This window comes from Puntigrus tetrazona, chromosome 20 (genome assembly GCF_018831695.1).
Source record: "Puntigrus tetrazona isolate hp1 chromosome 20, ASM1883169v1, whole genome shotgun sequence".
Classification (NCBI taxonomy): domain Eukaryota; kingdom Metazoa; phylum Chordata; class Actinopteri; order Cypriniformes; family Cyprinidae; genus Puntigrus; species Puntigrus tetrazona.
The window spans coordinates 1,567,980-1,622,124 of NC_056718.1; the positions used below are offsets into that span (position 1 = coordinate 1,567,980).

Below are 54,145 nucleotides of genomic sequence, written 5' to 3' on the forward strand. Positions count from 1 at the left end.
CTTTTCCTAATCAAACACACCTGAATCAACTCATCAGCTCACTAGACCAGAAATATATAAAAGAGACATCCAAAATGTACTGTTGGTGTGCTTCCAGGAACAGTGTAGGGGGAAAAACTGCTGTATGTTAACTATGGTTTCACTAATAATAAACATGTATTGCATAAAGCATCCGTGTTTGTCCATGGCCGAGTCAATTAGAGCATTAAAAACCTAAAAAAAATGTAATTTAAGGTACATTTAGAACAGATAAAAATGTGTGACTAAATTAGCTAACTCATGAAACATTTTAATCGGTTGACAGTCCTAATACAAATATAAATAAATGCATTTAGAGGACAGTTGCAAAAACACAGCAGCCAAGTTAAGACCTTAGGAGCTAGTTTGAACTATCAGTTAAACAAATGTCTATCAGCCTGACTTTTGGATTCAAATGAGAAAAATCTAGCTTATCGTGTTAGCCGGTCTGGATGAAGAAAAAAAATACAGATGACTAACTTTTAGGTCTTAGCAGTTTATGCAACCTGCCACAGAGCTACATTCTGTAAATATTCAAATCTGCCTATATGTTCATTAATATTAGCTCCTCTATATTAGACACGCTCTTCTAATGTATTTTTTTTTAATCATTATATAGCTCTACATTTAATTTGACAGAACTGTGAAAATCCTAAGCAACCCCATGTTTGCGACCAGCAGTGAAGAGACTCACCATTCTGGCAAAGCAGACGGACAGGATCCCGGAGCCGGACCCCACATCCAGAGCCTTGGCTCCTTCGTACAGGTGATCATGGAGGAGCTCTAGGGCGTACGCGTGCTACAGCACACAGACGAGCTTTCATCAGCGCCTACCTCTAACAGGCCAGTGGCTGCCATCTCAAATGCTACTAAAGCAGTTTTAACTTACCATATGTGGTGCACTGATTGTTGCTTGGTAACCTGCGCAAAAATGGCAAAAAAAATACTTTCATTGTGTCTACACTGGAACCAGAAGTCATCGCTGCTTCGCAATCAGCTTAAAGAAGTCTACTCCGAATCGAGGAGGACAAATTTAACCAGAAATTGGTGACATTAGACACTCGCATTATTCCAGCAATCTAAGTTTGTAACCTGTTTTGGTCACCATTAACTTCCATAGGAAGAATAAAAAAATACTATGGAAGTCAACAGTGACCCAAAACAACCTGGTTACAAACGTTCTTCAAAATATCTTCGGCAAAACAAAGAAATTCATGCAGGTTTGGAACTACTTGATTTAGATTTTCGGGTGAACCGTTCCTTTAATAACTCTGGACCGGATCTTACCTATAGATTGTGGCGAGTCCATGTACGGGTTACATCTGGAAAAGTGGGCACGGTCTGTGGCCAACATAACTTCATACACGCGGTCTGATTTAATGATCCCATTTTCTGGACAAAAAACACAAACGTATTTACATTTAATAACATAATAATATATATATATATATATATATATATATATATATATATATATATATATATATATATATATAGTACAAACTTATTTCATCTCAGTTCTGATTTCTAAAGGACGGTCCGCCGCGTACAACAGCGTACGTGAGGGGAATGTTCAGACAGACCAAGTCAAGTAGGTGGTACTTCGCATCGTTCTCCTGAACTCATCCGCGGTTCGGTATACTTTAAAAGCGTCGAGGACTTTCCGTGAAGTATACCCCGGGCCTTAAGTTCCTATCTGCAACTTCACAACCCTTGTTAACTGCATGAAAAAGATCAGCGCAAATATTCTTCAAAATATCTCCCTTTGTGCTCTAAAGAAGGTCGTTAACCTGTTTCTGTTTTGTCAGGCAATCATTCAATTACATTTATGCATCTGGCAATGGTCGGCCGCTCAATCACAACTGCTGCTTCCGTCCCAGAGAACGTCTTAATGACCGCAACAAATAGGAGACTTTTCAGACTTGTGCTCGCCTCAGCACCAGGCAAACGACGGCAGAAACGGTTCAGGCGACGAGGAGCATCGGCAGAGCAACAGTGAACTGTGGTCAGTTTGAGATGTTGTCAGGCCATGTCAGTAAAAACACCCTTATACTGTACTTGTATTTGTCAATTAAGTCATGAAGTCCCCAAAAAGGTGATTTAAGTTGCATTAAAACTGTGCATGCAAGGATTTGTTATATATATATATACAAGTCACTTTTAAGAATGCGTCAGATACGCAATGCGTCTTGCTCAGCTGCAGCAGTAATGAAGTTGTTTTTTTTATTGATTGACAGCGCTAATTTATGGATCCATGTCTAGCCAATTCCAGCTTTGCGCTTATAGTACCTGAAAACGGTACAACCAAGAGCCGAATATGTTCCAACACACAACGGCGAGAGAAACGATTGACTTCTATTGGTAGGACAGGTCGCAAGTTTAAGTTAGCAGTTTGTTCAAAACACTAATCCTAAGTAGCAGGAAGAGTAACAGTGATACTCGTCTTAGCAAGCGCCACTAATTATAGCACACTGACCACTTGACCTCAGAATAAAGCCAGAAGTTTAGGAGGATGGGTTACATGCCAGAAGAGTATTATTAGTCTCTCTGGCCAATGGTCAACTGTTAAATAAAAAGTTTTAAACGGCTTATTTTATGAATAGATTAGATACATTCTCCAGGTAAGCAAATTTGTAAGGTCAAGTAAAATGCACGATGTTAAGGGGAAATCAATATTAGATAGACATCTCATTGTATGGTTAATATACGTAGCATTAATAATAAACAAGGCTCAAAATACTAAACTGCAGATGCGTGAAGTGCAGGGTGACGTCATCACACAATGACATTAGCGGCATGTGGTGTGCCACGCCCACCGAGCAACTCCAAATAAACCATCAAACAACTCCACGACTTAACCCATAAAACAATCTGCCGCTTGGGAAAGATTTACCCAATTCTTTCTTTTTTCTGTACGCACATACATACCTGCAGGAACGACTTGATTCGGTGCGTAAATGCTAGCACAGGTGCTGCTGTGTCATGGACCGAACAAACGTGGCTTCGTTCACGTCACAACACACAAAATATGAACTGAAATGAGACTTACTATATCGTGAATGCGTATACATTTAGCGATCGTTTCAACAGAGCAGATCGTTGGCAGGTGCTTTTGAGACTATCGCGTATCAGACTGCTAGCAGCTAGCTAACAGATACAAAGATAGCACTTAAAGTACAGCGCACTGCGAGTTTTCAACAGCAGCCACCATGTGCGCGTCCGAAACAAAAACAGACGCGAAACAACGCCGAAATGGAGTCATGTCATCCTAACGCGCAGCAGCGCACTTTCTCTTCGCCTGTAACGCGATGCTAGTTCACAGACGCGCACTTTCCTTCACTACAATGACGTAAACAAGCCCCCCGTTACTAAGCACCGCTACGAGCACGGCTGGCTTTGCTCTGTGAGGAACACAAAACGCACTAAACTCACTGCGGAGGTTGTTGACGAGCTCCGCATGGCTCGCTCCTCCGGATTTCCAGGCCATTATTAAACACACTCTGCGGATCAGGTAGAGTGCGGCTGTCAGCGCCGCGCCTGCGCACACCGCCCTTCCGACGACCGTCACCACTTCCAGCACGGATACGTCACCAGACATGTCCCGCAACGCGGTTATCGGTTCACCGCTGCGCCGAGCATCCCGTGCGGGCTTCTCTCACAGGAGAGCGTTTGTGCACATTTTCGGGTTTGGGATTTCTGGGCGTAGAGTCGCTGTTCTGTGCGCCGCCAACAGGAAGAAAACGTGAGCGCGTTATCGCGTGACGTATTAAGGGTGTTAGATTTGGCACGTTTTCTAAATGTAAGCAACATGCAGTGGAAATAAACGAGCGGGGCTGTTAATATATATATAATCTAATATTACAATATCAATATATATAAATATATATATATATATATATATATATATATATATATATATATATATATATATATATATATATATATATATATATATATTTATTTTTTTTTTTTTTTTTTATTTTTTTTTTTTTTTTTAAACACTTAAGATGTTTAATTAGAATAGGGAGTGCAAGAGTTACAGGGTCAAATAAAGATATATAAGTTTTTAGCTGATTCCTCAAGATGGCTAGTGTAAGTTGGGCAGCTCATTTCACCGGGAGGGAACATTTAATGTGAAAGTCTTTTGAAAGCGTTTTTGCTGCTCTTTGGGATGGCACAAACATGTGCTGTTCACTAGCAGAATGTAAGTTTCTAGAAGGCACACAAGACTGAAATAATGCATTTACTGCAGAGCCAGAGGTGGTTTTGTAGGCAACCATTGATGCCTTTGGCAGGCAGTGTAAATTATGTTTAATCATTTAGCAGACTCTTTTATCAAAGCTACTAACAAATGAGGAAAACAGCCAGTGAAGGAATGTTATGAAAGTATCAGTTAGTCTAGCACAGTAGACGTAACTACGTTTTGTTTTGGTTTTTTTATGAATAAAATTTAATAGTATAGGTGAGCGCAAGTATTAGTTGGTCAGGTGCTGATGAAAAACATGTGTCTTTAGATATTTTTTAAATGTTTAAAGACTTAGCTGTTCGATATGTATCTTGCTGCCACGTTCTATATTTTTGTAAAGGTTTGATAGAACTGGCTGGAAGCATGTTCTGAAAGATGTTCTTGATGTTGAATAAAACAAATCTGCAGGACTGGGCAGATTTAGAAACGTGGTCTGAGAAGGTCAGCTGATCATCAATCATGACTCCAAAGTTTCTAGTTGTGGAGTTATGTTGTAGTGCCTAACTGGATGGTAAAATTGTGATGAAGTGATGAGTTTGGTGTCGTCAGATCATCAAGAGGGAATGAGAGCTAAAAAAAACTGAAGGCATGTAGACAGAAGAGAAGTGGTCCAATAACCGAGCCCTGAGGCACCCCAGTGGTTAGATGTTGTGACTTGGGCACCTCACTTCTCCAAGATGCCTTGAAAGACCTATCTGAAAGGAAAGACTGGATCACTGGAGTGCAGTTCCTGAGATGACCTTTGCCAATAGGTTTGACAGGAGGCTCTGCTGGCTAGCAGCTGACAGATCCAGCAAGATAAATATTGAAGATTTGGAATCTGCTCTTGCTAGTCTAAGGGCTTCAACAACCGAGAGCAAGGCAGTCTCAGACCACATCTGAAACCAGACTGTTCTGTTGTCGATCAGGTTGTTTTGTGTAAGGAAGGCAGAGACTCATTCAAGTGTTTTGAAGAAAAAGGGAAAGCAGTCAGTAGATCACTAAAAGAAATGGGTTAAGGGTGGTTTTCCTAAGTAGTGGTTTATATGAGCCTGTCTAAATGCTGAGGATAGATAGATTAGAATAGGATCAAGCGGACACGTAGCAGGATCATTAGAAAGGATGAGTTTGGAGACTTCTGGAAGAGAAGGATGTGACTGAATGTATGTTTGCTGGTAAAATGTATTAAATATATGCGTGCATGTGTGTGTAGCCATATACATAATAAAAATACACAGTACACACACGTCAAAAAAAGAAAACTTATTTCAGATGTGATTAATTGTGTGATTATGACAGCACTAGAAATAAGAGTTTTAACCTCTTTAGACCTGATTTTTTTATCCACCTGATATTTGGTCTTATCCAATACAGAAATAAGTCAAACGATTGTGCATTTTAAAAAACGTATTTGATGCTTTTTGCTATGTATTCACTGATCTCACATCCACTATGTCTCTTTCTTACTAAGAGCAATGAAAAGTTGATTGATAGGCTATGGCCACTTTGATGACATCAGATCTGTTATACAGCTAGTTTGATATCGTATCATTGATATCTTTCAATGTCCTGTTGTACATTGCGATGGACATTATGTTATACAGCTAGTATATATATATATATATATATATCAATATATATATATATATATATATATATATATATATATATATATATATATTTTAAATCCTGTGCTCTGCAACTTCTGAAAATAATCTTCAATATAACTGAATGTTATCATTTGATAGTCTTAATTTTATGATAGGTGCAAGTTGATGAGGCTACAATAATCATAAATGTTCATTTAAGAAGTAAAATGTGGACTTCCTCCCCTATTTGTCAAGTTGGTTAGTCATGTCTCTCTGTTGTCATGCCTGTAACTCAATGAGATTAAGTAAAGACTCATATCTCCATTGTGATTGGTTGATCAGGGACCAATCAATGAACAGGCATTGCTCATATTATGAAAAACTTAAAATATTATTGGTTTAAACTAAAAAATCATGTGATGTCCATTTCATTGGACACAGGGTCTGAAGGTTAAGTTAAGAGCTATTCATAGAAGGAAAAAAAATAGCAGAGTAGAAGCAGATGTATTTCGTTTTTGATTCTGTATCACAAAACACAAAGCAGACGTGTGGTGTATTTCCATGAATTAACCTTACTACTAGAGGTAAACCAATGATATATAAATATTTATAAATATGGTAATGAAAATGGGCACTGCGCAAATCTGAGGAAATCTATTCTCTAATTTTAAACACTAATTTCAGTCATCGTTTTGTGACGCTGCTTTACAACGATACGGGACGGATTTTTCAAACAGAATCGCGTTTGGTCCTTTGAGGCCGCCGTAGGGAGCGGATACGACGGTCGAAGCTGGCGGGACGCAGCGCCGCGCGTGAAGCTCGAGATACCGAACAGCAGCACGTCACGACAACAGGGAGACCCGATGGACCCGATAGCCAAATACATCTCGCAGAAAATCAGCAAGACGCGATGGCGCCCGATTTCCCCGGCTTTATTACAGCAGCCTGAAGTGTTCGCCGCGGGATCCTGGGACAACGAGGCAGGGGACGACTTACCGCACAACAGCACATTTCACCTCCACGCTCCGTCGTTAATCATTCGTTGTGCGTTTGCAGAGTAACAGAGTGTCGGTCTGGTCGGTGGGAGACCACGGAGTCTCTAGCATTGACGGAGAGTTTGAAGAAGAGCCGCAGCTGCTGTGTGACTGTCAGCATGGCGGGGATGTGATGGACCTGCAGGTGAGGGTCAACAAAAACACGCTGAAACCTCGTCTTTAACCTCAGAATGATCGTACAGTGAAGTCTGATTTTGTGGTGGCTGTGCTTTAACGTCTAATTATTATACTCTTAATTCAAGTGAGGAAGGATTTTGAAAGTCACATTATCGGCGTTGAATACTGGTGTAACGATTAATAGTTGAAAATTGGAGAGATTACCTCTTAAGCAATTGCCTATATTAATAAAGTAACTGAATTCAATTCATTTTCTCTGCTATGATGTATTTAAACAGCAACAATGTTAATATTCCCTATCCTCCGTCTCTGACATAGCTTGTTTTTGTCAATAAAGGAATTTTCAAACTTTATAAATGGCTATGTGGACATCCCCAGCATTAATAATCCTTAATTGAGATTTAAAGTTATGGAGCAGCAGGATTAAAGTTAATCTGTCTTGAATGTAAAATAAATCCAGGATCAAAAACCTTCTTCTTTTTAAACGGGCTTTGTCAGAGTCACAGAAGAGATGAGGTCTTTTAACTGGTTTTAACTGTCCTTTGCGTGACCTGTGTAGTTTCTGGATCAAGACCGGCTTGTTTCTGCATCTTCAAGCGGGGCTGTGACTATTTTTAAGCTTCGGTCTGACTGTCAGGTATGCGCTTTGTTTCCAGCGGTCTGATAAAAGTCATTGTGCACAGCAGGCCTGACCGTTGTGATTGACGTTTAGACGCTGTCCGTGGCTCACGTGTGGGAGAGGGCTCATCGATATCCCTGCGATGACGCACCCTGCACTGCAGTCGTGTGCCGAAGCCCTGAACTCGTGTCAGTGGGTGAAGACGGCAGAGTCGTTCTCTACAAGGCAGATCAGGCGGAAGTCGTCCGTGTCATTGGTAAGTGTATTCGTTTATTTCGTAAACAGAACGGCTTCGTTGTCCTGTTATAATTTGCCCTCCTGTCGTCACAATGATTTTTATCCATGCGACACAAAAGATGACGCTTTCCATAGTTCCAGAGAAGTACCACGTGACTTCCGGGTCTGAGGAATATCATTGGTTTGCATGTGGAAGCCATCAAGGTTATTTGCTCCTGTAGTCTAGATTGAGAAGATCTCGACTAATAGAGCAGGACTCATGTACTTGTGTTACGGTGCTTTGCTAATCATTCCTTCTCTCTATGGAGGAACGTTTTGAGATTCTGCCAAATGTTTGCGAGAGAGCTTTGTTTTTGGCATTAAACCGTTTCTTGATTGCTTTTGACCTGCAGTGCGTGTTAATAAATCTGTGGCGCTGCCTTTTAACAGAAAACGCAGACAGCAGTACGATTCACGCGGTGACGTTTCTGAGGACGACCGAGGTGCTCACCGTGAACTCCATCGGTCAGCTGAAGATGTGGGACTTCAGGCAGCAGAGAGACAGTCCTGCACAGATCCTCTCGCTGTAGGATCACCTTATTAGCTTAGAAGAAACCTTATTGGCGTAATTCTTTACAGAAAAACTGATCATTCGGATCCCCAGAAAGCAACTGCTTTAACAAATCCCTGCTGAATGTTTTAACATCTTAAGATGAGAAATGACATTATTTGCTAGCATTTTGAGTCCTTTTGACATTTCAGTATAAAAAAAAAATATCTATTTTGACCAATGTTACATTTTCATGCAGAACTGGGGACAGAGTGCCTTTGCACTGTGTGGATAAACACCCGAACCAGCAGCACATAGTGGCCACCGGAGGACAGGACGGGATGCTGTGTATCTGGGACGTGAGACAGGGCAATACACCCTTCTCTCTCATAGAGGCCCATTCAGGGGAAAGTCAGTACCTTTGAATTCAGTAGATATATATATATATGCATGTATATGTATGCTTCCTTGACTTTTTGTGTGCACTTGTAATAGACATCAAGAACTCCAGAACTTCCACACCTCCATAATATTATCTTCTCACACTCTGCATAGTAGCAGGAAAGTTTACAGGTGTTCCCTTTTTTAATCCGCAGGAAGCATATATCATAAGGACAAAAGAGAATCAATCCTGTGCACGTGAAATGTCAAACCTCGTGACTCATTTGACACGCGTCTTGTTTTCTCCACAGTGTGGGAAGTACATTTTCATCCGTCAAATCCCAATCACTTATTTACATGCTCGGAGGACGGATCTCTGCTCCACTGGGAGACCACTTCAGCGTCAGACATGAGCACGCTCCTGAAGAGTAAGCAGAGGCTCCTTCACAACTCTGATAATACTAGATGTATACGAGGTGTTTTTATCGTTCAGATTCAGTATGTTAGCACTAGAGACTTGGGACGTTTTTAAAGGAGCCGTTTTAGTGGAGAGTGGTCGAGTCTTAACCTTTAGAAAGAACATCTCTTTGAGATTGACACTTATAAGAGCGTAGATGGAGTTGCGAAGACTAACAGCTTGTAACGCTCCAAAGAGAAGGGAAAACCTTTAGGAATAGCAGTCCTGAAGTTGGACATCTAAACGGCTTGCTCAGTAGCTACTAAAGCTACTGTGACTATGAAGGTTTTCTCGTGAATTTCTGAGGATCTCTTCTGATGTTCTGCCTCCCGGTTCGTTTCAGGGGGCTGGAACAGCAGGGTCGTCTCTCACAGTGGCGCACCGCTGGCAGGGGAGAATGATTCTGCGGTCAGCGCCTGGCTTGCTGGGGACTCCAGCAAAAATAGACTGGAGGCGACTCATATGCTACCGAGCCAGACGCTGTCTGTGAACAGCCTCGACGTGCTCGAGCAGTGTTTAGTGTGCGGGACCGATGGAGAGGCCGTGTACGTCCACAGACAAGTTCCTGTTTGATTGCTGACCCAAAATATGTATGAGATTGCTTGCTTATTTTTTTTTTATATGCTTAAGCTCTGTTCAGTTGGTAGAAACTGCACAAGGTTCATTAAAAGTCAATATTTACAGCCTTTCTGTTTCATTGAAGTTCTGTCAAAGAGTTTTTCGATGCAATGATGGGCGACTAATAAAAGTTCACGCTCTTTCGGAATTAATTGACATGCAAGTTGTGTTTTGTAAAGATATTAATAATTGGTTGTTAAACCTGTTGCACGGGCTTCACGTAGCTACGGTGCTTGAAATGAATCAGGTCAATCAGTCAATAATTCAGAGACCCATTCATTCAATCACGGTGTTTTTCTCAAGCGGACTTGCAGATCTCAATTAAAACCAAGAGACAAACAGCAAATAACACTGATTGGATTCCTTCATCCCGATCATATCAAACGTAGTGAAAAATGTACAGTGCCTAGACGCACCAGAATTTGTTGCATAGGTGACATATTTTGCAAACTTAATAGTTTCTGAACTGGCTCGACAAATGAGACGGATGTCTTCTATGAAGCTGAACTTAACTTGTATCATAACTGATGGAACAATGTTAAATTGAGTTGATAATTTAATCAATTGTGCATCACATATAATAAAAATAGTACTAGTTTACAACATAGGACAGTTTTGGGAGCTTATTGTTATGTATCTGCTTTATAAGTCTTTAGGTCTGAATCTAAGAGAAGCATTCATTTCTTAACCTTTTCAGAAAACACACACTTGTTGGGTCTCCATGTTCCATTGGGTTAATGATTTTTTTATATTGTGCAGTGTAGTGCACTTTCAATTCCCTTACGCTAACTCTGCGTCTCACACAAAATATAGAATTTCTGAAAACAAATAAATTCTGTATGATTTATAAGCTTCCTCATGAGGGGCAAAAACTGACAATGAACGTAGATGAGGGGTTCATAGCAGGGTTCACAGTCATATAGCGTACGTTCAGTGCCACCTGTTGCAAAAAAAAAGGGTTGTTTATGATTTAAAATACCTATTTTCGTAATAAACTCGAATATAGCCTACTCTAAAATGAATGTATTATGCGAGCCTCACTTGAACAGTGGTTAAGAGGTTAATTTATTATGTATCCACACACGACGCGTCTCTTCCACTGACCTGCACTGACCCAGAAGGGCCTCTCGTCACGAGACGGGGTTCCTCTGGGGGAGGGACTTTTACAACATCCGGGCTTTTGTGACGCGCACGACAGCCGACAGTAAATCCCAAATAAATACCAGAAAATACCAAAGAGAAAAACATTACTAATGGGTACCAGAGGGAGAGAAAGATGCAGATAACCCGAGGAGGTAGGGATGAAGGAACTCATCTTAAATACAATCCTAGGTTTAAATGACAGAGCACGGATGACAGGATTAATAGTCTTTTCTAAGGGAAACTATAAGAGAACATGGTGGGGATGAAGGAAGGGTAATTTGTAATAAATAAGAATAGTTCAAATGGAAATAGGTGTTTTTCCCCCTTTCCCATTCCCCCTCTATCCCTAAATATAGTCGTAGATCGTGAACTTACTGGTCTACACTCCGGAACAGAAGGGGGCGGTAAGGCACCATTAAGATGGATGCCCACCGCCGTTAAAGAAGAAGAAGAAGCAGACGAAGAATACCAAAGAGAAGCAGACGGTCCGTCAACAAATACATGTATCTGTCAGACACAGCAGAGGAGGTTTTCGCCATTTAAAAGCTCACAGGGTCTATACACGTACAAACACGATGTCTGACCATCATTAAACGGTAAGAGAATGTAATTCGTTTTTTAACGGTGTACGATAGCACTATGCTATCGCCACAACTTTAGGCCTCGGTCACCTGTTGTACCGATTCATAAATGATTTATCCGCTTTAAAATGTTTATTATGCATTAGGAATAATGTGTGAAGTTTTTAGCGGCTTTTATGTGGAAATACTTCCGCGCATTTCGGCACTTTCAGGTCTAAATGAGTTAGCGGTGCGTGAATCAATTGGACAAATACGACTGTGTTTCAAAACCTATAGAGATGCCTACCTAGACAGCACTTCTGGTCACCGTAGACACAAGCGGCGTTTCTGGCTTTGCTTTGCTGTCTACCCAGGCAGATAATATTAATATTTATTTATTATATATATATATATATATATGTATGTGTGTGTGTGTGTGTGTGTATATATATATATATATATGTGTGTGTGTGTGTGTGTGTGTGTATATATGTATATATTTTTATATATAATGTATGTGTCACTGCAGTAGCTTATTATGAATCTCATCTTTGTTTATGGGCTTTTTTGAGTCTTAATGGTGTAAGCAGGTTTATTACATGACAACAAATCAAAACCCACCACAAAAGTAAATGTTTTATGATTTAAAATGACTTTATTGTTTTTTAAAAAAAACTGCATTATTTAATTAAAAATTTTTTTGAGCTGTTGAAGTTGCATTGCTGTTTAACACTGACACAGTGCATCTCTTTAGTGTGCAGGTAAAACACTGAAATCCAGACAGTTTCACTGATCCACCCAGAAGTCTCTTCATCACCACCTTGGCACTTAACATATGTTTTTACATGAAGAGGGGCGAGAAACCCGAGGGATACAGACAAATGCGACCCAAGACATTCCCTGCGAGCAACTACAGTGGCAATAGTCAACAAATGCTGCAGGAGATCCGAGAGAGCTTGCGGAACCTCTCCCGGCCGCCGGATGCTCCCAAAACCGATGCGAGCATCGGGAAGGGACCGCCGGACGATCCCAGACAACAAGGGCGCAGCAACAACCCCAGGAACCCCCACCATCACAGAGCACTGCAGGAGATCCGCAGGTCACTCATGCCGTTTGCCAATGAAACTACCTCCAGCGGACACGCTGCAGATATCAACCGACACATGCTGCAACAGCTGCAGGACGCCGGCTTTGATGAGGTAATGGACCTTGCGGAGTTCGGTAGGAAGAGACCGTTTGTGTACTCTCCCACTAAAATGCGTCTCGTCAATTACCTGTGCCAGGAATGTTCTCTACTGTCACTTTATATTTTCGCTTATTTGAGGAATGACAGAAATGGTATGTTGCCAGACCGGCTCTGGTCGAAGAATCGAACTCGGCGTGTCGTACTCAAATGCTCACTGGGTGTGATGTGCATATTTGAATTGTTTTTTCATGTGGTAGATGTGCGTAAAGGTTGTCAAAGCAGATCTTGGTCACTTGCTGTGGTTGTACGGGCATACAAACAGGCAATTCATCATTGTGACCTTACAGGCTCATTTCATTTGATGACTAAAAGTGGAAGGGCATACAATATTGACCTTGCAGATTATGTGCCTTTTGACACGCATTCTGTATGCTGTAGGGAATCATTTCCCTGGGACAGCTGTCAGTTATACTTTATGGACAATGCACAAATTGACCAATCACTGGCAAGTTTTCCATAGAGCTGCGAAATAGTAAAATAGTATCGCACAAATGCACACGAAACTTTCCGGAGCTTATAATTGTGCGAGTTTTAAAATATTTTGCCAGTTAATGAGTGCCAACATATTCTACTGATTCTCAGAAGCAGTAAATGAATGTGTGTGTGTGTGTGCGCGCGTTTTGAACAGGAGATGGTGGTTCGTGCTCTGAAGCAGACCAACAGTCATAGTGTGGAGGCAGCCATAGAATACATCAGTAGGATGAACTTCCAGGAGCCTGCGAGGGAGCAGATAACAGCACGGCCTGTCAACACGGTCATTAAACAAGCAGGTAGGTACACTACAAGACCCACTTTCATAATTTGATATATTCATTACTTTTGATAGCAACATAACATGTAGATATTAATTGCTGGAATTGTTTGGGGGTTGCCGTAAGATATTATGGGGTCAGGCTGTAATATAGTTCTTTAACAGTTGCTGTCTGGCACACTTGGTCTTAAACCAGCCTAATTAAACAGAGGCATCTTTAACACTGGCAATATTTAAAACGAACTGTCTGATCAATAATGTGTCACCGCACTGGTAATGCGTTGCATTGTCGAATAAAGTAGGTATTCCAGGTATGCAAAAACCTGCATAATATTCATGGCTGTTGATTAGGTAGACTTTCAGGAGGGGGACTGAGCTCCTCTGAAGTAGAGAATACCTTGTTATCTTAAACTCAGAACAAACAGCATTAACATAAGCAGATATTTTATGAAAGGAACAGTATGATGCATAGTGACAAAGAAATATGCTTGAACATGAAAGAGAATCTTTTCGTCTTTACTGCTAGTTAAAGCCCAGAATATACATGACTGAAGAAGGAAAATATAATACAACTTACTAAAATCTTGTAATAACCTTTGGGAATGTCAGTAAAACAAATGTCACATACTGTATTTACCTCAAAAAAGCCCTTTAGTGTTATTAGCTTGTAGGGGAAAAAAACATTTGGCTAAATATGATCCCTGTATTACATAGTCATTATATTTTTGCTTAATCTGTTTCTGCTGTCTTATTTAAAGTAAGTTTAAATAAATGTCATAAGTTTCTGATAGCTGCCTTTTAAATAAAACATGTCATTAAACATAAATGCTGCCTACTGGAATTTCAATATCTGTATATAGCTCAGTTGCCTATGTTTTATCTAAAAGAAATAACAATCAAATTGAATAGTTCAGACTTCTTGATTAAACTTTAATATTATAATAATAATAATAATAATGTACCATCTGGCAGGGTTCCCTGTAAAGCAGGGGTCACCAAGTTTGGTCCCGGAGGGCCAGTGTCCAACTCCAACCCCAATAAAACACACCTAAAGCATCTAATCAAGTTCACTTTAAATCTGAATAAACGGGATAATGAGGAGGACTTTCTCCTTTTCCTGTTGCTGATGTATGGATTTTTCCTTTGTAGGTCCATCCCAAATTCCACCGACAGTTTTGCGGCGCCAAAGCTGGAAGGGTTCAAAGGAGTCTTTGGCCCCACAGCGGCACAGTGCTCTAATGACAGACGGCATGATTTACCGTCCCAATAGCCCTGGACCTCAAAGTGACCTCTCACGGCCTGCTACCTTTCCTCAAAATCTTGCCGCTGCAGCCAGCGGTCAACGAGTAAATCCTCCCCTCCCACGGCAGGTGCGTAGCATCACTCCTCCTCCCTCTTCATGGGACTCCAATCCCTCAACCAAGCGGTATTCTGCGAACTTGGATTACCTGGTGCCTCGACTCTCTCCTGTCCCTCAGGGTCCTCGACCCGACGGCTATATAAACCCTCCGTCCCAGGCGCAGCGAGGGATCAGTCCCGTGCCTGTGGGTCGGCAACCCATCATCATGCAAAACTCCGGGGCAACAAGTTCACCTTCCCTCCATCCTGGCCCCAGAATGGCGGCAGCATACAAAGCGAGTACGTGGGCATTAATAGCAGTGGCCGCCAACCACCACCACCTCCGTATCCCATGCACCAGACCAACAGACAGAGTCCCACAGCCCAGCAGATGCAATCCAGCGCTCTTGCTTCGCCCTCAAACGGAGCCAACCTTCCCCCAAGCATGCTGGTGCCCAACCGCAATAGCCACAACCTTGATATGTACAACCTTGGGGTACTACCCCAGGTCAGACCTCCTGTGCAGCAGCCTCAGACTTCCCCCGGTCACAGCGCCAATCAGGACGTTCCTTCGACATGGCCCCACAGCGTTCCAGGGCGATCCAACTCCTTCACCAATGCCCAGCCCAGTGGACGTCAGTGCCCGCCTGTGCCCAGCTCTCAACCCTCCGGCACGACCGTCACCACCATTACACAGGCCCCCATTTTGCAGCCAGTAAAGAGTATGCGAGTGCAGAAACCAGAGCTGCACACGGCCGTGGCCCCCACACACCCTCCATGGATGCAGCAGCCTCCGCCCTCTGCTTATCAAGATCCGTCTGCTTCCACAGCTGCCCCCGAAGTCCCGAGCTACCAAGGCCCACCTCCTCCTTACCCTAAGCACCTGCTTCAGCAGCAGCCTCCACCGGGCTACGACCCCAACCCCGGCCCCAAACCCAGCAACAGAGAGGAGGACGTGGTGGACAACGACAATGACACTGACAGCACCTGCTCCAGCGAGCGCGCTGAGGGCCCCGAGGAGCGCGAGAAGAAACAGATCACCACATCTCCTGTGCCGGTGCGGCGTTACAAGCGCGACGAGGAACGCAAGGGGGAAAGCAGAGTTCCCATGTACTCCCCGCAGGCTTTCAAGTTCTTCATGGAGCAGCACGTGGAGAACATCCTAAAGAACCATCAGCAGAGGATCCGAAGGAAGAAGCAGTTGGAGAGTGAGATGCAGCGGGTTAGCATGCGTTTCCTTACTGACACATCCTCTCACAATGTTCTTTGCTTCTCTGCTCTGCTCTAAAAGGGTTAGTTCACCCAAAAATGAAATTCTCTCATTGGTTACTTGGCCTCATGTGGTTTCAACCCTGCAAGTCCTTCGTTCATCTTTGGAAATGCGCATTAAGATATTTTTGATGGAATCTGAGGTCTGTCTGATCCTGCATAGATAGCAACACAACTGAAATGTTTCCAGGCCCAGGAACATAGTAAGGACATTGATAAAACAGTTTATGTGAAATCAGTGTCTCAACTTTTAATTTTGCAAATCTGCAAGAATATTTTTTTGTGCACAAAGAAGAGAAGAGTTCTTCTCTGCTAGGAACATTTTAGTTGTGCTGGTGTTTATGCAGGATCACAAAGCTCTCAGGTTTCATCAGAAATATCTTCAGGTGTGTTCTAAAGATGAACAAAGGGCTCACGTGTTTGGAACGACATAAAGGTGAGTAAATAATGACACAATTTTGGGGTGAACTAACCCTTCAATTTCCTATTGACGTTAACTTTTCCCATCTTTCTTCCATTATTCTTTTCTGCCCTTTTATGTTCCCTTTCTCTTGTCTGTCTGTCTTCTCTATCTTTCAGTCTGTGGAACTCCTCCGTAAGCCTACTTTTTTTTCTATGTGTGATCAACTGGCTTTCATAGTTTAAAGGTTTCTTCTGGAGTAATCTTCACTCAAGTGTGGTAACGTAAGACCCTGTCAGTTGGACAGCATGTGTATGTTCCTCAAATATGTTTATGAACTCCGTTCTAAAGCCTAGTGAGCAGCCTACCAAGACAGCATTTCAAGGTGTCATATGTACATTGCATTATGAAAATCAGGCAGCGTAATACCTCTTTTTGGCTAAAGAGTACAGAAGAAATTTTAGGTTGCAGAGAGAAGTTCTAAGATGTAAAACGTTCTGTGATGATAAGGGATGTTATCTGTTTAGCCTAAAGACTGCGAGGCAGCTCACTGGGTTTTAGGACGAAGCTAAGATCTTAAGGGTTTCCTGCAGCTCTGTAAGTTCATATCCATGTGAAGTTTGTCATGTCTTTTCACATTTCCTGTGCTGTCTGTTGGATATCCATGTGTATAAATGGAGCAGATTTACTACACTTTTACTGGTACATAAAGTAATATTAGTTTGGACAAAATGTTTAAAACCGAAACGTACAGTAGGTTAGTGATTGAACAGAATTGATGGCATCCCCTAAATCTGCAGTGTTTCTGTGGGAGTATGTTTCTTGAAAAAGCCCCTTCAGCTCAAACCTTGCATTTCATTGTTGCATCTATGTTTAGGGTCTGTTGCTGTCTGGCTACTGGCTTTGTTTTGATCTGTAATTTTAGTGTTACGATCATAACAAGAATATAAAATAAAACCCAATTTTAGCAAACATTTCAGATTATGGTTCTGCCAAGAAGTGAACTCACTTAAATTTAGTATTTAGTATAACATCATACAAATTCTAAAAACGTAATGTAATCATTTTTGTGTAATATAATTAGTTTGCTGATTTTTATTGTATTTGTTATACTTTTAAAATAGCCTTAGACATGGCATTAAATTAATATATACTACTACTGCTAGAGGAGAGGTGATAAGAGCATATGAGATATATACTTATGTAATAAAATGCAGAAATTCAGACAGCCAGTAAGTGACACTGCATATCAGCTGAAGCATGAGGGAATTACAGCTACATTGCAAGTTGTATTAGACAATTCAGGTACATTTGCATTTCATATTTGTGCAGTTTGTGAAGTATTACAATATAGATGTAGTTTTGATCACTGTAGGAAACCCTGTGCATTGCATGCGTTGCTGTTTTTCAGTGCTGGATGCAGTTGCCTGCCAAAATCAAATGATTGAACGGCTTGAATGCTCAAATAATTTCAGAAGTTTATTTAATCTGTGTCTTCGCTGTGTTGGCGAGTTTGTATTTAGTGTGAGTATCTGTTCTGTGAGGGCTGGTATCTCAACAGTGTTTCGTGTGTTCAGGTGGGACTTTCAAATGACGCTCAGGAGCAGATGCGCATGATGCTGTGCCAGAAAGAATCCAACTACATCCGTCTCAAGCGCGCCAAAATGGACAAATGCATGTTCGAGAAGATCAAGACTTTGGGAATCGGGGCGTTTGGAGAAGTGTGCTTGGCTCGGAAAGTGGACACGGGAGCGCTGTATGCCATGAAGACCCTCCGTAAAAAAGACGTCCTGCTGCGGAACCAGGTGGCCCACGTGAAAGCTGAGCGGGATATTCTCGCTGAAGCCGACAACGAGTGGGTCGTCCGCTTGTACTACTCGTTTCAGGATAAAGACAGCTTGTATTTTGTGATGGACTACATCCCTGGCGGGGACATGATGAGTCTTTTGATCAGAATGGGCATTTTCCAAGAGGACTTGGCTCAGTTTTACATCGCGGAGCTCACCTGTGCTGTGGAAAGCGTCCACAAAATGGGTTTCATCCATCGAGACATCAAACCTGACAACATCCTGATCGATCGTGATGGACACATTAAACTGACAGACTTTGGCCTGTGCACTGGCTTCCGATGGACTCACGACTCCAAATACTACCAAAGCGGTGAGCCTAACAAGCAACTCCACAAAGACCGAAATATCTTCGTGCAAGATTTTATAAAGCAGCTATATTTTAATGCAGAGAGCTTATCATTTATTAGTAACACTTTAGTCCACTTTAAACATTCTACTAACAGCCTTAGTAGTCTATGAAGAGATCTATGAAGGGTCCACAACCGGAGCTAGGGAAGTTACTTCCAAATTGTAATACATTTTATATATTACTAGTTACTGTCTATTTAAAGTTATTAGTTATATTACAGTTCAGAAACGGTAATATTTTAATGCCTCCCACTACTTTTTCATTAAAATTATTACAGATGTATAACAAGCCAAACTAAATGGCTAAAATTTTTATTGCAGCTTATTGTAAAGCTTTTTATTATTGTTTTTTTTTAAATCGCATAATTTGGCGGGCAATTACTAAAATGAATCTAAAAATAACAAGATTAATTACCATACACATCAACGTTATTATTAAAGATACGTTTTTATTGTGTGAATTAAGAAAAAGCACTGAATCGACATTACAAAAAAAGTAGCTTTAGAACGACGTATTTTAATTTAATGTACAAAAATGCAAATATATTGTGAAATATCAGAAAAAAAACAATAGTGCAAATGATAAACTAACAGCACCAGTAGGTGGTGGCAAATCCGTGTCTTAATAAGGGAGTTATTCAGTCATTCATCGAGTCTTTCAGACTGATTCGATTGATTCCTTCAGAAACAAAGCAGAATGGCTTACTGATTCATCGATTCTCTGTTCGTTTAAAAAACATGAATTCATAATGATCTGAGACGCACAACAGTTCTACTAGGGATTTATTTTTGCTGGCTACTGACAATGTGTCTAAAATGTAAGTATTCACGACTATATATGAATTTTTAGGTAAAATCTTCTATGCAACCCATTTATGTCTTTCTACCAGCCAGTGATAATTCTGAAATAAAACATGCACTTGGACTGAATCTAGACATGCGTTTTAAGTGTTCGTGCTCCGTCCACGTCTTTGAATGAGCTCTGTAGTGTATTCTTCAACCGTTCAGGGACGGCTAAATTTCCATTTTAAAACCAGTGTTAAAACTAGAAATGCGTTACTCCCAACAACATACTGACTATCAGAAACATTACAAGTATGCCAACTTTATTCTACCAACCCTAAACCTAACCTTAACAGTCTACTCTGAGAATTAGTAAAAATGTCATTACAAAGTTACTTAAAATTAGTCTAAGGTAGACTATTAAAATAAAGTGTGACCAATTGATTACATTAGCCGTAATGTTTACAAATGTGTGTGTACGTATGCGCATGTGAAGATGCTCCAACTTCCAAGTCTGTCAAAAAGTGAGTTTTCACTTTCACCGTCACACCAATGTAACTTTTTAAAAATCAATGGATCCTGAATGTACCTTTTGAATGACAATTATTAGTGAATTGATAAAGGACTTTGGTTCCACTGGGTTAGTGTGAGGTGTTTAACTTTTTCTGTCTTGTCAGGGGATCATGTGCGTCAGGACAGTATGGACTTCAGTAAGGAGTGGGAAGACAGTGCTAACTGTCGCTGTGGAGACCGATTGAAACCACTGGAGCGCAGAGCCGCTAGACAACATCAGCGCTGCTTGGCGCACTCATTGGTGGGGACTCCCAATTACATCGCTCCGGAGGTCCTGCTGCGCACAGGTGTGTGTGTGTGTGTGTGTGTCATCTAGTACAGTAACAAACTTCATTTATCAAGCACTCTTCATACACTTACAAAGAATGCCTGATATAGAAATACCTCATTAAAAACCTGCATGACTTTCAGTCTTCATTTTCAGGATTCATTACAGATTCATCTTAATCTATATTAACGCTTTTATTTGTGTGATGGTATGCGTGTACCTAAATACGTGTGCCGGTTTATTTGCGTGTATATATTTAAAACTGGAATTATGTCCGTTGCAAGGTTTTCAGAAAGAAAAAATGCCCAATTGCCACACAAAACTGTCCAAATCATGCTTTAAGGCGGTGTCCTCCGGGAAAAAACACATGACTTCGCAACGCTGGGCTTGTGGTACAATTGGTTTTGTTGATTTATAACGGTGGTTATCGAGTGATCGAGTTTTAAACTAGTTTCTGTGTCAGTATTGTAAGACGCAACAGAACTTTCCACTGCTGTAATAATTTGATAACCCTGTAAATTCATAAAAAAAATTGGTGTGATTGTTGTTCAGTTTATTTACTTGTTTTCTTAATCCCAGGTTACACCCAGCTCTGTGATTGGTGGAGTGTGGGTGTTATCCTCTATGAGATGGTAGTCGGGCAGCCTCCTTTTCTGGCAACAACCCCTCTTGAGACTCAGATGAAGGTGAGAATATAGACGGAGATGTTTGGTCTCATGTTGTAACGCATACAGTGGTGGCCGAAACCACCCAACAGATCCCAAAATGAAACGTGCAGACGGTTGTTCTGAGCACAACAAATATCATACTTTATCCACTTTTAACTTCTATTTTAAGCATAGCGTCAGTTTATTTCCTTCAACACTATTGTTATCCCATGCCTTCTGAAACGTCTTCAGATCTGCTCAGTCCATCATTTTCAATGTACCAGCAGATGCCTTCTGTCGCAGGTAGTTTGTGTTATGGGGAATATAATGGGCAGTTGAGCAAAAACAACTGAAACCTCTTAAATACGCCAAGCTGGGACACTGGGCAGAAGTAGATCCACAGATGCTGTGCCGTTATCGGCTATCAACAAAGGTTTAATTCTCCTTCTCTGCGTCTCAGGTGATAAACTGGCAGACGGCTCTACACATCCCCCTGCAGGCCAAGCTGAGTCCGGAGGCCACCGACCTGATCCTGAAGCTCTGCCGCGGCCCGGAAGACCGGCTTGGGAAAAACGGAGCCGACGAGATTAAAGCCCATCCCTTCTTCAAAAGCATCGACTTCTCCACAGACCTGCGGCAGCAACACCATGCGCCCTACATCCCCAAAATCACACACTGCACGGACACCTCCAACTTCGACCCCGTCGACCCCGACAAACTGTGGAGCGACGACGCCGACGGCAACCACAACGACACGCTCAACCGCTGGTTCAAGAACGGCAAGCACCCGGAGCACGCCTTCTACGAGTTCACCTTCCGGCGCTTCTTCGACGATAACGGACACCCGTACAGCTGCCCCAAACCCATCGAGTGCGAGGATTACGACGGCGAGGACGACGAGCCGCTCAACCCGTCCAAGGGCTTGGGGCCAGAACAGGGGCGGGATTTGGTCTACGTTTAGTGCGGAGGAAATCGAAAGAAACCAACCAGAAATTGTGTTTTGCACGAGAGCGTTTAAAATTAATTATTCATATCAGCATGTCATGACAAGTTCATTTCCAGCCTTTCTTTCTCATTAATGTAATGCAAACAAATATATTTAAAAATAATAATTGACCGTTAAAAAAAAAAAAAAAAAAAAAAAAGCGAAAAAATAATACATGACTTTGCATTGTAGTCATTTTTAATGTAACTAAAATAATTGCATCAAAGCAAATTAAAAAAAAATTAATGACAGTAAAAAATGTAGAAGTAAAACATTTGAACGTAACGGGAAAATAGTTCTTGGGAGCAATTTTAAATGCTTTTTATTGTGCAAAATATCATTTTTGCTTTGATTTGATTTTCCCGAGACGCGAGCGTGTTTTTTATGTGTCTGTTTGTGTGTGTTTTCTCTCGAGTCTTTGGTGGAGTCTGCCTTGACACTTTGTGCTGTATTTATTATTTTTCGTTCAGGATGCACTTCTCCGGTGCCTTTTTAAACGACGAGAACCTAATGATGCAGTGGAGCTCTGTATTTTTACTCCTCTTTAATTTATTTAAAGACTTCTTTTTTTTAATGGTAGCTGAAACGAGTTGAGCATTTTCTTCCTGAAATGATGTCTTTATTTATGATCGTGTGGATTTGTTTCTCGTTCTGAGCGGCACAGGGACTTTACGCCTGCTTTCACCAAAACTATGAGGGAGATCGTTGTGAACGCTGGTAAATTTAGCCAACCATTCATTCATTATACAAGTTCCCAAGAAAAACAAAAAAAAGCGTTGTAAATTGTTGCTGTGTATTTTTTTTATTTATACACACAGAAATTGTATATATAAGTTATGCAGTGTAAATTAGCATAGTGCTTTTTTTTCCCCCTTTTCTTAGGTTTAGGAAAGGGCTACATCCTGTTCTGTTCCACAGGATATGATGTCAGAACACTACAATACATAACACTATATAGATCCTGAGCAAAACACTTTCTCTCCTTGTTACGAAGAGATTTTGCTGTCACTACCAAAGCCTTCCATTTTTCTGCAAGAACGGTGTCCTGGCATCGTTTTTTTTTTTAGTATTTTGTTTTTCTGAAAGCTCTGTAATATCCTGCGCGTCTCATAATGTAATAAGGAAATCCTTTTCTTGATTAAGCTGGTGGTCTTATTCCCAGGAAAAGCATCTGTAGCTACTTTGAGTGTAAATTTGCCTTGAATGGGAGAAAGGATGGGGTGGTAATAAATAAAAGGTCTTAAGCACAAACCACATACTTAAGCGTCTGGTGTTTCTGTGTAAATGTGTTCATATTCAAAAAAAAAAAAAAAGCAGGACACGTACATTTAAAGGCACTATGAGATTAAACTTGACATTTTAATAGAATGTTAAATGCGCTTATAATCGCTTAATCAGTGCACAGCATTACTATTTTTAGTATATAAAAATTTGTTTTATATATATATATATATATATATATATATATATAGATACATCGAGTAGGTGGCGATATGCAGCAAAGGTCCCACAAAACATCAAAGAAGAACATGGCGACGTCACTGCTTCTGACCAATAAAAATTAAACAGCTCTGGGGAGCTCCGCCCCTTTGTTCTTCAACATGGCGGTGTCCCGGTTACCAACAGCAGCTCTGAGCCTCAAACAGGTGAAACGCTTACCACGGCGCCCTTGAATCTCAACGACTCTAGACTAGATAAAAGTCAGCGACGCTGTCAGGGCGCGTTCTTGTCGTAAAACGACTATTTGCGCAAAGAGAGGGGTTTTAAAGCGTACGCGGCAGATACAGACGTTTATTTGTAGCGTTGATTAATGAACTATTGAGAACGAGGCACGTGTGAACGGACGCTCGAGCGTGTTTTCATGTGGTGTTGTGGTCAGTTTTTGCAGAGGCAGAAGGTTCTGGGGCTTTACAGAGATCTGTTCCGAACCATCCGCAAAATACCGGTCGAGTCTGATCGCAGATATTTAAGAGATTGGGCCAGAGAAGAGTTCAAGAGGAACAAGAGTGAAACGGACCAGGTGGGCTCTTCATGTTCAGTTTAGCAACTTAGAAACGTTGCAGTGAATGGGTGCCGTCAGAATGAGAGTCCGAGCAAAAACATCATACATTGTGCACTTAATAAGCAGTGGTTTAAGGTTAAAAAACTCCTTAATTTTGGATTCATTTCTGACAAACACAGTTTTTGTCTTTTCAAGAAATTGAATCGATGGATCGGAGTGGTTTGGTTTACTTCTGGATTACTGTGATTTTGTTTAGACTCATTTTGACGGCACCCATTCACTGCAGAGGATTCACTGGCGTTGCAACGCTTCATTTCTCCAAATCCTAAGATGCTCAGGCCACCCAAAATAAATGAACTGCACTGATATGCCCTCATTTAAAACCTACATTCAAAAAAAAAAAAATGCATAAAGGGGGGAAAAAAACCCAAAGCAATAATGACCTTTAATTTTAATTGCAGAGAACTAAGCTGTGAACTAAGCTTGAAAGTGCAGTTGCCCTTTTGCTCACAAAATCAGTGCTTCACACATCTCTGTGGGATTGACCGTAACGTAGATCTTTTTTTTGGAGGTCAGCGAGTGCCTGAGCTGTAGGTTTCTAGTAGGCGATCATCAGGCTCTGTTAGGCAGAAAATCACACTCCCTCTGCTCTTCTGGCAGTCGAGGCACTGCTTTGCTTCTATAGTCCGTAATATCGCCTGCAGCCTGTGTTGGAAAACGCCAGCTCTCATGTAAAATGAATGGCGTTCGTTTCCTTTGTCTGAGTCTGACAGTTTGGATGTAAATGAGGAGCTCTGTAAGCAGGGCCCATTGTAAATTTTGTATGGCTTTCCTCCTCAGGACGTGATTCGCATGATGATCACTCAAGCACACAATCATCTGGAGGACTTGAGAAAGTCCCTCGCGTTGGCTGGATGCTAGAACGTCGACGGATCCCGAGTTCATCTGGAAATCGAACTAAACGTTAACCATTTATTAAAAGGATGGTTTGAACAGAAATCATCAGATACTAAACCTCACGCCATTCCAGACACAAGACTTTCACTCATCTGACTGAACAAGTTCACGCATCCAAAACGCTCTTTTATGATTGTAAATTAATTCCAGTGGATCATATAGTCCTCTTAAGAGGCACGGTCCACTTCATGATTAATTTAGCAAGTTGATGAATGTTTATATGCAAATGAAAGCATACAGAGAAGGGATGAAATATGGTGAACACAAGCTAATGTCTCGTTATACACAAGAGCAACTTTCATTGGTTTTCATGCATTAATGAAGCATACAGCAATAAAAGCATAAATCTAATCCGTTGAAGACAATGTATGAAGTCGTTGTGTCTTTAAATTGAGGGACGGAAATATCTGGTTTCAATAAAATGGCTTCAGTTGTGTTTTTGAAGATGAATGCACGTCTTGTGTGTTAAATGATATCACGGTTATCGTTTTTAGGTGAACTAAAGTACACTAAAATGTGAAAATTGTGTGTATATAAATGTATATTGCATGATCGCTCGTTCTTTTACTTTGCCAAATATTAATAAAAGCCAAAAACGTTCACTTCTGAGTCGTGATTACTTGCATAAACACCTCAAAGCTGCGCTCTCATCCGAATATGCACTATATTATTAAACTATCGATGAAACGATACAAATGTTCAACGTGATGATTTATGAAACACATATACAGACATTATTAACAATCAACTCCAAACATTCTTTTTCTAGCTAAAGACACAATTTGTTTTCTCCACAAAGTTACTTGGATGTAGTTTATTAAACATTAATTTGTGACCGATCACACAGAAGTAGTTTATTAAACATTAATTTTACAACAATGTTCCCTTTGAAGCAGCTGTAAACAATTATTCTAGCATCTGTACATGTATATAAAAAAACAGTCGCTATTAACATTTGTCAAGACGGTCGAGAACGATTGCTACTTTAACATCAATAGTCGCTGGCAGTTTGAAACGGTGATTATTTTATATTTTGATCATTTCGACGATACTTAAAAAACCCCTCCACATTAGAGGTTCAGCGCCGTTCAAGCTCAGTGGTGAGAGAATGAACCAGCATGTTAAAAATCATATTAGCATAACATTCATGTTTGATTTGACGGTGAAAAGTGGGCCTTTCGTACGGACGCTATAGTTCAGTGATTTAAACCGATGCACGCCGCCGGCCTCAAAACACACATTTAAAAACCGTCGAAACAGTGCGAAACGTAGTCGGAGCACACGATGAAACCATCTAAGTCCTCGATTAAACTTCACAAGTTAAGACATTCTGTGCAAAAAAGACCAAAGGCATACAAACTAATACTTGCTCGTATATCACAGCGTTCGCCGGTTTACATGATCTGGAAAACCTCCGAAGTAGTGGCAACATTTAGACGCCTTCGACAAATCTGATTACTAGTATTGGAATAAAAGAGTTCATGCCTTATTCTTCATTGAGAACAATAAAACACACTCATCTTTGTAGTGCATCTACGCCGAGGATAAACCCTGGAGATTGAACAGATCTTTGGCAGCCTCTGTAAAGCCAGACACAAATCCTCGAACAGGGCTCTGGCAGCATGTATATAAAGTGCATTCTTGTGTTACTCGGCACACAGTTTATGCTAATGCCCGCGACAGCGCTAAGAATGCGACGGCAAACGAAATCAAACTTGTGCAGCTTCAAGGACTTGGAAAGGAGTACGTTCCGGCTCCAGATCTGTCCAGGTGCTACTTCTCCTGACGTCTTCACGCTTTAGCTGCTCTGTGGAACTTCACTCAGTGTTTCTGCTACACCAGCGTTATCTTCTGTACTAGCTCTCCTCCTGTCTGTTAGTTCTCAGCAGTCGGAGTTCTTCCTCCAGGTAGCTTATTCTGTCCAGCAGAGCGGCTCTGTCGGCCTGGGCTCTCTGGTTGGCCTGCCAGCGCGCTTCTTCAATCTTGCGTTCATACCAGCGCTCCATCTGCAGAGTCACTGCCTCGAAAAAGTACTGCGTGACCTCCAGAGCGTGCATGTTCTCCCGCTCCTGGGCGAAGGAAGCCTCGGCAGGGCGCGAGTCTCCTGAACCCGTCGTGGTTTGAGCGTTTTGTTTGGTCTTTGCTCTCTGTTGGCTGCGTCTTTTGAGGTTCCTGCGCTCGGAGCATTGATCGGAAACGGGCCTCAGCTCCAGACTCAAGTCCCGAGGCTCGTCTTGTTCCCGGTGAGGGTCACTGCAGGCCCGGGATCGTTGCTTAGGTCGGACTATGCAAGGAGACTGGGGCGCAGATTGATTCTGTGCTGACAGCTTATCTGAAAAGACAGAATAGCTTCTTCAGAAGGTTTGCGGCATACACACAAGTACCAGAGGTTAGGTAACAATAATCGTAGCACCACGGACTTATTATAAATTTAATAAGCTTTACTACTTCATTGCAACATTTATTTTGCAGCAATGAGGTAATCTCGCACACGCAAACTCTCACTCTCTAAATAATTCAGAAAAATGTTATAATTAATTTGGAGCAATTCAGCATAGCATCGCTGTCTCACCAATGGACGCTCTGCAGCGAATGGGCGCCAAACAGCTGATAATAACATCACAATAATCCACAAAACTAAATAAATCCATCTGAATCAGAAGAGACATATGAGCAGATTAGGCACCATTTACAAGACAAAGAGGACAAAACTGGATTTTGATGTGAGGGGGATCAGGGGATGGACTTCTTCACTGGAGGAACCGTTATTAAGGAATGGTTTGAAGACAAGCATGCCTTGATGTATTTGTTTCTTAAAAGTATCACAAGATGTTAACTGATGAACCGGAGTGGTTTGGATTACTTGTGATTGTTTTTGTCTGCTGACTCTCATTCTGACGGCACCCATTCATTGGTGAGACACTGATGGTTCACTTCACCCTAAATGTAGTAACATCTACAAAGAACATGGATGCTCCTGAGCTAAATTTCAACTGTCCCAGATGTGAAGTATGAAGGTATGAATACTTATGCAATTTTTTAAATTTGTAATTTGCAAAGATGTTACAAACCTGTTATTTGCTGTATAGTTATGGTGTATGGAGTGTAGATAGATGTGGGGGTGAGGGTTATTTAAAGCAGTTTAACATAATGTGGAAAAAAATGAAGGGGTATGAATACTTTGGACCTGGGTAGGACACGGTAACATTAAACAATAAAAGGACTCTTTTTCAAGTGTCAAAACGTCAAGTTTCTTGAAAAATCTAAACAATTTACACTGTAAAATGTGTGCACACGTTCCTGATGAACTATATAGTCTTGCACAATAAAAATGCTATTAAAATGTTTTTATTCACGTAATATCCCTCCATATGTATGAAGATGTTCCGTTTTGTGTATTTAACTTATAATAACCGTGCATAACACACATTTTATGTAACACTTACATAAGCCTTTATCTAAACGAGAACAAACACAGGAAAGGCATTAATGCTGCATGCAGTGCTGTCTGTGTGTGAGATGAGACAGAAAATCAGTTTTGCTGTCTGTGTGTGTGTGTGTGTGTGTGTGTGTGTGTGTGTGTGTAGGAGAAGGTAGCGCAGCTGAATGCGTGCGTGGCTGTTCATTCATCCGTCCAGTCGTGAGCATCATACCCGGAGAGACGTGGTCCACCTCGATCACATAGTACCCGGCTGAGCCGTCCTCAGGACTCGTGCTCGCTGCCACAGCCTCTGGTTGGTTTGCTGAGGGAGAACAGCAGGCTTTGGCACCGGACGCGTGCGAGCTGGGATCACAATCCGAAAGCGTGTCGGTGAGAGACGAAGAACGCCGTAACTTAGTGCTGCTGCGATCGCCAGAAAGACGCGTCTCCAAACTTTGGATCTTAGAAAGGCACCAGTTCTTGAGATCGCTGACCACTGACGCCTGCTTACAGAAATCCAAAGATTAAACAGAGACCACCGCTAAAATAGATACTACTCGTTTTACATCCAGAAGAAAAAAATCAATGCGTATCTCAAAATAACGTTTATGTACATTTACTGGCGAACATTACCTGTCTTTTCTCTCCTTCCGAGCGTTCCTGAATGGCTCGTTTGTCAATGCGATGTAAACACTCAATCCTCTCAGCAGACACTCTCTCTAAAGTGATCTTATCTAGAGCTCTGATCTGAAATCACAAACAAAATGAGCTATTAGCAATTGAAATTACGGGCAGCTGAATTTAAATTGATTACTGGCTTTGGTCCAATTTTCCCCCAATAGGTTGAGCGGTCAATTTCATCCAAAAAGTTAACTAGTTCAGATCTGAGAAATGTTCGCCAGTGGCCCCTGGCAAGTTTGAAAAGGTTCGTTTCGGCGTATGGACCCTTAATGGTGAAGCAGACAATCATGCCGGTAGGTCTCGTGAAGTCTAGGCACCTGATGTTTGTTCTTGCGCTCCATTTGTCCCATCTTGCTGTTCATGAGCTCCTGTACGGTGTGAATCTCTGACTGCATCTCCTCTTTAGTGGCCATGAGCTGATTCTCCAGTTTGTTAATGAGAGGTTCACATCTGCAGCCATTCAATGGGGCCTTTAATGGAAATAACACACATACATGAGTAGATGATGCATGTAAAGGTTTCTAAAAGACACTTTGAGTCCACTTTAGACATTCTACTAACTTTAAGTAACTTTGTAACTACATTTAACCTTTGACAAGGTACTCTGCTGCCCAGGCAGAGATGTTTGTCACTTGTCATTTCCATGGAAAAACATCTAAAATAGTACACTGAAAAAAAAAGAAAAACACTGGAAAAATATTAATTGAATTTACTTAATTTTTTAATGTAAGTTGTTGCAATCAATTCATTTTAGCTACATTTAAATAAATAAATTCAGTTGAATTTTTTAAAAAGTGTATACACACGAACAGCAAACTAAGCAAACGTCTTTAAAGTTTCGAAATGGTTTAAAATGTTTGAAGTACAAGTTCTCTTACAAAAAATCTCATAGATTTCAGCTAATTATTGTATGGTAATTATTGGATATTTGATTGCAATAGTTTTATAGTCCTTTATTGGAGAAAGATGTCAAAGACTCCCTAAAAATGCGTTTAAAATAACCCATGAGTAACTCAAACATACAAATATAACGGTTCTTTGACTTTCAGTGGAGCGCTAACAGAAATAAATGGCTTTAATCTGATGTTGAACTGGTTCCTCGCCTGCATGATCTTGCCGTCTTTGCCTCTGTAGAGAGTATAGAGCTGGAGCGCTTTGTAGTTATGAGGAGGAGGAGGAAGGGCTGATGAACTTTCTGTTTTACTCTTCTTCTTATGATCACTGTGTTTATTTTGTCTTCGAATGAGGGCGTCTGACGGTGACAGCTGCAAGAGAACAGCACACAATCCATAAGGGCAACGCAATATAAACTCAGGGTCATATAATATAATTCCCACACGCCTGACGAACCCTCTCTTTGACTTTCTTCTCAGTGTTTCTGTTGGCACGTGTCTGTGTGTCATTCCGGCGGAGAGAGCTGTCACTGCCAGGAGTGTCGTTCGCAGGAGATACACTGTCCTGAACAAACACAAGAGTACGGTCACATCTCAGAAAAGTCCTCGTTTATTGTTAGCCCGAAAGCCTAATGAAAAACCGAGAGATCTTGTATTTATTCCTTGCTTTATTCCTCAAAAGGCAGGAATGTGCATAACATTTTTTAACACATAACACACGCAAGGAATGTCTTAAGATAGATGTAGTGACAATAGTAGAATCAGTTCTTTTAATTATTGAGAATCATGATACCGTGGGAGTATAAATGTTCAATAATTAACCCACCCGCCATTAATTATTGCTTACGTAACATTTAGTGACAGGATGTTTGCTCCTTTACCTTCCTTGGCAGCATCTCATCACGTGGAACTGACTGCGCTCGACCCTCAGTCTTCATCTTGTCCCTCCTCTTCCTCACAGTGCGTCCTCGGGTGAAGCTCTGCATAAAAGTACAGCTATGAAGTCACATCCGCTTGTCTTAATTCTTCACTCTTGAAGCTGAAGAAGCTCGTTTGTCGCATGTTAACGGGATAGCTCAAGCAAATTGAAAATTCATTTTCGCCTATTGGCAAATCTCTAATGACAAAAATGTGTAAATGATGAACGTTTTCAATTTGGGTAAACTACTCGTTAATCTGGCATATATTTTTAGGCAAAGGTCTGATTTATTAATTTTTTTGCATACAATGAGTATGCAAAAAGTGTTTCCAAATCTGATTTGTACGGTAGCTTCGGTCAATTTGAATGTTTTTACTGTTAAGCATATAAAAAAAGTCAAACAAGCATGTGTGCGTTGTCTTACCTGTGGAGCTTTGGTGAGCAGAAGCGCCACCTCAGGATTATCATTTTCACGAGCCTGATCGAGAGCCGTCTCTCCCGTCTTAATATCCAAAACATACAGACAGAAGAACCATGTGCATATTGACACAGATAAATGGGTCATTTCTGCTACGTGCCAATAGCAGCTACAAACATCCAGGCAATTTAACAAACTTGCCAAGCAAGATTCAGCTAAGAATGCAATGCTATGTTGCATTATGTGAAACTGCATCAATGCATCATTCGCTATATGGACAAAAGCGAATAGAGACGCCCCCTTCTTTAAAACAGAAAGAGGCACTTCCAAAACTGTGGCAACAAAGACTAAAGCTTAATTCGTGTATTTAAAAACTGTGTTTCCATCTCTGTTTCTGGAAACGTCATATGTGCACGTCATTGGGGACGGTGAGGAGTTTTTGCCTCAAGCCAAGTTCTTCCACACTGACTCATTTCTTTTCAAGCCGTGCCTTATACACAGAGGTATTGTCACGTTAGAATAGGAAGGTTCTCGTCCAAATTGTTGCTAGAAATTGTTCCTTAGAATATCATTATTTGCTTAAACATTAAGATTACCTACTAAACCTGTTCATTAGAAGGGGGTGTGTCAATGCATCTGGCAATATAGTGCATCGAAGCAGATTTTGCTAAGTTCATGCAATATTTCTGAAGGTGCTGACATTGTTTTTGATGCGGCTGTCCGCCCCAGTCTCCAGTAACATGCGTACGGTCTTCCTGTGATTCAGAGCAGCTGCTATATGTAAAGCCGTGTCTCCTGTCTGAACATAGGAGGACGAATCAGAAACATCTCCAGGACGGACATCATTACAGCGTGCTCAAGGATCAGCAAAACGCCATTAGAACGATATTTGAAATCCTTACATGATTTCTTTCGGTCACTGAGCAGATGGCACTCAGGAGCGCTCGGATCACGCTCACATGGTTGTACCGAGCAGATACGTGCAGACACGTGTCACCGACCTAAACAAAACAAGTCGACTTCATTTTATTTAAAGGGAGCATTTGTTGTTGTTTTTTTAAACGGCAAACACAGAGAGAAAGAAAAGAGAGAGACATGAACTGACTATTATTGATGAATAGCTGTCAGCTGTTAAATTTGAATACAAAATTAGATAATATTTAGGTCAACCGATTACCAAACGATGTTAAAACTGCAAAGCAATTTTGTTCAGTCTGTGCTGTGCAGTCTAGGTTGCACTACTTTTCATATTAAATATCACTTGATACTCAATTACATTAGAAATAACTTTCTTACTCAAGTAACAGTACTTCAAAGATTTATGTGAGTACAAGAAAATACAAAATTTTTAATGATCTTAAGAATTAGGTTATGAAATGTAATGCGTAAAAAGTATGGCATTATGCTTTGGATTGTTATGAAGTAAAGAGTACACTCATACTTTCGAAATTTACTTGAGTAAAGTGAAAAACACTTGATCACGTCAAAGTGTCTGGAAATAACTTTTCGATCCTACTGGCAGTCCTCTTTATGAAGAATGTTTAGGTACAATTGTCACAGTTTTTGATATCCTCACTATCATATGCACATCCTGATTACGGTACATGTAGATGTGTTCCTAGATCAACATTTTGTAGACCCTGAAACAACATTTTAATCCAAAAATGTAGTCTTGACCATATATGTGTACACCTAAACCTATGAGTGTTACCCATGAGTAAGGCCTAAAATCAGATTTAATTATAGATGAGTAACACTGATTTACAAGCACCAAACACTGACTGTAAGCCCAAACTTCAAAAAACGTTAAAATCTGATTGGTTAATCACAACGTTGTTCCAGAGAACATTACGAACTGAGCAAAATCAGGTTCTACGTAGCCCCAAACCTAAATCTAACCTCATCCGCGAGTAATCCCTGATCAGAGGAAATGATGAATGACACTGATGTACAAGCACCAAAGCTTCAACAAAAACTATAAACCTGTTCTTCAAATGTGAAGAACACAAAGATGTTCCACAAAGATGTTGATCCAGGAATATGTAATGCTTGGTCCAATGGGTGTCCTGCACGCACTAGTAAGTAAAGTGAGTGAATCAAACAGGATGAGGGTACTCACGCTGTTCTTACTGTCAGGAGGAGAGCCGCCGAGCAGCAGGACCTTCGAGCTCTGAGCATGACCGTTCTGACACGCCAGATGAAGAGCCGTGTTTCCTGCCTGAGAGAGATTACAGGAGCTGATCTCCTGCTGTATGTTCAACTAGGACATTGCATCTGGATCTTTTGTACGACGTGGAATGATTCTGTCACGCTTTAATGCTGATCGGTCAGTACACCTGTTCACTACGAGAGGCCTAGAACCTTTGATTGAAGGAATAGCGCTTATTTTTTTAACGACGCGCTGATTGCTTCATCACAGCAGTGAGCGCTTGAGGCTGAGCTTTACCGTAAATCATGACTAGTCAGAACTGAAGAAGTGCCGTGCGTTACGTGTGCGTTATTTGCACATGTCAGTGGCTTTTACCTTGTTTTTAGCGTGAACGTTGGCTCCGGCCTTCACTAGCAGCTTGACAGACTGACTGAAGCCGTGCCACGCAGCCTCATGTAAAGCTGTGTTTCCATCCTGAGAAAAACAGACAAAACATAAGCACTTACATAAACCCTCTCCTTTGCATTTGTATTTTCAATGAGATATAAAGTGGGAAAAAATTAAAAATAAACAGCCATTGTAATAATTGTATATATATATATATATATATATATATATATATATATATATATATATATATACACACATAAAATGACTGTTCATTATTGTTAGACATAAATTGAATCTTTATTTTAATTTAAAGTGGTACTTTTTAAATAAATAAACTATATTAAAATTCAATAAAAGGAGTGCAAATTAGGCCTGGAGTAGATTATCACACAGAAGGATTGGGATCAAATGGTTTAAAGTTAAAAATGTTAATACTAAAGTGCTCAAATATATGATTGATTGTATAATTGTCCAAGGCACCTGATTTCCTCCATAGTACCTCCATTCGCTTAAGTTAGTATGTAATGTCCATTCATTTATTTAGCACTTCAAGTCATCATCCTATCAGAAGTTATTTTCCAGTAGCAACCAGATAAATGCACATTATCCTTCACGTACCAGCAGCAACTCTTTTTCTAGCATATTTACCTTGTCTTGTCTATCTAGTGCACATCCTTCCTGAACGAGAGCTGAAATGACATCAGCGTTTCCCACCACAGCTGCTCTGTGTAAGGCCGTCTGGTCACCCTGATAGGCAAAAAAATAAATCAGCTAATTAATTCAATGCTATTAAATTATATATACTGAAACATCAGTCAGTCTGTGGCGATTCTGGCTACACGGTGTGGAGGGAGGTGTGTGTTACGCTCACATTGTTCAAAGGGGGCTCACATTTCCTATTGTAAAACCAGGTAGAAAAATCTTTTTTAGGCCAGACTTTCCTACAGATTTCAGGTCATAAAACGACAACAGATCATTATCCATTTAACGCCGTTTAACGCAGTTTCCTTTAGGGCACCAAAGACTATAATGGCATCTGTAAAATCATGATTCTTTCTCCGGTGTAAAAAAAAACGTCACGGTTGCCCAAACACAGATAAGGTTTATGGAAGCACGTTTGAGTTTGTATTGTGGAGTATCACCTGCCCTAAAGGTCGAGACACAAGGTGAACAGCAAAATACCAAAAGTATCAGTTTCAAAAGACCTGTGATGTGGTCTGTTCCTCATTTGTCTTCTGACTTGACATATAATGCATGAGTTATGGCCGTTTTATGCCTTGTCTTGAGTTACTTCAAAACTTCTCCTGGGGGGGATTGGGGGTAAGGAACTAAAATGTACACTAAAATGACACTTAAGTTGGCTGAAATCCTATTTTTCCAGTCACACTTTATTTAACTGATTTGCAGCTTATTACTCGTTAGTAGGGTCTGCAAAATGACTAAATGTAGTTGTTTAGTTCAGGTGTTAGTAAAACCTTACGGTCGCACCGTGAATATTTAAACAATTTGCTCTCTTTCTCACATTCACTGGTGTCCACGGCGCATCATCTTACCAATGAATGTGTAAACACTGTATATTCACTCATGTGTAACAGCATACCGTCTTCGTTGTGGTTCTCTTGAGGATGTCGTATTCGACAACGGCCAAATTTAAACGAAAACTAAACAAAAAGAAACTGAAATGCAGACTTAGCGTGAACACCACCGGTAGGACTGTTTTTACGAGAGACGGTCTGAGTGCTATTGTGTTCTCAGAAGTGAAAATACGGCAAACGTGTTGTACTCACATCGTCCTGAACGTCCAGGTCACAGCCAGCTGCCAGGAGAATCCTCACAACGGCAATGTGGCCCTTATAGGCAGCCAAATGCAGAGGGGTTCTGCCGTTCTGCGAACAACACACACACACACACACACACACACACACACACACTATCAGGCACTGGGACAAACACATGCTGAATGATCGGGAGCCAGTGAATGTGTTTGGGATAAAACGGCAAGCGTGACCGTGATGCACAGCTCGGAGTAAACTCTGCAGATGCTCTGTCACGAATCCAAATAATCCATTTACATAATGAGCGAGACTAAATAAAATGCAATGCATGAAATAGCCGGCGGGATAAACATCGGTTCTCTTTTCTACAGTTTTAGCCATTGACTAATCTCCCAGAGGACCGGACTTATGCTACTTCAGCCAAGAAACCATGTCACAAAGAGAAATAATCACAGAGCTGTGACTTACGAAACAGACAACACTAATGCCAGGCTGCCTATTTTCCCAACGTGCGCTGTGGCTGCTGTATTTGTAGTGTTAATAAAACATGCATAAGTCCAAATATTAGATATAATGTAAACTGTAGGTGTGATGTAAGCTGTTTTAGTCATTCAGTCTCAAATTTTGGTTTTAATAATAGTTTTGTTGGCATGCCTACGGTTCGCAAGTTTCAACATTATTTTATATTTTTATCTTTCATCATTATAAATGTTTATCTGTCTCATATTAACAATATTATATTATATATTACGAATACTAACAAAATAACAATTGTGAAGTTCCTGAAATGTGGCTGAATAGACACAGAATAATAATGCACAAGATAAAAGATAAAAACGTTGATTTGAAGCTATTAGGAGACATTTTTGTCTTTAATATAAAGATTGTTTAGCTGCCTGGCCTCAATTATGGCTTGATATTTTCTTATCCTTGTCCTGTTTTCCGAACCAATGGCATATTATCAGATCTTCAAGTCCTCATATCAATGCAATGACAAAATACTGAACTCACAATTCAAAACTTTGGTTTGGTTTAAGTAAAAACGACTGAGTGTTATAGAAATTACTTTCTTTTCTTTATTTGTTTAAAGAGTTCAAAGTATACTACAGTACGAGAGCAATAACCAGCTGACCTAGTAAGCTGCCATAGGCTAGTTAAACTCATGTTAGGTATCTTTATTGCTACAGGGCAGAGGTCAGCAAGTGTTGATTACTGGGTGGCATTCAGATGCAGACAAAAATGGAATCAGGAAGTGATGTCAGGCATGTGAAAGGGGTTAAAAAAAGTGATCTAGATGAATGTTAAAATCACCTCACATGATGAGCGAAGCGCCTAGAAGAGACCGAGAAAGTGTCAGATTCATCCAGGATGTATAAAAGCAGCAACAAACAATAAACGGCGATCAAAGCTTGAGTTCAAGCGCTCAAAACCTCTTCTTGTTCTGAAGTTGGATATATATCGCGCAGCACTAGTGGGAGTGATTATGTAACGGTGCAGAGGAAGGGAGCTGAGGGACGTTTTGTTCACGTCCCTGAATAATTATATTGATATTTTATGTAAACCTTAATTGTCAAGGTGGTTGTTTTCTACACTCACAGAACAGGATTTCGAGTGTGCATTTTTCAGTCATAAGATTTAGTAGAATACGAGTACTACTGTAATCAGAACCTGACTCAAAGTGGTGGTCTGGTCTCTTTTGTTTTCGGGGCTGTTTCCTGACATGTCTCGTCGTTTCTTCACTGCTCAGCAGGTGCTCAGGTCTCGCCATTGTCCTGGTGAGGAGGCCATTTGTCGTCTGCGCTTGAATTATCTGTGGAGGTCTCTGAAAATGGGGCCGGGGGGCTTTCACGTATCAGATAAAACCCTGCAGTGAAGGAAACCCCTGAAGCTTTCAATGTGACACCCCAGGTATCCATGGGTGTGTCATTTTGGCTGGGAGTGGGGGAGTAAATGTAATATTATATAGTAATTATTTTTTAATAAATAATGCTTCAACTCAAAAGTAAATATGCATATAATGTTTTATGAATGAGCTTGCAATCAATTTCCCAGTCTCTTATTGTTGCATGATACATCTTTATCATATGCATTTAAAAGTTTATTTCAAATACTAACATTAGAGGTGACGGTAAGGTTAAAGCAGTTTGTGCGCGCTGTCCATTTGAAGATCGGCTGACGCCAGAGAAGAATGAATGGACTTCACAGGCCCATGGACGATTTGGGTCAAGACCACGCTCTTGAAATGAAATATTTTTATACGAATAAGCTCCAAGCCCTGTGTAGAAATGGGTGGAGCGACAACATGTTTCTCACCTTGGTAATGGCTACCTTGGCCCCTTTGTTGATGAGCTGAACCACATGATCAGCTTGGCCCTTGTGCGAGGCTATGAGGAGACGCTCAGAGAGGGCTCGCACAGACGATGCATCCTGCTGGCTCATGAATTAGGGAAGGACTCGGGGGAAGGGGGAATTATTGGGATCGGAAACAGGAATGAGTCCCTCTGCCTTGGGATGCGAGGAGAGAGGAACCATAGATGTCCAGCTCTTGGAGGGATCTAACCCTCATGTCGTTCGGAGAAGCCTGTAGGGAAACAGGAAATGGCGCAACTGTCATAACAGCAGCCATAGTTTTCCAGAGTAAAGCGGATGCGACTACATCAGCTGATTTGTCATTAAAGAGGGCATAGCATACACTGTAAAGTTGAATTAGTTGGGGTTACTGCCTTAAAAAAACTAAGTGAATGAAAATAGAAAGAATATGTCAGTATGTGACTTCAACAACTAATTCATTATTATATTATTCAAATTAAAAGCTTCAAGCGGTTTATGAAAAACACTGAAAGTGCAAAAGAAACTTAATAAACAAATAAAAAGAATAAATGAATAGAAAAGACAAAATAACTACATAATGAATAAATTCTAAGACACGTCACCTTCTAAAAGCAACCTTATCTTTCCTCCCTTGAAACCAAATAACTCTGATTTAATGTTGCATTGCTCCATGAACAGGAAGAAAAACTATTGTCTGTGTTTTCCAATGCGATGATTCTCAAGAAGGATCTGCAAAAGGCCGACTGCTACACACACACACCGACCCTGTTTATACCTGGTATTAGCAAAGTCTTGAGTTGTGTCATCTGATCGTGTTTAGTTTGGCTCAGGGTCACATGCGGTGAGTTTCTTGTGTCAATGAAATGGCTTGCGACTTTCTCCTGATGTTCACCACACAAAACAAGTTAGTTTCATCTTGACAGAAGTAGAAGTGCTCGAAATTTGGGGGGAAAACCCACATTTAATGACCTTATTATAAGGTGTAAAGCAGCACCTCTTAAACCCAATCAGCAACCATAAAAATGCTCTAACCCCAAAACCATGTGATGTCAAACCTATAAAGCGTGATCCTAAAAATGAAGCAGGCTACTGGATTTCTTTTTAAACAGCACTTGCGTTCACTGCAAACGACAGGCTAGAATTTCCCCAAAGAGTAAAGACAACGAGCGCTGCTATTATACACTTTTAGCTTGAATGTAATTGGTTTAATGGTTTGTTGTAACTATTCCGTAAACAAACCTGATTAAATAAGCGCTTTGAAGTTCTTGGGGCTTAGCCTGGTTAGCGCTGAAGCTTTGCACATTTCAAAGCCGGGTGTCAGGCGTGTAGTATTTACGATGATGACCACTGAAAGAGCCGCAGATGCACTACGGTAGTAATTCAGAGCGTGTGTAGGCATATCCCCTCCAGCCTCGCTGAGTGTCTTTGAAGGATTCTCGGGATTCTCTCTTTAATGTTTTATAGTCACACACACATTAGTGAACTTTAAACTCTGGCCTCTTCAGAACCTAAGGAATGACAGAACCTCGGCTGTATATCACAGTTTCCCCAAGACAATGGGGACAAACATGCCCACCTTTTCAGGGGAATGCATGCGGAGAAAACCTGTTTGCATTCTTAAGCTTCGTTTACTATTTTTAGTATTTTTGTGGGGACAAAAATATCAAAATTTAAAGTTTTACTATCCCAGCATTATAGCATAAGCACACACATATGCGCGCACAGTCTTTAAATGATATTATTACGCTTTTAACACGGTTTAGCTCAAACCCTGACCAATCTCTCTCACAGTATCTCTTAAGACTTGAACTTTATTAGTTGTACTTGTTAACAGCACATCTTCAGTTTGAACAAATGCCACAAAGCTGTCAAATATCGCAACTTGTCATATAAGTGTGGATCGGGATGAAGGTAACACAGAGAAGTGCTATTTTACAATAAATCAATGTAGTCAGACATTTACTGTGAAATGAACGCATGCTGGGTCGTTCTTACGAATGATTTTACCGAAGGTTTTTCATACTAGAATGAAACTATTTTGATTAGCATGCTTTTTTTTCCCAATAAAGACATTTTATCACAACCTACAATGCACATCATCTGTACATTTCCTGGAATATTTAAAGAAAATATGACATCTCTCAGAGGTCACGACAGTAAAAATCTCTTCAGCGTCTGCTTTTAAATCCCCAAAGCCTTCGTTCATCTTCACATCGCCGTCATCACAATACAGCTAATCAGATAATCAAAAAAACGAGCAAAAAAAAATCAGACGCACGCATCTGGTTGCATGTTAATTTGGTTATGTTCCTGCGTGAGAGAAACATGAGTTAAGTAGAGAAAGGTTCAGGTTCAAAAGAGCACTTATTAAATTAAATGTTCATGGCATTATTTTCTGATGTGCAACAACTAAAAGCCCAGAAAACCATTTAACGGCATATTATGTTATCTTATTATCTTTTTTTTGTAAAAAAACCCAAACCGTTTAAACCACAGCTATTGTAATATCATTATATTTTATTCATATTTTGTATTTGTATAGTTTAATAAAATTAATAACAAACACCATACAGTTTTTTTGTTATTTTTTATTTTGGTAAATGCTAGCTGAAATAAAAATCCTATTTATCCTATTACCATTTGTGAAATTGAGATGAACGCACCATTTGAAAGCTGAATAAATATGCTTTATAATTGATGTATGTATTTTCATTGATGGATATTTGGTTGAGATACAACTATTTAAAAATCTGGAATCTTACGGTGCAAAAAAAAAATTAAAGTTGTGTAAATGAAGACCTTAGTAATGCATATTTCTAATCAAAATATCATGGTTTAATATTTTAGATTTACAAAATATCTTCATGGAACACAATCTTTACTTATTAATTTTGAGCCATACAATGTATTTCTGGAGTCCCATAAAAAGCAGAATATCAACATGAACTATGAGAGGTATCTGGCGAACCAAGCGAAGATGAAAGTTTACATTTTATCCTTTTATTTTTATGTTTCATCATCAACAATGGCATTTTTTTTTTCGCATCATTAATGAAAAGGCAGCCGGACGTTGCTATACCGCAAACGCCTTAACAATAATAAGTAAAATAAGGAAGTAGTTGTGCTACTTGAGAACCAAGTATTTAATTTAAGGGCCTGTTGGTCAGGCCAAGAAGTGCTTTTGTAAAAATATACGGAAAAGTGAAGGCACTGCTACACTAGACATCTTTTCCTAAGAGGACTTGACTAGTTCCCTCTTTGAAACCTTAACCCTATGACGGTTAGTCATAATCCTTTCTCCTCGTGGCGACTTACAGCAAGGGTTTCATTTTTCAGCTCTATTCAAGACCAAACGTTCTTGCCACAAAACGTCTGGAGCATGCGCTCAGAGGCATACAGCAGATCTATCAAACGATGCCAGGTTTGATCCAAAATAAAGAGTAAATCTCACGAAACCCGTCAAGATCACGTCAACTCACATTTCATTATCAGTAAAAGGGCCTCATATCCACCTATCTATCTTTAATATGACAGAATGTCAAATATGACAGAAGGTGTTATATGATCTGTACATCGGATGACCAATACCAGAAACAATCTAGACATTGAAAGTCTGAATGATATCGCCACACCCTTCATCCGAGACAGAAACAAATGGGTTTGAGACAAACCACAGAAACAAATCTGATAAAGATGCTTTTTTTTTTTTAACACTTTAAACTATTTCTGACCTTGGCTGATATATTTACCGAAACCCCTCACAGAAACACCACAGCTAGTTATTGTTCCTACAGTAAAGTGAATTAAAAGAAATCGTATTTGGAAATATGTGGGCTTAGTGGATAATACCAAGCTGTGAAAAAGTATATTATTTTCGTACAGGAAGTGCAGCGTTTTGTTTCACAGCGAACGTTAGCTATTTTGGTGTGTTTCGCGCTCGTAAATAAAGCTAATGGTTTTACATGCTAACGTCTGTGGCTGCGTCGATCAAAACTAAAGCTGTGTGTGTGTGTGTGCTTCGTTATATTTCGGGGTCGTAATTGTACCAGGAAGACCTCAAATCTGACATAACCGAAACCTCCTTTTGGGAAAGTCATCCTGTGATGAAGAAAAAAAGCAAAAACAAACTATCACAGAAAATCTAACCGCACCAAACTAAACTTTTTAATCATTAAAACCACTAAAAATTGTTTGCCACAGTGTTTTGAGACGTGTTTCAATTAACAAGCTGAACAAGCCACTGATGGAAGTCGACCAATACCAGTTAAGCGAATACAATTTCTACTATAACCAGTGATTGTTTTTATCAGCAGAATATCACCTAACTTCCCCACTTAGTTAGGTTTGAGTGTTGAGAGTGAGTGTGATTGTGTGTGTGTGTGTGTGTGTGTGTGTGTGTGTGTGTGTGTGTGTGTGTGTGTGTGTGTGTGTGCTCTGTCTAGTACATTCTTGTGAAGGATCGTCCCAGCAACCGCAGCACGGCGGGCTGATTGTTATTCCAAAGCGCGTGAGACAAGAGAACAACGCTACTAACGGCTACCCAGACGATCACGTGATCACAAGTTAACGTTACAGGGACTAGTAAACAGCGGGTTAACACATCAGTGAACCCAGAAACAAAAAAAAAAACGAAAAAAAAAAAAAAAAAAACATCGCAAAACTCCATTAACGCTCACGAAAACCTACCTTGCACACAGGGGACATTCGCGCGAACCCTTCCTCGCACAGGTTGCTATAAACACTTCCCTCGAAACGGGCAAAATTCCGCGAAGAGGTGCGTGGGAAAAGAAGAGCGCTTGATAAACATGATCCAAACTGCGCAATGAAGTGAGGAGGAGGAGGAGGAGTAACTGTTATTCATGTGCCATCCAGCGGCGAAGAGCGAGACTTCATTACCACCGTAGACGGCGTTTGCGCTACTATGGCGAAGGCCCGCTCCACATGAATATTAATCAGGCGACCGTGACGCAGAGTGGTCGCTTTTGGTGCAGCGTCCAATCGCATTGCCTAATTAATATTAATGACTTGCAATGCCTCGTATTTGAAGGATTTCTGAGTTCGCGAAAAAACAAACAAACAGCAAAGCAACAACAAAAACACTCTCTCATGCTGATTGTTGCTCTAAGGATGAAGATAACATTTTTTCATTTTTGCTATGCTACACCATAGGACACAGTCCATTTTTATTTATATATGTTATGCATATTTATTATGTATATACACATACACAAACGTGAAATATACATGTGTACATTTACATATTCTTATATTTTTACAATATGTAGCATATTTTTCTCAAATACATCTTTATTATGGATGCAATTAATAGTGATTAATCATTTGACAGCACTAATATATATATATATATATATATATATATATATATATGATGTTTTAAAAAAGGGTCTAAAGGCATAACTTTTAAAAAATGATTCTTTTAGTGAAGCTGATTTTAACTTAAATTGTTGTATTTTATCATGACCCTTTTGTAGTACTTTGATATTTTCCTTAAAATATGAAGTGCATTATAAACAAAATGTATTATTATTATTATTATTGTAGTATTCGAAAAGTTCATACGTTAAAACTCTGTTCATGTTTTTTATGGTAAAATCCCATTAATCGCAATCAAAAAGAATAGGTTAAAAAATAACCGAAAAACTGCTGATACAATAAATACATGAAAACAATGGTTTGGATAAATGCATGTTTACCACTTGCATGACCAGTGCCAGTGTTGGTAAGATTAGCAATGGGAAACATGTTTCCACCATCAGCTCTTATCCCACATTCCTTATGAATCCACACACCTTGTCAAACATGCTCCAAATGTGTACCTTGGAGTGATTCGTTCGGTTTTTCAGATTTCCCCCAGTGTGTGTCCTCCTGCAGAGCCACAAGAGGGTGCAGGTGCTCCTTAGAAAGACACGTACCCGAGTGCGAAGCTCATTAGTTTTGCCACCAAATACTGTATCGTGTGCTCAAACAGAGATTTTTATAATAGCAAATGGCAAGGAAATAAAACTGGTTATTCTGTCACACTTTTACAGATGGGAGACAGGAGAAGGAAAGCAGGAGCAGGGTAACGAAAACACAGATTATATTTAATCCTTATAATCCTCAATGATACAGAAAGTCCAGGGACAAGGGACAAGCCACAGGTAAGCATGACAGGGTAATGCACAGATAAGTCCAAATAATGCAGGGTAACCATCAGCAAACTAAAGGAACAGAATGGGGAGACTTCATACAGACACAAACAGGGGCCAATAGCTACATTAACTAGACACAGATGCACTGACTAACATAATCGAGAAGAGACAGAAAGTAAGTACATGAACTAAAACACAGAAACATGGTCTATTAATGTGATATTAATTGTATGTTTCCACTGAGCGGTACGGTTTCGCTACAGTATGGTGTCAATTATGTCTGTTTCCATTGTCAGTATTTGTGAATGGTACCAAAACAGTGCAGCGTACCATACCGCTTTTTTGGCACCCTTCCGTTGGGGTATCTAGCAAAGCAAAGGGTACCAAAAAAGGTGCCCACTGGGCAAAAATATGTCTTTTTGGTCATTGAAATGACATCCCCTAAACAAGAGTCAGAATGAAAGTTTTTTATGTCTTCCACGGGAAGTCAACAATAATTTCATATTCAGTTCTCATGTGGTCATTGTGTGGATGTGGACGTATTTTCACCATCTTATTAGATCAACCGTAGTTTCATTTAGACATCATTTATACTGTTTCTGGACAAAATAAAACTTTAGTGATGAATACCTGCTGTTATAGACATTTACAGAGGGTCAGATGGCTATGTTTTATTGGTTAAAATGATGTCACCATCATATAAATCAGTCTTTGTTTTAGTTGTGCTCATGACCCTTGACTCCTGTGTTCGATCTTATTGTAAAGCAGAGAGATCAATGCAGTAGTGTATGGTTAGCAATTTTCGTATGATGTGGTAATCATCAGGTGCTAACATATCACAGAACCTGATTTTGCTGAGTTCAGCGTGTTCCTGGAACATGTTTCTCCAAACAATCAGATTTGAAGAACCAGTTTATAGTTTTTGTGAAGTTACAATCAGTGTTTGGTGCATATGCATCCGTATCATTCATCTGTCATTTTCTCTGATTTTAGGCATAACACATGGTTAAGGTTAGGTTTAGGTGTAGAGATATAAATCAACAGTTCTTTGTTAAAATGTATCAAAAACACATTGAACTCAGCAATATCAGGATTTATGTATATTGAGTTTTTGTATAATCTGCAGTTTAACAGTTACAGAGAATGTAATGCATATAAATATATGAACTCCAGGATTATTTAGACACACAAAAAAACAAGGAACAAAATATGAATCTCAACAACAATTTACAACCAAAACCACAGCTCCATCTTTGATTCACTCTCAGAAAGGAGTGTCACAACTCATCATCGTGGGTTGGGAGACGAAGACTTTGAAAACACATTTCCAAGCAAAGAACTAAAGAAATGATCCCTGAAAATACAGTCTTAAACTTTAAAACTCAGCACAAACGAATATCCATTCTAAAACACCACTCCTCTCAGATGGTTTGCGTAGTTGACCTGTGGGCATTAACGTTTGTGCAAACTTTCGGCACACTTTAGAGCAAAGGTTTCCAAGAACAGGGTATTCCAAGGTTTCCAAAAGTAGGGGTGCCCAATCCTGTCCCTCACAAAGAACTGGCCTGTAAAATTCAGCTCCAACTCTAATCAAACACACCTGCGTTTATTTCCAAGCAATTCCGATGACCTTCATTAGTTGCTTCAGGTGTGTTTGAGTTGGAGCTGAACATTGCAGTACTGTCATTCGCCAGAAGCAGGATTGGGCACCCTTCCTTACAGCTAAAAGCACGTTCTCAATCCCCTCAAAGTCTAGTGTCAAAGATGTGGATTACCAATCTGCCTATATAACCTCCTGGGTGCTCCTTTGTTATCTACCCGTCAAAGTAAAACGTAGAAAATCTTTTAGAAGAAGCACAACTTGCCAATGAACAATTCTCTTCAAGTCTAAAAACCCTTTGTCTAAATGGCTTTCTAAAATGTGGTTAAAAGATAGTGAGCATTTCAGAATCTTTTGCAGAACCGCTTTTGCACATAATAATTGGCGCTTTTGAAACACTGCTTCATGAAGCTTGGAAAACTTTGCAAGTCTTTGGTTATGAACCTGTAAATTAGAGCATTCAACAAACTGCGGAAGTCACACGATTTCAGGAAATGAGCTTTTGCTGCTTTATAACCGTCCCGAAATCTTTGGAAATTTCAATGATCCGCTAATAGAGTGCGATCGTGGTAAACCTGTGAATCAGGGTCTAAATGGGCTTTACCCGATCTCAGATCAAGGGATACATTTTTTGTTGAGATTTCAATTACACATTTGTGCCATTTAAAAAATTGTTATAGTGTCTTATTGTCCTCATCAACCAAGCTCTCCATACAAGAAAAAAAACATTTTAGAAGACATTTGATATTTAATGCTATTGGATGATTTTTACATTGAATGTAATAGATTTTACATTCGACCAGATATTTGCCACTGGTTTGCAAAAGGTATTTTCATGACACTTTGGAGCTGACTTTCAGTTGCTTTTACACACTTCTCGCCATGTGGTATCAACAGCATCCTCAAACGAATCACTTTGTCAGACAAACGGTTTAGCTTACTTAGATTTTAAAAACACTTTGTCTCAAAGCTAATTGGTGACTAAAACTATGATTGGTCTCGATTCATGTTTTTTAAAAAGACTTTGCATCATACTATTGGAAAAGACTTAGATTCTTATCAAAATTTATTCAGAACTGAAACAACTTCCCACCAGGCGCTGCACATCTATATAACATCAAATGGTTGTTGGACATGACTTAAAACAGATATAGCACTTTGCTTGAAAACGAAAAACACGTTGATGCATCCAGAGTATCTGAAGAAGAGAGAGAAAGAAGACGAGTTCACTGTGTCTGTTTTTACTGCGGTAATCCGGGACATTGAAGCCTTGGGTTTCCACATAAAAGCTCTGTGTCTCGGGTAAATATTGAACATTTCGCATTGTTGTCAAACAGAACCTTTACCACCCCAGTATTACTACATTATTACATTGGTCCCCAATTTTTTTCTACATACGATGTTTCCCTCCCAAACCATTACCGTGTCTGACTACAAGTGTGGAAAGCCCTGATACCCAACAGGCTGTTGACATCCCCTTATGTTACCATGACCTCAGGGAGGTGTTCAGTAAAGCCAAAGCCACAAAATTACCCCCTCATAGCCATTGAGTTGCTCCCTAATGCCATGCCCCCCAAGAGCAAGATACACCCACTATCACGGACTAAGAGTCTCGCCATGGAGGAATATATCTCGGAGGCACTCAAATCCGGTTACATCCGTCCCTCCACATCCCTAGCCGCTGCTGGGTTTTTCTTTGCGAAGAAGGATGGAGGGTTACGACCATGCATCGACTACAGGGGGCTTAACAGTGTAACCAGGAAATTCCAATATCCACTGCCACTAGTTCCATCTGCTCTAGAACAATTACGAGAAGCCACCATTTACACTAAGTTGGACTTAAGGAGTGCATATAACCTTATCAGGATCAAGGAAGAGGATGAGTGGAAGACAGCCTTTTTGACCACCAGGGGGCACTACGAGTACCAGGTTACACCGTATCAGCTAGCTAATGCGCCAGCCATCTTCCAGTCTTTCATCAATGAGATATTCAGAGACATCCTCAATCAGTTCGTCATTGCTTACATCGATGACATCCTTATCTATTCCAATTCCCTCACTGAACACATCTCCCATGTAAGAATGGTTTTGTCATTGTCAAGTGAGTTCCACGTAACTCTAACATCCTTCCTAGGGTATCGAATCAGTCATAAAGGGGTAAAAATGGATGAGCTTAAGGTGACTTTAGTAATGGAATGGCCCCAACCCACAACCATCAAAGAGCTGCAAAGATTTCTAGGCGTCGCAAACTTTTATCGGCAGTTCATTTGGAATTAAAGCCATGTGGCAGCCCCTCTGACCTCACTCCTCAAAGGAAAGCCTAAAAAACTATGATGGACCCAGGAAGCTAGTCAAGCTTTCACAGCTCTTAAGGAGCAATTCACCTCAGCTCCTATTCTTTGACACATGGATCCTTACAGTCCATTCATCATTGAGGCATCAGATCGTGGCATCGGAGCCGTCCTGTCTTAAAGATCCAAAGAATCAGGCAAACTTCATCCCTGTGCCTTTTTCTCCAGAGAGCTAACCTCTGCCGAAAGGAACTACGATGTCGGCAATAAGGAACTGTTATCCATGAAGGCAGCGATTGAGGAGTGGCGGCACTGGCTCAAAGGTGACACACACCCCTTTCAAGTCATCACCGACCATCGCAACCTCGAATATATAAAAGGTGCCAAATGTCTGAATCCCCACCAAGCTCACTGGGCACTCTTTTTCACCCGATTTAATTTCACCGTTACCGGCCAGGCAGCAAAAATGGCAAGGCAGACGCCCTATCAAGACTCTATGATCGTCAGTCTGAACCTTGTGACCAAGAACCCATTCTTCGTTGATCTGTCATCCTTGCTCCGATTAACTGGGACATCATAGAGGAGATCCAAAGAGAGCAACAACACGAACCACCCCACGCTCAATGTCCTCCTGATAAGAAATATGTGCCTACCAGTCTCAGGCATCGAGTCATCTCCTGAACCGTACAACTCATTCAAAATGCCTTCTGGTGGCCCAACAATTCCTTTGTCAAATCCTGCTCTATCTGTGCCTAATCCAAAACCCCCAAGGAATTATCCTCTGGTCTGCTTCAACCCTTACCCATTCCTCAACGACCCTGGTCTCACCTGTCCATTGACTTTATCACTGATCTCCCCGATTCCAACAACTTCACCACTATCCTTGTCATTATCGATCGTTTCTCGAAATCATGCCGCCTGATTCCACTAAAAGGACTCCCTACCACCATGGAAACAGCCTTGGCATTGTTCCATAATGTCTTCCGAGTTTACGTTCTGCCTGAGGATATAGTTAGTGACCGAGGGATCCAATTCACGTCACAAGTTTGGAAAGCCTTCTTCAAACAACTGGATATCAACGTAAGTCTGACTTCAGGATATCACCCACAGTCAAATGGCCAGGTTGAATGTTTGAATCAGGAGATCGGTAGATATTTAAGGACCTACTGTAACAGAGAGCAACATCGCTGGTCTGGGTTTCTCCCATGGGCCGAATATGCTCAAAATTTGCTCACCTATTCTTCTACCGGACTCACCCCCTTCCAGTGCATCCTGGGATTCCAGCCCCCCATGTTCCCCTTGGTCAGGAGAGCACTCAACTGTGCCTGCAGTGGATGACTGGATACGCCGAAGTGAGAGGGTGTGGGACAGCGCTCATGTTCGTCTCCAGCGGGTGGTATGGAACCAGGAAATCCACTGCAACAGACGCCGACACCCACATCCTCCCTACGAACCAGGACAACTGGTCTGGCTCTCCACCAGAGACATCAAGCTGTGGCTACCAAGCAGGAAGCTCAGTCCCAGGTACGTGGGTCTTTTTGAGATTAATTAACAGACCCTTGTGTTACCGTTTATGTCTTTTGTCTCTTCCTGGATTCTACCCAGTCTCTGGAGTCTGCCTTACACTTATGTTACTACTCAGCAAGTTGAGCATGTGGGGGAAGAGGGTATAAATTTTCCATCTTTTGAGGGTTTAGATGAGGGAGAACAATTGGAGGCTAAAGCTTTATTAATGAAATATCATACTTTGTTTGCCAAGAAGGATCTGGATGTTGGGTGTACTAATTTGATAACTCATGAGATTCCTCTTTTGGATGAAAATCCAGTCCATCAGCCCTATCGTCGTATTCCCCCTTCCCAATATGAGGTAGTGAGAGCCCATATTAAACAATTGCTGGATAGCCAAATAATTAGGGAAAGTAGTAGCCCCTATTCGTCTCCAATTGTATTAATACAAAAAAAGGATGGTGGACTTCGAATGTGTGTGGTTTATCGGCAAAGATGCTTTTCCCCTGCCTTCCATTGAAGAATCTTTGGATGGTCTTGCTGGGGCACAATGGTTCTCCACACTAGACTTAGCCAGTGGTTATAATCAGGTTGAGGTTGCTGAAAAGGATAGGGCCAAGACCGTTTTTGTACCCCGTTTGGGTTATTTGAATTTAATAAGATGCCATTTGGTTTATGTAATGCTCATGTTTATGTAGAGCGCATGTTTGGAGGCTGCCAGTACCAATCAGTTTTGTTGTATTTGTGTGATATAATTGTCTTCTCTTCTTCTGTTCAACAACATTTAGAAAGGTTGGAGGTGTTTTCTTGTCTTCAAAGACAGAGTTTGAAGGGTAAACTGTCTAAGTGTCATATTTTCCAGAGACAGGTTAGGTATCTCGTCATGTTGTTTCAACAGAAGGGGTTACTACAGACACAGATAATGTGGCATTATCTGAGAACTCCAGTTCTTATTTGAGATCTTTACTGTGCCACAGTTATCCAAAAACAAAAATTCACAGGAATACAAGTCCAGTCATTACAGGTAGAAAAAGGAAGTAAGAAAAAAACCAGTCTGTTCTTAATACAAGTCAATGATTACTCAAATATCACATACAGTTGGCTACTGATCCAACAGACACCCTCCCTCCAAACATTTATTTGTTCTTTTGTACCATTCCTCCTTAATTTTCATATTGACCAATGGTAACCCCTCATTAGTTACTGGCTAAACATTTTACATGTTACATAGAAGGTATTCACATACAGAAAGTATTTTAAATAACCTTTAGTAGTTGATACTATTACATCAGTTGTCAAACATTGAATTTTAAGCCTAAACATCCTTATGGATCAATTCCACCTTTTGGGATGTCATATAACTGGCTTCTGGTTTTGGCCCCTCCCACTAGCCAACTTCAGGAACCAGTAGGACAAAAGAAACAGGCATTAACATACAAACATTGGTAATCCAACTACATCGACATAAAATGTGCACCTTTCATGTGAGTGTTTTCCAAGCAGATTCAACAACAAAATTAAGGTCTTTCAAAACAAAATGGTCTGTTTCATTGACTACTAGATTACTGAAGTGTTACATCACACTTTTTTACAGCAATACAAAAAGAAATTATACTTCAAATACATGCACATAACACATTATATTGATGAACAGACTCATACATCAGTACTCATATACATACATACATTCACATCTAAATGTGTATATATGTACATACATCCCTTACAAATGCTCTGTACATATTTAAGAAAAGTAATTTAATAAAACCAGGACCAGGATTGCCAGCATGCAACACACTGATGGTTGCAAGTCCAGCGCCATCAATCCCATGCCAGAGCCAACTCCCAAGGCGGACACCATGGCCCAACCAGAGTCAGCACACAAGATGGCTGCCATGTTACAGCAAGTGTCAATAACAAAGGTAGAGGCCAGGCCACAGCTAGAGCCATCACTTGCCAGAGCTGCTTCACTGTCACCTCATTGGCCACAGTAGCTCTTTTTAGTCTTATTTACAAATGCTTAAACACATCATATAAGAAATGAAGACATAATGTTCCAAACCTGAAATATGATATAAAGCATCTAGTCTAGCGCAAGAGTATTGAGAAATATTTGTGACAACTGTATTTTAAATCACTGAAATATTTAGAAATGGTTTATTCTTGTCTCAGTTGATGGAATAGTCAGGTGTTGAAGCTCTTTTCATCAACAACTTTTAGGTTGGTTTTGTGGACTAGAGAGAGATTAGAGAGAGAGAGAGTTGATAAAAGCACATTCAAATCAGAACCATGGGAAACTATTAACTTCTGCAAGAATTATACTGAAATATAAAACCTATAAAAGCAGAATATTTATTTTGAAATTGAATAATAATTATTCCAAACACAACTAAATGCCATTTTAGATGAAAGCTGATCCAGATGTCCTATTTTTGTCTGTATTTCTTTCTTTTTTTTGTTTTATTTTGATAACTTAAACGCTTTAATGCTGCTTTTCTCATTCACTGTTGCTGTAATACAGTAGGTAAAATGAAAAGATGTTATTCTTATCCGATAATGAAGTCATTCAAACTCCAAAGATAAAAGTTTGTGAAATGATCTTTTTTATGTTTCTTGAATCAGTGTGTTTTGGTCAAGATTGATGTTGGTAGTGCAGACTGTAGTGACAGTTTTGAAAATGTGGTTTTCTCTACAGTACTGATACTGTAAATTAAAATACTGTAAAAAATTATTGTACTGTTAATTACATTACAGTAACAATACTGTAACCATTTTTACAGTCATTTATTGTAAAGCTTAGTTATTTTTGTTAATGAAAATGTTTTAAATGCCTCAAGGAAATTAACAACAAAATTAATAGCATAGTCACTGCCAGGAAAATACACCTTTGAGTAAAAAAAGAAAATATTTAATAAAAGAGGATAAATAAGAATCATTTTTTTCAAAACTCTGCCTCTTTCTTTCTAAACTTCACACACAAATCCAAAAATGCACACACAAAATGCTAAACACCTCACATCACTTGCAAAACGAAGCACTATATTTTCTGATATATCATATATACACACAGTTATTGTAAACGTTAAACTCTTCTTTTATGAGCTCCTGTGCACATTTTTGTACACGATTGAAAGTAATTGCCAGAGAGATGTTAAAAAATTCACGGTAAGCACCATGGTTTTTTTTTTTTTACTATTTTACTACTTTTGCAGGGCAGATTTGTTTTGGACAACATTGCCTGGGCACTTTCCCATCGAGAATGGGAAACACATTTCTATCTGGATATTTCAGACCCTGGTTTACAACATTTTCCAACGTTTTCCAGCAACATTGCTCAAAAGGTTGCCCAATATATCATCAACCTTTTAAATGTGAGGCACTGATTGTTGCGATTAAAAAAGAATTCTACTTCCTGTTAGAATTGTGTATCGCGCGTTTTGCAAAACGACTTTTTTAAAACTCGAAGAAGTCGAAGGATGAGAATATGATTTTGCAGATTTGGTGTGTTGCTCTTGTGTTTGAGTGTCAACTAAAACAGTAAATAAATAACTTCATACAACAGTATGGTACAATTAGTTTTTTTTGACATACCACTTGTCAGTAAAATGAGATTTCCCATGGATTAAAATATAGCAATTATTCATATTAATTTCTTTATGGGGTGAAAAAGTGTGCACATAAGTAAGTTTGTTGGTAAAATATTAGAGAAATCTGTAATTTAGAAGGAACTAAATTGCAAAAAAGGAAAAAGAAAAAGAGAATCTAGACCACCTAATCTGCGAAACGTAATCTAATTCTAAATGTTCTTATTCCATAAACTAGAACGCTGTAAATGTTAAAACAGCTTGCCATACTTCGTTTACAGTGGATGACGTCACAGGGCGCTGTTCATGCGCTGCGCATCAATAAAGTTCTGCGGTTCAAACTGTCATTTTACTTCCTGTTTTCTTTTTTTCATGTGACATCTGAGAAAATTCATCTCGACAGTAGGAAAAAAAAACACTTCGGCGCTGCCACGTCAGGATTACAGCGCTAGATAAACACCTGGCCGAAATCCCAAAGGCACACACCAAATAACCCGAGCAGAAGAGAGCAGGCGGCGAGAGGTTTCTTCAGACATGGAGAGCAAATATAACTTGAAGAGTCCAGGTATGCCGTCACATCTCTCCTGCATCATAAACGATAAATCAGCCACGCCTTTGCTTTAATAAGTCTGTATAAGACGATACCCACGTTCGACTTTTTAAATGTCACGATCTTAGATGATTAGCGTCGGTCAGAGCTCGTTCGTGTACTGTGTGTACTCATCTCACACTGTGCTGAATGCTTCTAACTGTTTGCTATTGTTCGTCAAACAAAAACCCATGCCTTGTGAATACCGTGAAGCGTGAGTGGAAGAGTCGTAAAGTACCATGCTATGTCTTGTATCATCACAGTGTACACTACAACAGCAATAAAATGCTAACCTGTGCTGTACTTTACTGGTTGTTTTGAGAGTCAAATACAGCCCAACACGGTACAAAAATAGTTTATAGTTTAACTAAAAACAGATATCGTTGAACTCGATATGCTCAACGGCATGCTAATGTTTTTTTTCTGACATGCTAACCACGTTTTTTTGTGCTACTCATTTCTAGTCTTTTAACATAAACAA

At 40.2% G+C, this 54,145-nt stretch overlaps 6 protein-coding genes and 1 pseudogene across 16 annotated transcripts in view; 4 read left to right on the forward strand and 3 right to left on the reverse strand.

Moving 5' to 3' along the window:
* The window catches only part of pcmt (protein-L-isoaspartate (D-aspartate) O-methyltransferase), a 25,213-nt gene extending 21,493 nt beyond the window's left edge, over positions 1–3,720 (reverse strand). For 2 of the 4 annotated variants that reach the window (XR_006247188.1, XM_043218925.1), the window contains exons 1-4: positions 3,451–3,719; positions 1,306–1,410; positions 908–939; positions 713–817 (exon numbers count right to left, since the gene is read on the reverse strand). Coding sequence is in view for 2 of the 4 variants with exons in the window: in XM_043218925.1 (XP_043074860.1) it covers positions 713–817; positions 908–939; positions 1,306–1,410; positions 3,451–3,616 (408 nt within the window). In the remaining 2 variants the exon portion in view is untranslated. Of the gene's footprint in view, positions 1–712; positions 818–907; positions 940–1,305; positions 1,411–3,450 lie in introns of all 4 variants that reach the window. The other 2 variants (XR_006247187.1, XM_043218923.1) reach the window with 1 other exon arrangement.
* Positions 3,721–6,319: 2,599 nt separating this feature from the next.
* Positions 6,320–9,913, forward strand: nup43 (nucleoporin 43). Of its 2 annotated transcripts, XM_043218626.1 has the most exons (9): positions 6,320–6,416; positions 6,570–6,812; positions 6,889–7,011; positions 7,564–7,641; positions 7,717–7,879; positions 8,290–8,425; positions 8,649–8,800; positions 9,082–9,198; positions 9,571–9,913. In XM_043218626.1, exons 2-9 carry the CDS (start codon positions 6,696–6,698, stop codon positions 9,798–9,800), a joined length of 1,116 nt encoding a protein of 371 aa, XP_043074561.1. In that variant the 5' UTR covers positions 6,320–6,416; positions 6,570–6,695; the 3' UTR covers positions 9,801–9,913. The 2 variants fall into 2 exon arrangements, with proteins under 2 accessions (XP_043074561.1, XP_043074560.1); XM_043218625.1 differs by lacking the exon at positions 6,320–6,416 and having other exon boundaries at positions 6,565–6,812.
* A 1,498-nt stretch (positions 9,914–11,411) lies between these two features.
* On the forward strand, positions 11,412–23,262 carry lats1 (large tumor suppressor kinase 1). The gene is given in 9 exon segments (XM_043219488.1): positions 11,412–11,584; positions 12,303–12,747; positions 13,423–13,564; positions 14,695–15,153; positions 15,156–16,105; positions 18,130–18,712; positions 20,211–20,393; positions 20,954–21,060; positions 21,482–23,262. Coding segments are annotated over 8 exon segments (3,279 nt in total). The 5' UTR covers positions 11,412–11,584; positions 12,303–12,393; the 3' UTR covers positions 21,983–23,262.
* Positions 23,263–23,556: 294 nt separating this feature from the next.
* lyrm2 (LYR motif containing 2) lies at positions 23,557–25,567 on the forward strand. Its single transcript, XM_043219145.1, has 3 exons — positions 23,557–23,652; positions 23,886–24,026; positions 24,849–25,567. Exons 1-3 carry the CDS (start codon positions 23,608–23,610, stop codon positions 24,927–24,929), a joined length of 267 nt encoding a protein of 88 aa, XP_043075080.1. The 5' UTR covers positions 23,557–23,607; the 3' UTR covers positions 24,930–25,567.
* A 183-nt stretch (positions 25,568–25,750) lies between these two features.
* ankrd6b (ankyrin repeat domain 6b) lies at positions 25,751–42,811 on the reverse strand. 7 transcript variants are annotated; one of them, XM_043219141.1, is made up of 16 exons: positions 42,629–42,808; positions 37,925–38,192; positions 35,624–35,722; positions 34,485–34,583; positions 33,822–33,920; positions 33,417–33,515; positions 32,200–32,298; positions 31,998–32,096; positions 31,304–31,381; positions 30,842–30,940; positions 30,418–30,525; positions 30,171–30,332; positions 29,385–29,537; positions 29,020–29,133; positions 28,619–28,889; positions 25,751–27,297 (listed from the first exon to the last, which is right to left on the reverse strand). In XM_043219141.1, the coding sequence occupies exons 2-16, from the start codon at positions 38,048–38,050 to the stop codon at positions 26,822–26,824; spliced, it is 2,181 nt and encodes a 726-aa protein (XP_043075076.1). In that variant the 5' UTR covers positions 38,051–38,192; positions 42,629–42,808; the 3' UTR covers positions 25,751–26,821. The 7 variants fall into 7 exon arrangements, with proteins under 7 accessions (XP_043075076.1, XP_043075078.1, XP_043075072.1 ...); XM_043219143.1 differs by lacking the exon at positions 37,925–38,192 and having other exon boundaries at positions 42,629–42,811; XM_043219137.1 differs by having other exon boundaries at positions 35,624–38,192.
* Positions 42,812–45,332: 2,521 nt separating this feature from the next.
* On the reverse strand, positions 45,333–45,464 carry LOC122325671 (annotated as a pseudogene).
* Positions 45,465–53,422: 7,958 nt separating this feature from the next.
* Positions 53,423–54,145, forward strand: part of ube2j1 (ubiquitin-conjugating enzyme E2, J1) — a 7,599-nt gene continuing 6,876 nt past the window's right edge. The window contains exon 1 of the mRNA XM_043219387.1: positions 53,423–53,640. Coding sequence (XP_043075322.1) covers positions 53,610–53,640 — 31 coding nt within the window. The 5' untranslated portion in view covers positions 53,423–53,609. The remainder of the gene's footprint in view (positions 53,641–54,145) is intronic.

Coding starts and splice junctions, on each gene's coding strand:
- lyrm2 (XM_043219145.1), top strand. CDS start 23,608: ATGGCGGTGTCCCGGTTACCAACAGCAGCTCTGAGCCTCAAACAG. Junction 23,653..23,885: donor CAGCTCTGAGCCTCAAACAG/GTGAAACGCTTA, acceptor TGTTGTGGTCAG/TTTTTGCAGAGGCAGAAGGT. Junction 24,027..24,848: donor ACAAGAGTGAAACGGACCAG/GTGGGCTCTTCA, acceptor TTTCCTCCTCAG/GACGTGATTCGCATGATGAT.
- nup43 (XM_043218626.1), top strand. CDS start 6,696: ATGGACCCGATAGCCAAATACATCTCGCAGAAAATCAGCAAGACGCGA. Junction 6,813..6,888: donor CGGGATCCTGGGACAACGAG/GCAGGGGACGAC, acceptor GTGCGTTTGCAG/AGTAACAGAGTGTCGGTCTG. Junction 7,642..7,716: donor AGCTTCGGTCTGACTGTCAG/GTATGCGCTTTG, acceptor ATTGACGTTTAG/ACGCTGTCCGTGGCTCACGT.
- ankrd6b (XM_043219137.1), bottom strand. CDS start 35,992: ATGGCTAAAACTGTAGAAAAGAGAACCGATGTTTATCCCGCCGGCTAT. Junction 30,941..31,303: donor TGCTCACCAAAGCTCCACAG/GTAAGACAACGC, acceptor ACTTTTATGCAG/AGCTTCACCCGAGGACGCAC. Junction 27,298..28,618: donor GGTGGACCACGTCTCTCCGG/GTATGATGCTCA, acceptor CTGTCTTTTCAG/ATAAGCTGTCAGCACAGAAT.